This window comes from Canis lupus, chromosome 15, assembly GCF_003254725.2.
Source record: "Canis lupus dingo isolate Sandy chromosome 15, ASM325472v2, whole genome shotgun sequence".
Classification (NCBI taxonomy): domain Eukaryota; kingdom Metazoa; phylum Chordata; class Mammalia; order Carnivora; family Canidae; genus Canis; species Canis lupus.
In genome coordinates, this window is record NC_064257.1 from 4170888 (window position 1) to 4238287 (window position 67400).

The 67400-nt window shown below is 48.1% G+C and overlaps 2 long non-coding RNA genes across 12 annotated transcripts; one reads left to right on the forward strand and one right to left on the reverse strand.

Moving 5' to 3' along the window:
• Window positions 1–24809: 24809 nt before the first annotated feature.
• Window positions 24810–46140, reverse strand: LOC112642356 (uncharacterized). Of its 11 annotated transcripts, none has more exons than XR_007402242.1 (8): window positions 44593–46140; window positions 44072–44156; window positions 37070–37282; window positions 36477–36568; window positions 35917–36005; window positions 34535–34637; window positions 32249–32578; window positions 24810–31723 (listed from the first exon to the last, which is right to left on the reverse strand). It is a non-coding gene; the product is annotated as an uncharacterized LOC112642356 (long non-coding RNA). The 11 variants fall into 11 exon arrangements; XR_007402237.1 differs by having other exon boundaries at window positions 35917–36030; XR_007402244.1 differs by having other exon boundaries at window positions 35917–36030; window positions 36477–36571.
• A 35-nt stretch (window positions 46141–46175) lies between these two features.
• On the forward strand, window positions 46176–56148 carry LOC112642355 (uncharacterized). The gene is made up of 2 exons (XR_007402246.1): window positions 46176–46627; window positions 55240–56148. It is a non-coding gene; the product is annotated as an uncharacterized LOC112642355 (long non-coding RNA).
• The last annotated feature ends 11252 nt before the right edge of the window (window positions 56149–67400 follow it).

Below are 67400 nucleotides of genomic sequence, written 5' to 3' on the forward strand. Positions count from 1 at the left end.
GGCAATGCGGGAGTGGCTCCTGGATGAAGTGGCAGTTAGGGTGCAGAAGCTCACGGCCTACCAACAGCAACAAAGGCTGTGCGTGGAGACTAAAGGGGTTCTGAGCCCCATTTCCCTCAAGGAGCTATGCCCCAGAGCTAACACAAGACGCGAGATGGATCCTGCTGGTTCCCCAGTGGTACTCGGGTTCTCTGTGCCTCTATTCCGGTGAGTATCACCCTGAGGGTGATTTTTGTGTCTAAAGCCATGCATCTTTCATGTAACGTGGTCCCTCAAATCAAGCCAATAACCTCATCTGCTGCTTAACCCAAAGAAAAGTGATTTGTTCCAATGCTGAAGGAAGCCCGGCTGTGCTGGGCTTGCTGAGCTATGACATATTGGTCTCTCTCCTAAGGGATTTGTAAGGGTAATTTTGACCATGCCTGGTTTTCCCCTTTATATGCCGACTTTAAACACCATCTCTACATCACACAGACTACTGTCGTGGGAGCCATGCAGCCAAGGCGTGGAGGTAGGGACGGCGAGATGTGCAAGGAGCATAATTAGAGGACTCCACGACTGCGAAGGGCCCCTCAGATTCCAAGAGCTCGCGAGTCGGCTGTGATCTTTGGAATCCTCATTAGAAATTCTCTCCAGAGCCCGGGGCATATGCTTTTGCTCGTCTTTAATAATGGCAAATCTTCATGCTTTTGAGGTTGGATTTGATTTCGGGAAACAACCACAAGAGGCATTTGGAGCCCAGCCTGGTGGAAGAACAAGCTGGAAAATGTGCTTCTGGTTAAATGGGAGGTGTGACTCTAATTGGCACATGGGGTTGCCAAGTTCAGGTAGAAGCCAGAGCAGGAAGCTCCAGGGAAAGCTCTGGAGTTGCCGCAGGGGATGCCAGCCCGGGGGCAGGCGGAGAGGGAATTCTGGGGCCCCATCAATGGGGCTGGACTTTGTCTCCCTCCCACAGGGACTCGACGTCACGAGCAGAGTAGGGCCATTTTCAGGGTGTCTGGGCCCAGGGGAAGCCAGCAAGTATCCTGTGGAGGCCAGATCTAACTCTGAGAAGCCATGATGGGGGCCCCGGGGGAACTGCCAGGCCTCCCCGAATTGCTGTGGCACCGCAGGACCTTGGGGTAGCCCCTGGAGGAGGCCCATGGGCTGGAGACTCGCCAGGGGGAGACTTGTGGGACTGCCTACCAGGCCTTCAAATGGCAGGCCAATCACCAGATGCCACCCAGGGCTCGGCTGCCTGGGTCATAGGATCCTCAGTGGCCCCGATCTGCTTCAGTGTCCCTGCACGTTTTTCATGGCCCCGGGGCAGCCACAGGAAGCACTGGGTCCAACAGGGATTGGCACACCTGCTCCTCCCCCCTTCCCTCCACCTTAGCCCTCTGGGACTATTGGCTTAATTCCACGGTGACCCTTCAATGCCCACATCCCACCCCCTGCAAGGTGATGGACCGTCTTGTCCGGGTCATTTGATCACTGACTTCAAAGGCACCAAACTCCAAAAACTTGGTATGGGGGGGGTCCCATCCTAGCTTGCAGGGGGAGTATATTTTGAGGGGATGGGACATGTCTGTCAGAGTGTTTGTTAGACGGTCATCCCCAAACAGTCTGCAGATGGTGAGGCATCTGGGTTTCTGTCCCACGAGGCTGAACCTCTAGGCCCTAGGATCTGAGGATGGAGTGCAGAGTGCTCCTCCAGAGGAGGAAGTGGACCAGAGGCCGGTAGCACGTGTATGTACACTCCCCGACGCGGTGTGCCCCAAAGGATTTGCTCCCACGCTCCCCTTACACTCCACGCTCCAACCCACTTCCTCACACGGGCACGCCACCTGCACAGAGGTACCGACCCACCCACTCCCAAATATCCCACACGTAACTAGTCAGGCCTCTCTCCAATGCAAAAGCACATAACCATGTGCCATTCCCCGCACGCTGACGGACACTGGGACCAGCAGACCAATCTGAGGGCACCTTCCAGATGCCCTTCTCCCCACATGAGCTTGTAAGCAAAATGATATGGGAGAAAAAGTATATGGTCTCACAGTCTGATGGACTGGAGTCAAGGGCTGCGATTGCCTCCTTGGGCAAGTCATTTCCCAGCGCCTTACTTTCCAGATCCGTTAAGAGGGCAGGGTGCTAACCCCTCTCACACGAGGTTGTTGCGAGGATAGTATGAATTAACGGAGGAATGTGCTTTGCCTGGTACGCTGCAAAGTACAAAAAAAAAAAAAAAAAAAAGGTTCATCTCCAGGATCGTGGTTATTGCTTCCAACTGAGGAATAAGCCACATTCGGATGAAATGGACCTTCCTCAACCAGCCTGTCCAAAGTAGGGTGGGCCGTGCAAGTCCACCTCGATGGGTAGAGCCATCCGTCCTCCCCACACGAGCAGCCACCTGGGACTGGGCTCTCTCCCCGAGCCTCTGGCTCAGGTGGTCTGGCACCCTGACCCAGGAGACCCGAGATGTGTGCTGGAGGTGGAACTGGTCAGTGAGGACCCAGAAATGGCCAGGCAATTCCCAAAAGAACTTTACATAATCAATGCAGCATCTATTACAAAACATCTATATGCAGAGATGACTCTTGCCCCAGCGGATGAAAAAGTGGCTATTGGCAAATCCCTGACAAATGTTTCTGGGATGTGAGGGCTTTGGGGAAGGTAAAGAGGGGAATGCAAGGGGAGAGCCAGAGCCCTTTCGGTGTGCGAGAAAGGGTGGAGATCAAGGCCTGGTGGTCCAGAGGCAAGTTGTGGGGGTACCGGAGGAGTAGCTGAGCAGGGTGCCCACTGCAGAAAGGCTCCCAGGAAGGTGACCCGAGGTCACCGATGGCCGGAGGGACATGCACTTGAATGATGCATAGATTATGCTGCAGAGGAGTGGACGGACTGCCATGGGCCCTGGACTTCCTGTAACTACTTGAGAAGCAAACAGTTCCAATAAAGCAGTCGGGGTAAGGAGAGGAGCCGAGACGGGGCGATGCGCATGCAGTGGTTGGAAACTCCGGGAGAGAAACCGTTCTGTCTTCCAGTGACTCGAACTTTCCAAACGGGAGCCAGCAGATGAGATTGGGAAGCAGGACTTGGGCATCGGCGTTTGAAGCAGAGAGTAGGAGAGGTGGGCCCTCAGAGGTGGGACTCCCCAGTTTCCTGTCCTCCCGGGACAGACTGAGGCCCGGGGCCAGGGCAAGAGGGTTGTGTCCAAGTTTCCCAGGGAGCGAGCCGGGCTGGCGGGGTCCTTAGAACAGATGAGGTTCAAGGTCGGTGTGTCTGCTGCGTACCCAAATGGTGCGGCAATGGGATAGACCTGTGCGTTTCTTCAAGAAAGACCCAAGAGCTTCCTTCCATCACATGTCCAAAGGGTTTTAGGACTTCAACCATATGAAAGAGTGGACTTATGGGCCAAGAGCGCTGGGGTTCAAACCCCAGCTCTCCCGCTCTCTAACGGGTGGGCAAGTTAGCAGCCCTCACTTCCCTCGTCTGTAAAATAGCTGTAGGTAAAATCCCCACCCCATTAGGGCTGTTGAGAGGATTCATGAAATAAAATCACAGTAAGTGTTGGGCCAAGTGTCACGCCTACCTCAAGTCCGGAGGCAGGAGCTGTAACGATTTACATCGCTGTGATCATTATATTATTATCTTGAAGATAAGGGGGAGAAAGCAAGCACCTCTTGCCTGCCCTTGGGCGCAGTGCCTACTGGGGGAGGGGGTGGGTGGTGAGCCGCCTGCGGATGTGGGATCCGGATCCGGGGTGCGGGGCCAGGGCCGCCCCACACCCTCAGGTGGTTTGTATGCAGAGGCTGTTGTGAGAGTGTGTCCCGGAGAGGGGAGGGTTGCTCCATAAGACTGATTTGTTGCTGCTGAACCTCATTAATCAAATCTTACCGGAGAGAGCCTCCTGCAGCTGCTGGCAGGTCAGCGTCGGGGAGATAAGTGATGTAGCCAGACCCCGCGAGGGGGAGAGACGAGGCGGCCATAAGTCTTGACAGTGGCAGGCTCTGAGCAGGAGCCGGAGCAGGCGCGTCCTCGGTGCCTGGGGCAGATCTCCGAGTCAGGACCAAGTTCTTCCTCCCAGGGGATGCTCCGGGGGAACATGGGGAGATGGGATGACATACGTCTGGGGCCGGGGGGGTGGTGTCCATGTGTTTTGGGGACAACTGAGTCAGAGGTACCCTGTGCCATCACTGGGGTCGGGGTTCTGCAGACCGCTGGACACTGCCCCCCACCATAGACACGGCCCTCACCCCTCTCCGCACCCCGACCCACTGGCCCTCTTCGCAGCCCTGCCCACCTAGCTGGCCTGACTTCAGCACGTTTGCTGTCAGCCTCCCCTGCTCAGTTGGGCAAGTGGCCACCTGCTCTGAACCTGCTCCCTTCTTGGCGACAGCAGCAGGGACCCAGAACTCCGTGCCAGGTGCGGTTCTAACGGCTTGCTTAGTCCACGTAGACCATCGCGCGCTGCAGGTGCTGCGACCCTTCCGTCGGATAGAGCCGGACGCTGAGGCCACGTGAAGCTGCTGCGGCCCCCTCTCTGCTGGGACCAGCCACACTCCGAGGGGCTGATGGCCTGTTCCCTGGCGGTGGCGCAGGCAGCCTGATTGGTGGGAGGCTGGGCGGGGGTCCTGAATGGGCCTGGGGGGGCCCTCTGCCCCTCGTGCACTGACACAGGCTCACAGTGGACTTGACTGTCTCCCCGGGGATGGTTCTTTCTTCTCTGCCCTGGGATGCCTCCTGGTGCCAAGGCCTGGGAAACTGAGCAGGACTCCTGCCAGGACCCCCACCCTCCCCCGGATTAGTATCCCAGCCCCATCACTCACTGTCCAGCTGGATGACCTTGGGCCTTCACTTCTCTGAGCCTGTTTCCTCTTCAAAAATAATAATACCACTTCCATGAGGCTCCTGTGCGAAGAAACCCCCACACCTGTAAAGCATTTAGAGCAGTGCCAGGCACACAGCAAGCACGTAGTCATTGCTCTGGTTACTGGGGAACCGGAGACGAACCCACCCGGTTGCTCCCCCAGGATCCTTGTTACTCTGCTCCTGCCCGTAGTGACCTAAGCCCTGTGCTTCCTAGAGTCCCATCCTATCCAGCCTGTTCTCCCCTCTTCCTCCCCTCCCCGTCCCCTCTTCCAGGCCCCGCTTGCTACCACTGTGCTCACCACATTCCCGGGACCACTGATTATCTTCCATCCCTTGCAAGAGGTGGGCTGGACACCCCAATCTCAGAAACTGACATTGCCCCAGTCACTGCGTAGATCATAAGTACAGGGTTTTTTTTTGCACATGTGTGTGACGGGCGTCATGCTACGGGCTTTGCAAGCCTTAGCTCACGTCATCCTCATATCATCCTGCAAGTGAGGTCCTGTATGGGGCCTGGTTTACAGCCGAGCAAACGGAAGCTCAGAGAGGGTGAATACCATATCCCAGGTCACCCAGGAGCGAGTGGCAGGCCCTGGGCTTCAGTGCCTGGCTGGCAGGCTGTGCACACCCCGCCCTGACCCCGACCCTGATCCTCAGGCAGAGCCCCCAGCACAGAAAGCGCAGCCTCCTCGAGGGCCTCGGAAGGAGCCGGGCCCTTCCCTCCTCACCCCACACGGCTTTGGAGAAGCCTCCACATTTAGAGGGTTGGCTGGGCCCAAGTTCGGGAGTTGTTAACTTCTTGGTAATTCTCTCTTTGCCTCGTTATGGGGTAAAACTGCATTTGGTTTTTAAAATTCCCTTTTTATTTAGTCGCTGTGAATGTTAAGAACTGCCAGTACTGGAAGCTGAGATCCCATCCATATGCCAGGTTTTAAATAGCAGACTGAAACAAGTTTACACAGGAAGACCAAACTCATCCCAAACATGCCGTTACTGCACTGTTCCGACAAAAAACCCGTGCCCCCCACCCGCCCTGCCTGCGCGCCCCTGTCTTCCCACTTCAAACGATTCGGAGAGTAATCCTTCTTGTTTTAGAAAAACATTTCTGAATTCCGTCTGCTGCGCTTCATGCGTGAAGAAGCGAGTGGTGACCGAGTCACGGCAAGGTGTGCCTTGGTCTGGGGTCTGCTCCCCGGGGAGAGATCTATCCGCACTCACACCCGCCGCCCCCCCCCCCAGGTGGTTTCCACCTGCCCGGGCTCGGAGGCGCTCCATCCTTACCCTGGGCAGCCGGATGAAGCTGCACATGGAGGGTTCCCCTGGACTTGACCTTCCTGCGCTGCAAGAGCTTCACGGTGACCGTGGGCAGGGACCTCACCCCTCTGAGCCTCGGTTTTCTCCTCTGCTGAATGGGCGCAGCCGAGAGCACAATGGTTAAGGTGCTTGAACTCTGGCATCACGTTGCCTGTGTTCAAAAACCTCAGCCCTGCGTCTTCCTGACCCATCACCTTGAACACAGCCTGTCTGAGCCTCAGTTTCCCTCCCTGGGGAGTGGACGCCCCCGTAGTTGGTGCCTGCCTCCGAGGTACCTTGTGGGGAGGGGGTAAGAGCCACGATGCCACGAAGCACTGAACGCAGGGCTGGCACATGGAGAGTGGCGGCAAATGCCAGCTAGGCTCCCCAGAGCCCAGGGCCACCTGCCTTGTGAGGGGTGGTGGTGACACTTTGCACGAGGGCCTGGAGCCTGGGACGTGGCACTGCTTCAAAAACTCAGCGCTGCATCCTCATGTGATGTGGGTCTCTGAGGTGGGGGACCCACAGAGGAGCTCGTTCTCACCACCACCCCCTTTTTTTAAACCAGCCTGGGCTCCCTGGGGGGGCGTCCTGGCGGCAGGGGAGGGGGACGGGGTTGATCTATGGGCCTGAGAGCCTGCCTAGTAACCCGCCTGACCCGAGGGGTAAATCACTGGCTTCCCCAAGGGCCCCGTAGTTCCCAGGGAAAGGAGTCCTGGGCATTTGTTATCTGGATGTTTCCCCTGAGGGGCTGACCACATGATTCATTTCACTCACACTAATTGGATGTAAATTAGATGAGAAATCAGTAATTTGTCCAAAGATTTGTCATTCCGATGGCTTTCCGGACAGGCCACCGTGCCGGTGGGGTGAAGGCGCCCCCAGATGGAGGGGAGGCACGGGCGGCTTTGGGAGCCCTGAAGGTTTTCCCGGGTGGCCCCTGGGTTTGCGTTTTTTCTTAGAGAGGGTGGAGAGGAAGAAAGGGAGCCAGACCGAGGGAAGGAGGGAGGGGGCGGAGAGAGGGAGGAAAAGCAAGAGGGAGGGGGCAGGGAGTTGGGGTGAAAGAGAGAGTAGAAGGGGAGCAGCTGAGGGGAGGGGAGGTGAGCAGGTGCCAGGAGACTAGGAAAGCAGAGAGAAGGGACAGGAAAGAAGAGGAGGGGTGGCCAAGAGTTGGGGAAAGAGGCAGAGGAGAGAGAGAGACCCATGGTTCCCATTTCTCTGGCTGCTTTTGGCCTCGGGAGGGGCCGGGGAGCCTTCAGGTAATGTCATTTAGGGTCAACAGGAAAAATTATTACAGATTTCCTTCCCTACAATAATACGCTCATCGACCCCTTGGGCCCGCCCTGGTCTGGAAGCCCGGAGGCGTGTGTGTCCTGTAGGTGGTGGCCGCAGATTTGACGAGGGGGAGGGCATGGAGGAGGGAGGGGCTTCCCGTGGGGGGTCCAGGGCTGTGGGGGGGGCGGGCTGACCCCGGAGCCTGCCAGGAGAGGAGCGGGTAGGCAGGGCCCCCCCAGGACCCCCCCCCGCCCCCCAGGGCTGCCTGGGGGCTGGGCACCAGTCGAGGCTCATGTTCCCTTTATTAGAGAGACAGCCCAGGTCCCCCCACAGAAGGGCAGAAATGTAAATGTTTTTTCAAAGGGATCCAAGGCCTGAGTCACGGGTATAAAGGAATAGAAGCGAGGTGCTGAGGTGGCAGGTAGAAAAAAATAAAGGGGAAGGGGTCGCTGGCCCGAGGAGCCTCCTTTAGAGTGGCTGGATCTCAACTCTAATAGACGTGAAGGCCCCAGCGTGAGGCTGGGAGGCCTGGCCACCCTCCAGGAGCGGGGACCAGCGTCACTGCTGTGGAAGGAGGTGCCGTTCTGGGGTCCAGGCTGGCTGCAGGGCCCAGAGAGAGCCTGGGGGCCAAGGCCCTGCAGGCAGAGGGGGCTGGGGCTGGGGCAGCCTGCAGGCGGCGGGCCTGAGGCCTCTGACCTTGCACTTGAAGAGGCTCATTGTTAGGGTCGCTCATTCATTCCCACAGCGAGCGGTCACACGAAGCCTGCACTACACGCACAGCACGGAGGTGTGAACAGAGCCCCGCAGCCTTGGGTCCCCGGGCTCTGAGGCAGCGGGTCCAGGAGGGGAAGCCCACCCGGGAATCCAATAAGCGCGGGCATCCTTGTGCGATGATGATGATGAACTGGGGTAAAGGCCATGCAAGGAAGCACGGGGCTTTGACAGAGGCACTGGGCTCGTCTGGGGTGTAGGGGGAAGCCGAGGGGAGGCCGAGGGGGGACACAGTGCTAAGATCATCAATTCAAAGTGATAAAAGCGTAATTGCTTTTGATTCTCACAAGAAGAAGCTTTTGACCTTGGTATGTCCTGAGTACGAGCGAGGGTGAGCGCAGGAGGGGATTGGGGGGGGGGAGGGCATGCGGGGTTGGGGGGGAGGGCGTGCCTTGCTCTCCTTCCAGCCTGCCTGCGTGCTTGCGTGTGTGTGTGTGTGTGTGTGTGTGTGTGTGTGCTGTGTGTCTGCGTGGGTCCCAGGTGCAGTGGGGGCAGGCTGCTCCTGGGCGGGGGGTGCTGCTGGTTTCGGGGTGTGCTTCAGCAATAGGCAACGGGGGGGGGGCATGACCTAAGATGATCCCCGTCTCTCCTCTTCACCCCTCCAACTTTGAGAAAGAAAGAGGAAGTGGCCCCTTCTCCGGATTTCTGCGCGTGTTTGTTCTATGCGGTTCTGCTGTTGAAAAGCCCAGGCCGGCCGCGTGGGGTTCAGTCCGGCCTCCCTGCCCACCTTCCCACGACCTTCTTTCCTGTCTCTCTCTTTCTCTCTCCCTCTCTGCTCTGACGTTTTATGGAGCACCTGTTAAGTACCCAGCCCCGTGCTGTGCCTCTCAGATGCGTAATTCCATTTCGTCGTCCTCTTCGTCGTGTCCTCTTCGTGGTCGTCGTTGTGTTCCTCCATAGCGAGGTTCTTATCCCCATTTTACAGGGGAGAACACTGAAGCCGGGAGAGGGTACGTGACTTGTCCAAGGTCTTGCTGCCAGCGAGTGCAAGAGCAGACTCAAGGTCGCCCTCTCCGACCCCCAAGTGCCAGAGTATTCTTTTCTCCCCTGTTCTCACGTCCTTTCTTCTCTTCCTCCCTCCCTCCCTCCCCCCCTCCCTTCCAGGCTTCTACAAACATGGACAGGTTTGCGGTGAACTGGAGGCTGGCTATTTGCATTCCACCGTCGTGCCCTGCTTTACACATGTACGGTTTCGTAACCAGGATCTGATTCACGCACAACTTTTGAGGACACCTCTGTCTGTGTAACGTTGCCAAGTCCCTCAGCAAATGCTAAGGTGTTGAGGGAGACTCATTGACATTTCCAAGCTGGGAGCGCACCGTCTCCTCTTCACACGGAACGGAACGTGGCCGGGGGGGAGAGGAGGCTTGTGGGGGTGATGTGGCATTGCAGGCAGTGCCCGGGATCCCATCCTGAGAAATTGGGGGATCCCCTGGAAGGCTATGGGCACCTCAGGGAATGCAGGGCCAAGGATTCCTGGGGGCAAAGGCACCACCAGCCACTCTGACAGCTCCCAGGCCTCAGGCTGCCAAAGGAAGTTTTTCTCTCCGGATAAGCTGCTATGCCAGGTGCTGTGGATGGAGGGTGACCTTTATACCTAAGGGGGCCCTACTCCTACCCCATTGAACAGAGGAGAGGAAAGGGGAACCTGAGGGAGATAAACATGGTCGAGCCACAGGAGGGGGCGCCCCATTCCCCTCTCCCCTCTCCCCCACCACCCATGCTGGTGGCAGCTGTGGCTGTCGAGTAGTGGTGGTGATTCCCAACACCTTCCAGGGACACTCGATGGGACAGTCTGAGGCTCCAGGGCCAGGCAACACTTGAATTCCGAACCAGGTCCTACACTGAGGACTCTCCGTCTCCCCATCTTCTAAAATGGGAACAAGAGCCTTCCCATAAACGTCGCAGGGTTGTTGGGAGGGTGGTCGACACCACGAAGCAGAGGTGTGGTCAACACCAAGCGAGGGGTGCCGTGTCTGCAAGGCGTGGAAATGGGAAGCGATGAGCCCAGGGCCTACCCCACAGGCCCTGGCATGTCTGCAGGGTTACTAACGGTCAGGTCCTCATTCCTCTCCTTTCCCGGGGCTGGGCCTCTGACCTCGGTGATTAGGAAAAGAAACTGGGGGTCACCTCCTACCTTCCTTTTGTGTGGAGCTCTGAGTTTCCTGTAAATAGCGCAAGTCATTTTTCTTCTTTTTTCTTTTTTTTTTAAAAGATTTTGTTTATTCATGAGAGACACAGAGAGAGAGGCAGAGACACAGGCAGAGGGAGAAGCAGGCTCCCCGCAGGGATCCCGATGGAGGACTGGATCTCAGGACCCCAGGGTCACACCCTGAGCCCAAGGCAGATGCTCAACCACTGAGCCACCCAGGAGTCCCTAAAGTCATTTTTCTAAAACAGGTTGATACAACTCAAAAATAGCCAGTGTGTGGAATGGGTGTTACAAAAATTGAGGTGAAACTCATGTAGCATAAACGTGACCATGTTTAGAGCGTGTAAGTGGCAGTTAGTGCATTCTCGGCGTCCGGCAGCCACATCCAAGCATTTTCATCACCCCGAAAGACCCTCCATACCTGTCAAGCGGCCGCTCCGCTTCCTCCCTTCCCCTCAAGATTCTGGCAACCACCAACTGCTTCTCGTCTTAGTGGATTTAACTGTTCTGGACATTCCTAATACATGCAAGCAGACGGATGTGACTGTGTCTGGCTTTATCCCCTGGCATGATGCTCTCAAGGTTCTTCTGTCTGGTAGCATGAATTGGCGCTTCACTCCCTCTTTAGGCCCGAGTAATATTCCACCGAACGTGTGTGTCACATTTTGTGTATCTGTCCGTGTGCTGATGGACAGAGTGGAATTGTTGGGCTTTATAGAAATTCTCTAGAATGTCTCTCAGGGTTATTGGGAGAATCTGGAGAGAGTGGGTGGACCTCGGGCATGTGGCTCCATGCCTGGAAACTAGGAGCTGCCCAAGAAACGGGCGTTCCCTCCTTACTTTTCCTCTCACCCAACTTCTCTTCCTCACCTCATTCCTTCCCAAAGTTTGTGTGAATGTGCTGGGGTCAATGGGGCTGCACGGGGAGGTGGCACATCAAGTAGTAGTAGACTCAGGACACCTGGGTGGCTTCCCGGATGAGCGTCTGCCTTTGGCTCAGGATGTGATCCTAGAGTCCCAGATTGGGATCGAGTCCCCATCGGGCTCCCTGCATGGAGCCTGCTTCTCCCTCTGCCTCTATCTCTGCTTCTCTCTCTGTGTCTCTTATGAATAAATAAATAAAAATAAAATCTTAAAAAAAATAGTTTGGCTGCTACCTGGGGAGGGCTCATCTGGAAACCAGAAGGATTGGTCCCCAGAGTCCGACTTGCAGTGTGGGGAATGGGACATCCTGGGTTTGCAGGTAGGAGAAGCAGGAAGTACTCCAGGCCTCTCTGCTGGTCTGGTTACCAGCCATGGGCTCACACAAGGGCGTGAGACTATTGGCACACTGAATGTTGGTCTTCAGATTTTTCATCTAAGACCCTTCTGATTCACCCAGAGCACAACACAAAATCCAAATGCGGAGCTACGAGATCAATAGCTGGATTTAACTGACCATCAGATTGGACATTGGTTGGTCCAGGCTGGGTCCTGATCTCTTATAAGGCACTGGGGTTCTGGGCTTGCAACACTTGTGCCCCAAATTATTTTTCTTTTCCTTCTTTCGGTCTTCTCTTTGATTCTGTGGTTCAAACAAATTAGTGATCATCTTACATATATAACATACGCTCTACATTATGTATGTGTAACAACAGCTGGCATCTGCTGAGCGCTTACTGTGTACCAGGCACACTGTGTGCACTAACTCAATCCTTATAACAACCCTATTTCCTTGGGAGAATTGCGTCCCCCCTCACGCCCCGCAGATTTATAAATTGAAGTCTTACTGACTCCGTGGGGGATAAGGGCTTTAGGAAGGTGAAGGTTGAATAAGGTCATAAGCGTGGAACCCCGATCCTGTAGAAATGGTGCCCTTATAAGAAGAAGAGACACGCCACAGCTGTCTCTCCAACATGTGAAGACACAACAAGAAGGTGGCCATCAGCTGAGCCGGGAAGGAGCCCTCACCAGAACCCAGCCGTGCTGGCACCCTGATCTTGAAATTCCAGCCTCCAGAACTGAAAAAATAAATTTCTATGATCCAAGCCACCCGGTCTGTGATATGTTATGGCGCCCCAAGCTAACATGACTACGAAGACGGTATGTTTACCGCCGCTCCCCCCCACCCCACCCCATTTGCATCTCTTACAGAGATGGCCTGTCACTCGACCAGGGCCACACAGCTCCTAAGTGGCAGGGCTAGAACTTGGAACCCTGGATGCCTGATTCAGGAGCCCTTGCCCCTTCACCTTGAGGCTACAGTGGCTTCAAGAGCCACATGGCAGAGGAACCATCCAAAAGTCTGCGACAGTGATGTTGGCCTCGACTTAAAAGTTTTTGACCAGGGGAAATGGAGAAGAGTGAGGGGGTGACTTGCCAGTTATTCCCAACACATCCCCTGAGTGGTGCGCTCTAGTTGGTAGGAGTGCCAGCTTATGAAAGTTGATTATGTGCATCTTTTCTCAACTCTGTAGTCAGTGCCATCATGTTGGTAGGTTGAAATCCTCCATAGTGGGAGTATTCACACCACAGAAATTGGCAAACACTACAAATCAGAGCTTTTTCACTGGAGAGCCCGTTGTTAAACATTTACCAGTACACTATTTCACAGCACATCAAAACACAGAGAAGGCGTACGGGGGCTTAGGTTCCCTGGCAGCATGGGGGTAAGGCCCGGTCCTACAGGAACTTGCTTGGTGGCTCTCCTGTTGGGGTTGGGTTGTTTTTTTTTTTTTTTGATAGAATCCTAGATCTTTGGGATGTTGAAGCAGACCCTTACTTAGAGATAGTCAAGCCTAACTTCTCATTTCAAATAAATGGAAACTCGGGGCACAGAGAGGGGAAGTGACTTGCCTATGGCCACACAGCACATGTCACAGCAACTCATGTGAATTTACATCCATGTAGTCCAAGCCCGTAGCTCTAGTTGGGGGGAAATGCCAGAGGTTTTCTGACCTAGACGAGACATGGATGCTGCTATTTAGGGAACTATTCTGTGAGGATGGGGTAGTGTTTTCCGGATTTCCTGGCTGTTCCCTCCTCCTGCACTTGCACACCCCACAGGGTGTAGTAGAGAGATAAGCAAGATGCGCACACTGTCATCAATAATGCAGCCTCTTCTGTCTCTGAGTGGAGGCCGTAGAAGTCGATGCAAATAGCACAGCTTGTAAATGTGCAGATTGGATCGGGGCCTCCAAGTGCACCCTAGAAAACACGGCTGCGTGTTCTTCATCTCCAGCTAATTATAACTTTATTCATTACAGTCTGGCTCATAAGATTATAGACCTAAATCAGGAATAGAATATGTGTTACATATATATTTTTGTAATACTTTCCCTCCGTCAGAAGTGAGTCTCTGCCTCCATCGGGAGGCGTGAAGTCAGAGTCCCATCCCCAAGTCGGGCATCTGCAATGTGGCATTTTCTGTCGCAGCCACACACTTTGCTCAAAGCAACGTGGAGGTGTTAATCAACTCTGAGAGCACCCGCCCCACCCGTCCCGCCCGGCAAATCAGAGCTGACTGTCAAAGGAAGATGTAAACGGAGTTATTAATCTGTGGGGCCAAATGTTTTCAATTATGTACGTACAGGATTCAAAGTCGGTTAAAAATGGTCTCTGTAGGTTTGGTTTTTGCCTCTGTGGTTGGTCCTGCGGGGTGGAGGGGCACGCAGCTGTGAGAGGAGAGGAACATTGGTGGTGGTGGTGGGGGGTGTTTCTTGTTTAAAAGGGCTTGACTTCGAAATGTCAAATCCTAAACTTCAGCCCTTGGCCCTCTTTTATTCTGTTTCTCTCCTTAAGAGACAATCCAACCCTTGGCTTTAAATACCATCGATATGCTGAAGACCTCAGAATGTTTATCTGGTCCTTTCCTGTGTACCCAGCTCTGGGATCCTGCAATGGTCCCCCACTCCGTGTCTCTACGTGGATGTCTCACAGGCATCTCAAAACTTACAGGCTCAAAATAAAGCTCTGGTTTTTTTGTTTTGTTTTGTTTTGTTTTTTTCCCTCTACCAAACCATGGCCTTCTCTGAGATGCCCCCAGTGATAGCATGCTCATTAGATAGCACTATCCATACGCTTGCTCCACCTGCAAACCCAAGAGTCATTCTGGATTCTTCTTTCCCTCCCTTCTCATAGCAACGGGCAAGTCCAACAGACACCACCTGTAAACTATATCGCCTTTCTAGCTCTTTCTCTCCAAAGTCATTGATATTCCTGTGGCCCTGGCTGTCCTCATCCTCTCCTGAGGCCCCTTGCTAGTTTATCTGCTTCTTGTCTTGGCTCTCCATGGTCCATTATCTACCCAGCAGTCATAGGGATCCTTTGAAAAATAAACAGTTGCACCCCACTCTCCTGCTTATAACCCTCTAGGGGGGCTTGAGGATAAACTCCAAGCCCCTTGTGGTGGCCTCAGGGCCTCATGGGCTCTGGCCCGGCCTACCATTCTGCCCCGATTTCTGCTGTTCCTCTTATTCTCTGGGTTCCTTGAGCTCAGCACACTTATTCCTGTCTTAGACATTTTGCCCTGTGGTTTCTTCACCCTGTAAGACTCCCCCCACCTGTTCCTAACCTGGCTGGAATCCTTCAGATGTTACTTACCTCTTTGGTGAGGACTTGCCAAGGCAGCTGAGCCTAGGCAGGGAGAGAGGAGATGGAAGCCCCTCTCCTTCCTTGAAGAGAGCTGTGGTCTGTCTCCAAACAAATCTCGTGCAAGATGGAATTCTCACCGGACACCCAGGAGCTGAGAGGAAAGGAGGGTGGAATGCCCACTGCTCCTACAGGCCAAGAGCAGCCTGCCATGGCTTTAAGCTCAGTGGTGGGTAGTGAGCCCCCGAGCAGTCTGTGATTACAACCCACTGAACAGACTTTGTCTTGTGACTTGGGGTCCCAGTCCCTGGACAGAAAGCATTGCCATGTGTTGATTTTTACCATTCTTTTTAAGAACTTTCCAAAAACTCTTCCCTGGTTCCCAATCAGACTGTTTCCTGCCACAGAGTTCCTAAAGCGCGTGGGCTCTGATCTTCCTGAGGACAGGAAATGTGCCTTCCTTTTTCTCCTCCATGCTTAGCCCTGTGCTTGGCACATGCCAGGCATTCCATAAGGGAGTAGCAAAGGTCTGCTGGTTGCATGCATGATTGTCCTGTGGCCATAAGGACTTGCCTTGCCTTCATGGACTTGTTTCTTCCCCAGACTGTTAGACACTGAGTGCACTGAGGTCTAGACAAGGGTCCTACCCACCTTTCTGTGCTTCCTCACTGAACATTTAGTGAGCTCTCAGCACATTTCTGTAGAACTGAATTCACCACTGATGGGACTGATCCACAGTCATCTCAGTTTAATGAAAAGGACCCACGGAGATTAACGCCAGGTGCCCGGCTCCCAAAAACCTGACGTCCCAGTGAATAAGGGTGGTGTGTTCTTCTGACATTTTGGGAGGAACAAAGGGGACAGCTAATATGGGACTGAAGTCTCCTTTGGGGTTTTCCTCTGGAGAAAAGAGAGTTTTCCCCTTTTACTGAAGATGCCAAATGAGGCCTGGCATGAAACATGGATTCATATGTTTTTTTGTGTGCAAACAATATATCCATTATAGAACAGTTTTATATTTCCTCATCTGACTTGAAAGGGTGGCGCTTTGTATAAACCACATTGTTTGAGCTGAAAATTGTATTCTACAGATTTCATTTTGATAAGAGAATTCTGGCTTTGTTGCTAACCAACATTTTAAGAAGTCACATAAAGAAGCAATGCCTTGAAAATGCATTTTCTTAGCATGCTAATTCTGGTAGGTATCACCATTCTCCACGGTTATTTAACTTGTTGCATCCAAAACGTTCTTTGTTTCACCAGAAGCATGCACTGGAAAAGGCAATGGTCTTGGCATAAATACCATTTCCCCTCTTTTGTGGTACCTTCTATGAGTGTGTCACACAGACTGTGTCAGTGATGTCAGGTCATCACCATCACCACCATCGCCATTATCATCATCATCATCACCATCATCACCACCATCATATCATCATCATCATTCAAATCATTGAGACCTTTCTATGTGCCAGGCATCTTGCTAAGCAATCCATATGTGTTTTCTTGTTTAATCCTCACAACAGAGCTTTAGGGGGCACATCCCGTTATTATCATCTCTATTTCACAGATGCAAAATGGAGCTCAGCGGGATTAAACAGCTCGCCCAAGGTTGATAAAGTCTCCTGGGCAATGCAAAGCCTATACTCTTGAGCACTGCACAATACACAATACAGTGATGAACGGCCCCCCCCCCATTCCCTGGGGGCTTTTGATCTTCCGAATTAGCTTTGAAAGACATCTTGGCATGATGGAAAGAGCATCCATGTTCAAGTCAGGCAGACCTCAGTCCTAGCCCCAAAGCATTACTATTTATCAGTTAAATGTCCTTGGGCAAGTTGTTTCATTTATCTGAGCTTCATTCTCCTTGTCCTTAAAAGGAAGTAAGAATAAATATTTGTAAAGTACTGAGCAAGTGCCTGCCATACAGTAGTTGCTCAGTAATAATATTTGAATAGTTATTGGTCACTCACCATGCTTGATAACTAAGAACTGAGACTTAAAGCCAGATTAAGAACTTTATCTTCATAGATGATCTCATGAGATCCTCAAAACAGCTCCACGAGATCAGTACTTTCATTTTACCTTCATTGTGAAGATGGATAAATTGTGGCTTAGAGAATTTAAGTTACTCAACAGATACTGATTTTGGGGTCAGATGAAGCTGCATGTGAAACATAACTCTTTCAATTAAACATTTCTTGGAGAAATCCCTTTATCGGTCTGAAGCTCAGTGGGCACACCTAATATATGGATTACCACCTCATTAGGGGGTGGTAGAAATGGAGTGACGTAGGATAGCTAATAAAGATGTTCATTTTTCTCCCCTTTTCTCTCATAGACTCCCTGCTGCATCACTTTCCTCCAAATTCTCATAATATGTTGGTTTCTCTTATGACCCATGTTACCAAGCGCATGCACTATTGTATACAACCTCCTAAGAGGTAGAGGCTCTGTCGTCTTTGTCTTTGGGTCCCTCGCCACATCTCCCACAGAAACTGGCTCATTGCAGGTGTTAACAAACGAATGTGTAAATAAATGAAATAAATGAACGTGTGAATAAAGGAATAAGGTGGCTCCCCCAACGGGAGGCTCCATGGTTGAGCCTTTGATGTGGTGTCATTGGAAGCTTCGTTTGAACTGGCAGCTTTGGCTCATCACAAGGGCAGCGCAGTGGACAGCAACCTGTCTCTTCTTTGCCACAGCTGTCCCCTTACAGCAAGGGGAAGTTCTAGCCAGTTGCTCTCTGATATGAAAGCAGTCATAAAGCCTGGGAGTCCATGTGCCAGAGGAGAAATGATTCACAGTCATTGCACTGTGTAGGAAGGACGAACTGGGAGGCAAACTGCTAGCATGCTCCAGGGTTTGCCTCTCGGTAATGTGAGCTTTGCAGTCTGGCCAGGAGTGAGCTTTTTACCATAAACATTCAGGGCATGCTGCTTATGTTTTAAAAGTGACGTGTTTTAATTTCCAGCCAAAAATACTATATGTTTGGATTGCAGTTTCTCAAGTTGCTAAAAAATTATTCAGAGGAGATGAAAACCTGCCATGCGGTAGAGGAAGCAGCCTGATGTTTAATGCAAAGGCTAAATCAGTTCTCTGGGAAGCACAGCCTTCTCTTTGGGCTAGGCCGTGAAAGTGGACACTGCAGACCTAGGACATTTTCAGTATCCCATGAATTGGTGTCATCTATGGCAAACTTGGGTTCTTTAGGGCAAAAACATCAGAACAACTGGTTTGGAGTTGTTTTCATTCGTTAGGAGTGTAACAGAGAAAATAGGCTAGGATAAGCTGCAGCAACAAACAACTCCCAGAGTCTAATGTCTTATGGCAGCAAGTGGTATTTTCTTGCTCAACTACACATTGCTTATGGGTCAATGAGAAGCTCTTCTTCATGTTTCCTCATAAGAGACCTTGCCAGCTTGATAGAGCAGCCACCATCTTGAACGTCCTCACCGCAGGGCAGAGTTCTGGATGACTCATGGTGGCTGCCAAACAGCTAAGTGCTCTGGCCCAGAAACAGCATGTGTCATCTCTGCTGTCCACTCATTGACCGGGACCGGCCACTTGGCTACATCCAGCCTCAAGAAGCCAGGAAATGGCAATACTATCCTCTCTTGCAAGGAGAAGCTCATGTCAGCAAGCAGCACCAACAAGTTCCATGCTGGGTATTAGTGCACATGAAACCATTGAGAGAAGAGATGAGAGAAATCATAATCATATCTCAGGGGAAGAGAAAACTTGACTCTTAGGTTTTTATAAAATCCATTCTGAGCAGGATACAAGATTTTTTCCCCTCTCTCTCCTTTAACTTCTGAGGAATTGTTTATAAATTCTCTCTGTACTTGAAAAACAACTAAGCCATTAGAGTTGAGATAGATTCTCTGGTGTGTGTGTTTAAGTGTGTGTGTGTGTGTGTGTGTGTGTGTGGTGTGTGATACAGTATAGTGTAGACAGTAGGCCAGAGACAGAAAAGTGCTTTATTCTACTGTGTTATGAAACCTTCCCTGAGCCACCCAAGGGCTTAGAAGTTGTTGGGAAGGTGGAGAATGTGCAATGTTCATTCAGTTCTCAGGCTTGGTCTTGAACAGGCTCAGTGTAGATCTTCTAAAACAGAATTCAACAGACCTTCTAGTTGGAAATTGCCTTCTTTCTTCAAGTATTTCAGTGGTGCTGGTTTTCAAGATGATTTCTAGGTTAGACTTTGAGGCAGGCAGGCTCATGCACTGTGCTCTCCCTTCTCAGGAAGAAGAGCTCCGAGGCCAGGTGACCTAAGAAATAATGACAGCGAAAAAAACCATGACCCCTCCCATCTGTCCCTACTTAAGCTCAAATTGGGTCCTCCCAACAAATCTCTACAATAGGTTGAGCATTATTGTCCTCATTCTTCAGAGGACATACCTGAGGCCTGGAGGGATAAGCTCATTTGCTCAAGGTTGCCTGATTAGTAAGGAGCCGAGTCAGGATTTAAACTGGACACGAGTGCCAGTGCTCTTTCCTTTGTGGTCTCCATAGGAACGAGATGCCTATGGTCCCAAGTTCACTGTTATGAGAAAAATTCATATGTTGAAGCCCTAACTCCTAATGGGATGGTATTAGGAGGTGGGGCCTTTGGAAAGAAATCAGATTTAGATAAAATCCATGAGGCTAGAGCCCTCATAATGGGGTTAGTACCTAATAAGAGGAGGAGAGAGATCAGAGCCCTTTTCTCTCTTTACCCTGTAAGCACACAATGAGAAAGCATCTGTCTGTAAGCCAGGAAAAGAGCTCTCACTAGGAACTGAACCCACTAGGACCTTGATCTGGGACTTCGTAGTCTCCAGAACAACAAGAAAGAAATGTCTGCTCTTGAAGCCATTCAATCCATGGTATCTTGTTATAATAGCCCAAGCAGACTAGGACATTCACAAAGTCATAAGCCTTATTAACAAGCTAAATCTTGGGTGCATGTACCAGCTTTTGAGATAACCTCTATCCTCTTCATCCCTGCGTTCTTCTATACTGAGATGCCAGTAAAAGTAACACTGGTCTTTATGGGCCTTCACCGACTAGTCCCCAGAGGAAGAGTGATTTATTTGATGGGCAAGTTTCAGAGAAAAAACTGCGCATGCTCAGCTTAGCCATCTCTGTATTTTCTTGGATCTGTGTTCGAGGAGGACACATTCAGGACCTAGTACCAGGTAGGAAGTCTCCTGGGGGTAGGCCCTGCCCCGTGTGGCAGGCATATTGCGGTCAGCCCATTTACTGGATGGGTAAATTGATACCTGAAGTGAGGTGCTGGGAAGCCCACTGTGGCCATAAGTTTAAAGCCACATTCTTTAAATCACCTTCAAAGATGATATTTTGAAAATCCATTGGTGTCCCATGTCTTAGGTCTTGGTTGGTTCCAAACTTCATTAGGGAAGACAGAAAAGGGTGGGGATTAATAATCATTCCAAAAATCTGACTTAAGAAAATGATCAGTCACATATGAGTGGATGAAGGTTAGTGTTGGATTCCCCAGGCCTTCTGTTTTCTTGCTTTCTTAAGATTGAAAAATGCTGGCTGATTTCCAGGGCTCTGGGAAAAGGCCTGTGTTTTGTTTATGTCTGAATTCCTCATGCTTAATACAGTTTCTGGTCTGTAATAGGCCCATAATAAGTGTTTGTGGAATAAATAAAGTCCACTGTTGGCTCAAGAGGCTAGGTCAGGGCAATGGACAGAGAACATGAGCTGGCTTGGAAATCTTGACACCTGGGTTTTGGAGACTTGGCAAGAGACTAAGACAGCAGCTCCTACGCCCACTCTATGTGCAAGGAGCCACGAAGACCCAATGCACCAACAGACCCTGGTGACAGGCCCGACCCATGCAGGTTTGGCTCAAGTTCAGGCCTATCCTGGTTGGGGGTGGGGGACTCCTTATCAAACAAAGAAACCTTGGTCTAGGGCCCTATTCTGGTCTTGTCAGTAGAGCTGCATCTGGGGCCTGAAGCATGATTCTCCCCACAAAGTCTCTGTCTGATGGGTCCTGGGATTCACGTGACCTGGCCTACCAGGCCTGAAGCCCAAGACTCTCTGGTCAAAGACCTAATTCCTAAAGAAATCTAAAAAATGCGCATCTGTATTTGTTTGAATGCATCCATGCACATTCCGTGTGCATGTGAAAGACATGCATGTACGAACTATGTCAGCATGTTTTTTTCATCCTTCCCTGCAAATCTAAGCCTGTAGGCTTCACTTTTCTTAAAAGTGGTGGCCGTGTTGGGTTTGTGCACAGGATCTGGCATTTGATTAGACTCGGTTCCCAGCTACACATACACACATGTGCATGCATTTCCCCAGCCTATAGCACTCTGGGGTTTTTAGATGCAATCCCATTAGGAGTAATTAACTTGTCCTTCACTGGCTCTGGCGTTGGCCTCTTATTTTAGGATTCCTTGCCTCTTGATTATCCCCAATCCCTCAAATTATTTCTGGATGCCTTACATGTGCCCAAGAACAAATTTTGTCGCTTGAGTATGGTGTCCACCTGTCTCTTCCCTCCCTGCTGTCCACTGCTAGAGGGGTTGGTGACTGAAGCTTTCTGAGCTCAGAGCAGAGTGCCTGACATATAATAGGCACAGTAGGGTTCTTCTGAGAACCAGAACCCGTAGTTGGGTATTCATATATATTAGAAATATATTCATTTCTTCTAAAAAAGATTTATTATAAGAAATTGCCCATGTTACTAAGAAAGCTGAGAAGTCTCCTGAGACCTGTGGGTGGCAAGCTGGGGAGACCCAGGAGAGCCAGCGGTAAAAGTTGCAGTCTGAAGGCAAAAGACCAAAGTCCAGCTCAAGCAGGCAGGCAGGTGAAATTCCGTCTCACTCAGCCTTTTTTGTTCTACTCAGGTAATTGGAGGAGGCCCTCCCATATTAGGGAGGGCAATTTGCTTTGCTCATTCCCCCAAACACTCTCATAGACATACCGGGGATAATATTTGACCAAGTGGAGATGCCTGAGTGGCTCAGCGTTTGAGTGTCTGTCTGCCTTTCGCCCAGGGCGAGATCCTAGTCGGGAATCGAGTCCCACATCGGGCTCCTTGCAGAGAACCTGCTTCCCCCTCTGCCTGTGTCTCTGCTTCTCTCTCTCTCTCTCTCTGTCTCTCATGAATAAATAAAATCTTTGGGGAAAAAAGGAAAAACCTATTTGATCAAGTGTCTGGGCACCTGGTGGCCCAGTCAACTTGACACATAAAATTAATAGTCACAATAGGCAGTCAGTAAATATCATTTAATTAATTAACTAGTTAATATATTAAAGAGTGAAAATATTGCTCCAAGGTTGTTTATCACCACAGGTGCTGCTGATGGTCCTAACGTTGTGCTGGACCAGCCTCACACCGTCCAGAAGCTGATAAGGGGAGGGGGATAGTCTCTCCCTGCCAGTCTCATATCAGAGCATATAGGCCAGCTGGGTGGTTTGTGACGAGCCCTCAGAGGGCTGCCCTGGGCTCCCACCGCCTCACTTAGACCCTCTCCGCACACGGTGCTAGCTTTCTGGTACTGCCCATCCCTCTGGGACTAAAACCTTCAGGGATGAGGCCTGGCTGGGCCCACAGATACAAGCCTGGCCCGGAGACACTGTCCTCCTGAATCCCCTCCCCTCCCCCCACCCCACCCCTCCTTGCCGATCCATCCCTTGCAGGGCTCTGTAATGAGCCCCTTCCACATTAAACTTGTGCTGACCCCTCCCCCCCAAGCTTTCCATAGACACATGTGGAACATGTGAACCCAACACCAGCGAGTCTTTCGGCCTCCAGATCATTTCGCCTGATACTTGTGTCTGCATTTGCTTCAGCACTCCCGAGGTATTTGTGGGCTCTCATCGGAAACCACACCATCAGGCATGTGGGGCTGTTCCCCAGCCTCCAGAAATGGGGGTGAGGTGCTATAGACCAGATGCTCGTGAGCCCCCCAAATTCATAGGTTGAAACCCACCCCCCAATGTGGTGGTATTTGGAGGTGGGCCTTGGAGGCGATTAGATTAGTGGGATTAGATTCCCTAAAGGGGAAACTCCAGGGAGTTCCCTCGCCCTGTCCACCATGTGAAGGGCGACAGGCCGTCTAGGAACCAGGAGGCAGGCTCTCAGTGGACTCTAAATCCCCTGGTGCCTTGATCTTGGACTTCCCAGCCTCCAAACCGGGAGAAATAAATTTCTGTTGTTTTTACACCACTCAGTCTGTGGTATTTTGTTACAGCAGCACCACCTGAGACAGGGTGTTCCTCTGAAGGATGACACTCTGGCCCATGACAGAAAGAGGCAGGATCTGGGGCCTCTGGGGATCCTTTAGCGCTCCCTGTACCTCAAGGCTTGAGTTTACTTTCCATCTTCACCACGTGCTAAATCTTTGAACCTCTGTTTACGTGTGTCCAGAGTAGGGACGCTTGGTCCTGCCTAAGATGGCACGTCTCATTGCTAACTAGCCCTGGCACTAATACCAGCAGTCCCGCTATGATAATAAGAATTATTCTCGATAGCATTTGTAGAGCACTCCTATATGCCAAGTGCTAAGCACTTGACATGGGTTATCTCATTTAAGCCTCTCAGGAACTCTGAAATAGATGCTTTTATTATTCCTATTTTGTCCCTTGTCCCTATGGACAAGGAAGCTGACGCACAGAGAGGTTACGTAACAGCTGAGTGGTGATTCAAGTTGAGACGGTCTGGCTCCAAGGCCTGAGCATTTAAATGTGTCATTTGCGTTCTCTCTCTCTCTCTCCTCTTTCTTCCACCTCTCGGTTCTAGGTTTGCTCTTTTAAACCCCAGAGGCAGCAAATTGAACACCAATAAAAAATAAATTGACAAAATAAATAAATAAATAAATAAATAAAAGTAAACCCCATAGGCCAATCTTCTTGTTCTCTCCCATGACACTTTTCAGAGTTTTACAAACAGCAGTCATGTCCCCAGATCAATCACCTTTCCGTTTTTAAGAGCTTCAGCCCAGAACCTTCCTCTATTCTTCCCAGATGTGGCTTCCACCACTCCCCGTCAAACTTGTCATCCTCTTCTAGGGCTCTCGCTGCTTATGCCCCTTTCAAATGTAGTGTCCAAAGGGGAGTAGAGGCTCAGGTGACAGATAGGAATAGGACTCTCCCACCCCTTATGTGGGACACTGGGAGACTTGTGTTAATACAGCCTAGGAGCATCTGAGAACTCACATCTAGAATGCAGGCTCATTCTTAGCTCCAAGTCCGTGAAAATCCCCACTGGGAATTTTCTCATTGGCTATGGCTGCTAAGACTCTACTCCCCTGTCTTGTACTTGAGCACTTGTCTTTTTGCAACCTGAGAGCCAGACCTGACAATGGTGTCTATTAAGAATCTTCAACAATGACAGTCCCACTAGGGATTAGACTCACAAATCACAGCAAAGCTTTCCCAGACATCCTGTTTGGAAGCGAATGGTAGTTTTGCACTGGCTTTAGTTGGCAAAGTCATCGGCTTTGTCAATCTCATAAAGCAAAGAGATGCAGAGGAAAAAGATGAGATTTGGAGTCAGAAGACCCGGGTTCTAGTCCCAGGTTTGAGCCGGTTAAACTAGTGACATTTGGCAGGATGCTTCACCTCTCTCTCTATTGGCACATGACCCCATTAACAGGTTAAATTTGCAGGGTCTCAAGATGCACAAACCCTGTACCTAACTCCTGGGATTGAATCCTGCTGTGTGACCTCAGGTTACCTAATCTTTCTTTGACTTGGTTTCCTCCTCATCAAAGTGGGAATACTATTAGCACCTACGTAAGAGCTGTTTTGAGGATCAGCAGAGTTAACAGATGTAAAGCACCGGATCATTACCTGGTATGTAGGAGAAGCAGCATTAAATCACCGCTTATGTTTATTATTTCACAACAATAATAATAGTACAGTAATTGTGCAAGATAAAAGTTCAGTGAGAGTGAACTGTTTTCTGTGTCCATATACTTGTTTATTTATTGAAATTAAATAGCTCAACGTATATGTAATAGGACATGTGACATAACGTATGACCAGAGAACATGAGTCCAATTCTGGGAGTTACACATAAAAAACAAAAACCCCAAAAGCTATTTAGAAGCATATGTGATTGATCAGAGTCACTTTTGTTTGTTTGGGTTTTTCCCCTGCTCACACCTCTCCCTCACTAGGTAAGATTTGCGAGAGACGAGAATATAGAGAGCTATTGCCTTGCCAGGGCAGAGCTTAGGGAAGGCAAGTCTTGTGGGATTTTCCTGCATGGGGGGGAGCAGTTGGCAAGGTGTTGGTGCAGAGAGACAGGAGAGAGGAGGAGGGCTGAGGGAGCCTCCCAGAATTCCCTTTGCTCCAGCAGGGCATCTGGAAGACATTGGGACAGCTGGCCTTGGGGGGCTTGTGGTCCAGGCAAGGAGTGTGCAAAAGTGACCAGTGTGGACAGGATGTGACAATGGCCAACCAGAGACCTCCCGCCTACTGATGGCTTGACAGTTTGCAAGCCCCCAGTACCTGATTTGAACATGATTATACTTCTGCCACAAAGGGGAATAGAGCTGGGACTAGGAGTTAAACTCACTAATAGGAAAATTAAGAAAATAGCATCTCTCAAGTACCTGAGTTTGTTAAGTGAAATGTATACTACTAGTGTGCTCAGTGTAAGCAAAAAGGTTAGAAATTGCTGGCAAATCAAAAAAGAAAAAAAAAATTTAAACCACCCATGATTCAAAATAATTTAAATCACCCACAAACTGCTAATATTTACACACGCACACACACGTGCACACACGCACACACACACACTGATCAGATACCTAGAAGGTCCAGAATCTGACTTATTTTACATTAACAATATTTCTAGGATTTAGATTCTTGACTTCATAGGAACATGGTAATAGAAAAATATATTAGGGTGGAAGATACAGTATACAGTGTGTGGTAAGAACTAAATGCAAAGAACTTTTGATTTAATATAATTATGTCCTGTGACTGTATTGAAGTATTGATTGCAAATACCATCGTGTTGTATCTGCTGAAAATGTCTCTTTTTACCTGAAAATGGAAAAACAATTACATAAATTGTAATAACGCATTACATTACTAAGTACATTACTACTTAGTCATGTAAATGCAAAACTGCATGTTCTTATGAATTTTCACACTAAAAATCAGAATTAGCAACATATTCTTGAGAACATCCTATGATGATAAAAATGTACATTACGTTTTTATTTGCTGGGAAATCCTTCCTGACCTCTGGGTGGAGTTGTGGCAAAAATCACTTGTCAGCAGGATTTTCTGTAACAACTTTTGAGAAACCGCAGCTCTTTTGAAAATCCCCTTCCGTGGTAACCCCTTGCTCCTGGGACACTTTCCTTTCACATTTCCTGCCACTTGGATCTGGAGACCCTTCAACAGGGTGCTAAGGGACCCTCGTCCCAGAAGACAGGATCCTTACTACACTAAGTGGCTTCTTTCCATCTACCTGTGGTGACCTGCTCCGCCCCGTCCAAGCTAGCCTGTCGCATACAGGCCACTCACCAGTCTCCAGGCACCAGTAACTTGCTCATTCATTATTACAGCAGGAGGATTTTAAAAGGTGATTGTAAAATCGTAAAAAAACAAAAAACAAAAAACCTTTTAAAATGAAACCTTCTGTTCTAAGATTGTAGATCTTTCAGTGTTTAGATGCTTCTAGTTTTAGACTCATAGATAACAAATGTTTTACCATCTCTAATATATGTGTATCATAGAGAATACATATATTTTTTCTTTTGTAAACTGATTTTATAACTAAAGAGTATAGCATCCACTTTTTTAAAATATAGCAATATTGTCTTTCTAACTGGTCGCATGGGACTCCATTTATATGAAACCACCAGAGTTTATTTAACCAATCACCTACTGTTGAATATTGTTTCCAGTTCTCATTACCCCCCACCCCCAATTGCAATGAATATCCCTGAACATGTGACTTTGCATGCTATTTGGATTATTTGCTTAGATAACATTTTAAGAAGAGAAGTGGAGGAACCAAATGGTATGTATATTTAAAAAATTATGCCACTTAACTGCTAAATTGTCCCTCAGAGGGGTGATACCAGTTTGCACTTAATCCAGCAGGGCGTGAGAGTATTTCCTTTTTTCTTTGTTTTTCTTTCTTTTTTTTTAAGATACAATTTTACTCTTATTTATTATTTTTTTAAAGTTTTTATTTTAATCACCCAGTGCTCATCCCAAGCGTACTCCTTAATCCCCGTTACCTATTTCACTCATCCCCGCCCCCCTCTGGTAACCAACAGTTCATTCTCTATAGCTAAGAGTTTGTTTCTTGGTTTGTATCTCTGTCTCTCTTTTTCCCCTCTTTGCTCATTTGTTTTGTTTCTTAAGTTCCACATATGAATGAAATCACAAATTTGTCTTTCTCTAACAGGCTAACTTCGCTGAACATCGTACTCTACTCCATTCATGTCATTGCAAATGGCAAGATTTCATTTGTTTTTATGACTGATAGTCTGATATATTGAGATTATATATATATATATATATATATATATATAATATTATATATGTATATAGTCTGTCAATGGACATGGGCTGCTTCCACAGTTTAGCTATTGTAAATAATTGCTGCTATAAACATAAGGGGGCATGTATCCCTTTGAATTGGTGTTTTTGTATTCTTTGGCCAAATACCCAGTAGGGCAATTGCTGGGTCATAGGGTAGCTCTATTTTTAACTTTTTGAGGAATCTCCATACTGTTTTCCAGAGTGGCTGCACCAGCTTGCATTCCCACCAGCAGTGCACAAGGGCTCTCCTTTCTCTGCATCCTCACCAACAACACCTCCTATGTTTCTTGTGTTGTAGACTTTAGCCATTCTGACAGGTGTGAGGTGGTCAATCTCACTGTAGTTTTGATTTGCATGTCCCTGATGATCAGTGATGTTGAGCATCTTCTCATGTGTCTGCTGGCCGTCTGGATGTCTTCTTTGGAGAAATGTCTGTTCGTATCTTCTGAGACATTTTTAATTGGATTATTTGTTTTTCGGGTGTTGAGTTTTATAAGTCCTTTATATGTTTTGGATACTAACCCTTTATCAGATATGTCATTTGCAAATATCTTCTCCTATTCTGTAGGCTGCCTTTTAGGTTTGTTGCTTGTTTGAGTGTGAGTTTTCATCCACCTTCCCCAATCCTGAGTGCTGCTATTCCTTCTACTCCTTGCTGTGTTGATAGGGAAACATCAAGGTATGACACTCTTGATATAAATTTGTGTTTATTAATTTCTCTTTCTTCTAGTTTAAGAAATGCCTCCTTGTGTCTTTTTTTTTTTACCTCCTTGTGTCTTTAGCTCATTTCTTTTCAATAGGGATGCTACTTATTTTCATTTATACAAATGTATGGATATAGGCTTCTTAATTGTCAAATGGGTTTCTTTTTTTTTTTTTTTCAAATGGGTTTCAAATGTTTTCTGGTTTGTTGTATATTCTTTAATTGTATTTATATTGTGTTTTTGAGATTTTAAATTCTTTTAAAGAATTTTATTAGCTAAAACTTTACTATTTTTTTCACTTACAAATTTGGGGGCAGTTTTGTCATGTTTACTTGGCAAATATATAAAAAGTTTAGAATGATAACTCTGAGCTTCATAAACTTCAACCTCTCCTAAACACTGTGTACCTTAGTTAGGATGTTCTCATTTGCAAGCAAGAGAACTGACTTGCACATTAAAGAGGACCCCTTGACTCACATAAATGAGAAACCAATGGGTAGGTCGTGTAGGCTCCAGAGCTCCACTTCTGTTTCTCAGCTTTTCCCTCACCTCTGTACTCTTCCATGTGTTGGTTCCACTCTCAGGCTGGCTTTCCTCCCCATTGCAAGATGAAAGCCAAGGGAACAGGTGTCTCACTCTTTCTTGCTTATATTTCCAAAGGAAGAAAGAATAACCCTCCTCGCAATGACCAAGGAGAGTCCTAGAGTTTCTCTCTGATTAGATCACCTGAACCAATCTGTGCATACCTGTGGGTGACATGTGCTGATTGGCTGAAGTCTGGTATATGAACCAATCACCATGGAAGGGGATAAGGTGATCCAGATTAACTTAGACCAATCACCCTTGGAGATAAGGGTGGAGTCAAATCTCAGACTATTTCACAATGGAGGATGGGTGGGCTAGATGTTGGAGTGATGATTGTGATGTCTACTTAGTTTGATTCTCCACCCTGGGTGGAGATTGGATATGATTTAGTTATAGGGACTATGGGTTTTGGAGTCAGGCAAACCTAGGTTTGAATCCTGGCTTTATCCAACTTTGACTTCAGGAGTGATAATGCTAACCCCAGTAAGTGTTGTTAAGAGGAGATAAAGATCTTGGGTATGGAAGCCCTGGACAGTGTGCCTGACCCAATGTAATAGCTTTAAAATGGCAGCTATCGACAATGTCCACACTAGCCAAACTATGGAAGGATCTCAGATATCCACCAACAGATGAATCGATAAAGAAGATGTGGTATATGTATATACAATAGAATATTACTCATCCATCAAAAGTTAAAATCTTACCATTTGCAACAACATGGATGAACTAGAGGGTATTATGCTAAGCAAAATAAGTCAATCAGAGAAAGACAACTATCATATGATTTCACTCATATGTGGAATTTAAGAAACAAAACAGAGGATCATGGAGAAGAGAGGGGAAATAAAATGAGATGAAATCAGAGAGAGAGAGACAAACCATAAGAGACTCTTCACTATAGGAAACAAACTGAGGGTCACTGGAGGGGAGATGGGTGGGGGAGGAGATAACTGGGTGATGGGCATTAAGCAGGGCACCTGATGTAATGAACGCTGGGTGTTATATGCAGCTGATGAATCTCTGACCTCTACCTCTAAAACTAATAATACAATATATGTTAATTAATTGAATTTAAATAAAAAAAAAAAAATAGCAGCTAACAACATTTTTGTTTCCTGATTGTCACCAGCTTGAGGGCAGAGAATGAGTACATCTTTGAGGCCTCAGAACTCAGTCAGGTGCTTGGCATGGAGTAGGTCTTTAGAAAAATGAGTGTTTGATTAATGGGTCAACAGGTGTAACTTCTCTTACTTGGGAGGCCGCCACCAACAGAACCCTTCTGTCTCAGGTGTTGTGACCCCCGTGCTGTTTCAGAGTGGAGGGTCCTTCAAGGTTCTATGTCCTTAGAGGTTACAGGAAAAACAGCTCTGGGTGTGAGTAGACTCCTATACAGGGAATGGGTGTAATAACATCCACCTCACAAGGTTATGGTGGAAAGTGAATGAATTAATACAAGTAAAGGGCTTACAACAGTGCCGGGCTCATGGTGGTGAGCCCGGAGGAAGGGCTAGCCATTCATGTCATTACCAAGGGGCAATGGTCATTAAGGACACAGACTCAAGCCTGGGTTCAAATCTCTGATCTGCCACATTCTGTCCACAAGACTTTGAGCAAATCACTTAATCCCCATGTGCTTCCATTTTAGAATCCTTAAAATCAAGGTAATGAGAATAAGATCTATCTCACAGGGTTATGAAAATTAAATGAGTGAAGATGTCTAAAGCAATTCAAAGGGTGCATCTAGTAAACGCTACATATTTAAAACATTTTTTTTACTACTAAAATTGTTTTTCTAAGTATAGCTACCTTGAAGTGTTCTCCCCAGGGATTAAAGTGCCTCTGATAACCAAGGCCTGTTGAGTGAAGGAGAGCCCTCATTATGTGAGGCTCAGGGGACTGACCGCGAGGGCGGGATGCTCCCCACCTGCTCTGGGTTTCCAGGATGGAGTCTGAGCCGTAACACGTGAGTCCTGATTTGCCATCAGTGTTGCTCGGGTAGTTTCTCTCTCTCCTTCATGTCTCATCCGCCCAGTTGCAAAAGAGTTAGTTGAAGCCAAGGTTTCTTTCAGCCCACCAGGCCTCAAGGCTGTGGCCAAGTTCCCTCCAGGGAAATCGACTGTGGAACACAGGCTGGGGGTGAGCCAAGTCCTAATGCGGTGTCCTTTGAAGGCGAGCCCAGCTTCACCATTTCAAATGCAATATGCTTATTGCTGGTCTGATTTTTATTGGGAAAAAGCAGTGGTGTACTTTCCAGGTCCCTGGGGTCTGAATTAAAATAAAGGAAGTACTTTAAAAAATCAAATCCAAATAGCAGGACTTGGAAGCATGCTGTTAAGCAAGGGTATCACAGACCTCAGAAGCTGCTTCCACACCAGGCCCTGAGACAAAGCCCTGAGGTAATTGCATTCGGAGTTCCCAAAGGCATTGGTAATGGGGGCAAGCTTCTTCTAGAGTCCTGTCTGCATAGCAAAGCAGATCAATTACAAAAGCTACAGCTTATGGGGTACCTACCAAGTGCCGAGTCCTGTGCCGTATAATACACGTCGGTAAGACGGCCACTGTCTTCATTTTGTAGGTGAGGAAACTGAAGATCAGCTTTTTTTTTTTTTTTTTTTTTAAAGCAAACAAAATCTTTCCTATATTTACACAAGCAGTAAGTGGCAGAGGTGAGATCTGATCCCAGGGAACTTTTTTTTATATATACCAAAATCTATGTGCTTTCCATTAGGCTAGAGTTTTTTAGATTGCCAACTGAGACAGTAGAGAATCATGAAATCACTTCAGTGGGTTGCAACCAGAGTTGTAAAAAAATGAAATAGTGTAGGATGGAAAATACAACTAGCACTGCACGGGTAAATATAATTAGCATTTAGGGGCACCTGGGTGGCTCATTCGGTTAGGTGTTCAACTCTTGATCTCTACTCAGGTCTTGATCTCACAGTCATGAGTTTGAGCCCCGTGTTGGGCTCCACACTGGGTGTGAAACCTACTTAAAAAAAAAAAGATAATTAATGTTTAATGAAAGACACACACACACACAAACATATGTGTGTAGATATATACATGTGCATAACTATAACATATATGTATGTTCTGGTTGATGATCCCAAAAAGATTTGCTATCGTGGGCCACAGTCAAAAACTTTGAGAAAGCCACGGCTCTAGGACATAACTGCTTTCCAGGTAGGAAGAGCTAACATTTCCTATGATTTTGCTGTGTTTTTGGATTATTTTACATACATGGGCATAATGTGATACTACAAGGCAGACATTCTTGCATCATTTCCTGTTTGCAGATGAGAAGGCTGGGGTTCACAGAGATTAGTCTGCCCAAAGTCACAAAGTCAACAAGCAGCAAAACCTGAATTTGAACTGGATTGCCTGGTGTTTGCATGCCAAGGAGGCCTCTTGGCCAGCAGCACGACACAGTCAAGATGACAGGTCCCGGGAAGTCTGATGCCCATTGGAGCAGCTGGCTCTGTTACCATGTTCTATGGTCTCCATCTCTTACCTCTCTCTGTTTTCATTAGCGGAACAGGCTTGCAGATCTCTATTGAATCCGTAGCTTCAAATTTCTCTCATCCTCCTATATTTTAAATTAATTAACCTCCTAATTATTTAGACATTCATTCACCAACTTGTGTGCAATTCAAATCTATTACACTTCAGGGGATGTGTCTATATCGTGTGTATTCTGCTGCGAATCCCACGCGGTCAGAAGAGAAGTGGAGGGGGAGATTTGTAGAATCAATTTTTAAAAATTCCAATGCATTTCTGAGGCATCTGAAGTGTTGATGAGATAGCCGGGGTTCTTGGGTGCTTGACTTTTAAATTCACATTTCTGAAAAGCGAGATACAAAATTGATTATACAGTATGATCTCAACTGTGTTAAAAATGTATATAGAAAGGATTGGAAGGAGGTGGAAGAGGTGGTTGCCTCTGAGTGGTGGGGTGATGGGTGATCTGATTTTCTACTTTCGCTTTTTTCTCCCCTTCTCATCTCTTGCAGTTGCGAAGGAGCATGGCTTTAAAAATTCACCAAATTAAAACTTAATTTCCTAGGTAGAACATGGAGTTGTATGTAGTTTTAAGAAATGAGTGTAGTTTATAAGTCCAATGTATCGTGCTTTTGGTACAAATTAGGAAGTATCAGAGCAGCTCCCTAGTAGGGTTCAAGGCACGTGGCATGGCGCGTGACATGGTGATGCTGCCGATGTGGCTGCTACCTACACTTTTCCTATGGCTTCACTGATTTGAGGGACAGCTAGGCCAGAGCTTAGATCCTATACCTGACAGTCCCATGGCTAGGGTTAGGACCAGCTACTCCAGAGCAAGCCATTATGGAATCTGACTTCCCACCACGTGGTGCCCTTGCCCCAAGGCTGACCTCTTATCCTGTTCATCTTTGTATTTTTTAAGGCCATGTGTGGGACCTGGCCCAAGAGGGGCAATAGATATTTGAGGAATGAATGTATGTGTTCTTCAACATCTATAGTGAGCACTCATTTGAGGCTCAGGTCAATTTAGAAAGATTTTGTGGGTCTGATTTCTGTATTTATTTTCAATGCGATTGAGTAACTCAGGAAAATAAGAGAGTAGCTTCTTCCAGTGGTTCTCCCGAGCTGCCTTTTGGGGAGATGCCAGTCTCCCTCCAGACCAATGGGCAGGAGGCAGAGTAATGGGGTAGTTAAGCAAATGGACTTTGGATTTAGAATGTCTTTGGTTTCCTAATTTTAAAAAAGGTACTAGTGCTTTACTACCAAGGGTTGGTTAGAAGTTTAAATGAGATAAAGCATGGGAATCTTTTAGAGCAATGCCTGGCACAGCTAAGTGCTCAAAAAATTGTGGATGATGATGATGATGACGATGATGATAATGGTGGCCAGATGATTTCTGGGGGTTCGATGCTGTGATTGGCAGGGCCTGAGTCCCCCCTACAGTGGAGGTGGTGATGACACCTGAGCCCAATGAACTGAGAATTGAGGAGGAGTGGCTTTCTGGGGAAAACCAGCAGGGCCACACCTGAAGATGGATGAAATGGTTGTGGGGGTGGGGCTGGGGATTGGATATGCAAGTTCATTCTTGTGGAAAGAAGAGAACATGGAATTTCAAAGCAGCAGCAGATCAATCTTTGAGTTCCCACTCTTCCATGTCCTGCCTAAGTGAGTCACTTAGAATTCTGAGCCTCGGAACCTTCTGATCAGGCTCCTCATCCACCAGTGGCCCCGTCTTCTAGAGTCTTCACTCTAATTCCTTACCCTGGTGTACAAGGCTTTTCCCCATCCGAGCCTGGGTCTCCCTCCTTCACATGGAGTCATTTTCAATTTCCATAATGTTTCTTGAATTTCACACCCCTGTGCCTTTGTATACACCGGTTCTTTCAACTAGAATTCATATTTACTCTTTGTACACTAGGAGTCCCTGCTCTTTCTTTGAGGTAATGATGCTTCACACTTATGGAGGACTTGCTATATGCCAGGTGTGCTTTTAAGCACTTTGCATAGGTTATGTATTTAATACTCACAGCCAAACTAGGAGCTAGGTTATCCTTATTTTATGGATGGGGAAACTGAGGCAAAGATCATTTAAGTAATTTGCCCAAGTTCACACAACTAGTAGGCTACAGAACTGAGTCTCAAACCCATATAATATAGCTGTAGAATGTCCTCTTTAGGCACCAACTGCACTGCCTGGCTGGCTTTAAAACATTGTTGAAAGTCAAGGCCAGTCACAGGAGACCCCCATTTGGCTCCCAGACCCTCCATCAGAAGGGAGCAACAAATTTCAATTATTGACCTTAACTCTGAGTGAAAACTTCCATCCAACGGCAGCAATACATCGACTGAACCGAAAGAGGATCATGTTTGTCATGCAGCCTTGTCTGCTTGGACTGTCCTACCTGAAATGCACAATGAGTCAATATGTTTTCATAATCTTGGAATTATCTTGTGGTAAGCACATTGCATTATATCACAAATGCATTACAATCAGATGTTAAGTACAAACACCTCAAATATACCAGAATTCTGTAACTTCGAATTTATATATTGATTTTAATATACCATAGCCTTAAAAATAGAAGTGATGTGGGCCTTTGGGACTCTGGGAGAGCCCTGTTTAAATGATTCTCTGCCTTACTCATTCCTCTTCACCACAATAGCAAGGTGGGCATTTCTAAGTTGCTACTTAACATGTCATATTGGGCTTGATTTTCTGGAGTGCCTAAAGGTGTAGACTTGACAAACAGACTGCTTGGGTTCAAATCCTGCCTCTGACATTTACTAGCTGAGAGAATGGGGAAGGTAGTTAACCTTTCCGGACCTCAGTTTTATTATCAGTAAAATAAGGATGATTGCCATGCCTACTTCATAAAACTGTTGTGAGGATTAAATGAGTTATTACTAATGAGGTGCTCAGGTGGTGCCTGGCATATAGAAGAGCTCAGACATATTAGCTGTTATTAGGACGAGCATGATGATGTCTGCTTTTCTCTCTTGGAGTTGTACTCTTTGAGAGCAAGAGCTGCATTTTATTTTTCTCTGTATCCACAGAGCATCCCAAGAGTTGGGCCCAGAATAGGTGCTCCCAAAATGTCTGTGAAAGAAATGAATGAATACCTCTGTAAAAGTGGGCCGACTGTACCTAGACCCCAGTGTTATGGGGAAGATCAAAAGAAAGAAACCATATTAAAATACCCTATAAATTGTTAAGTATGGGAAGGATGTTCCTTTCCTCTCTTATTCCATCTTTTTTCCATTCTTCCAGGCTCAGGCCTCCTTGACAATTGTAATTACCTAATTCACAGGGCTGCAAAGGGACAGCACTGGATGGTCAGTGCTAACCAACTATTGCCCAACAGGTGGGTGCTGACTAATCACTACCAGGTGGGCAGGAGCTGGCCAATCTCTAGCCTGGGTGGATTATTCTGATGAGTTATTAGTGCAAATGGATGCTGACCAGTGCCTTTGAGATGAGGGCATCTGAAGCAGTGAGACCCAGACTCAGACCTGCCTATGACTCACTTGGTGCCTCCAGGGAGGCCCAGGCCCTGTGCTCAGGACCTGGGGGCCCCCAGGAGTGAAGGGACCTGGTTTCCCCTCAGCCTGGGGCTTGGCCATACTTGAGTTGAGGTTGCCTCTAAGGAGGAGGGGTTGCCAAGGAGACTGGCATTCTCTTACCCAGTGTGATTTGTGGGAGTTATCACCCTGCTTCATCTTCATTAAAAGCCTAATTTTGTCACAGTGTCACTGGCACTCCCATTCCTCTTCTGTTTATGGTATCTTGGGCTTCCCCTGCCCAAGAAGGGAGATAGAAATCACCAGATTGTTTGGTCCTGTTTAGCCCAGAACCGAGTTCTGTGTGGAGGTGAATCCCTGTTAGATCTGGTCCTGATCCATGATGTGCTGGAGCCGGGAGGGGCTAGAGGAGCATGGGTTAGCCTTCACCGTGGACCATGAATTCCTGGGGTGCTTGTTTATTGTACCCTCTTGAGTTATGTTTCTTTTCTTTTTTTTTTTTAAGATTTTATTTATTTGAAAGAGAGAGAATGAGAGAGAAAACGAGAGGGGGGAGGGTCAGAGGAAGAAGCAGACTCCCTGCTAAGCAAGTAGCCCAATGCAGGGTTTGATCCTGGGACCCCGGGATCATGACCAGAACCAAAGGCAGAGGCTTGACCGACTGAGCCACCCAGGCGCCCCTTGAGCTATGTTTCTAACTATATCTGTCTGCCTCCTCTTACCTGCTCTTTCTCTCATGGTGGGTGGTGTTCACAGCTCCATTTTCTTTGTCCTGGAGACAATGTCAGCAGGGATCCACAGCTGGCATCAGATCCTGCTTAGGAAACAAACCTGTGAGATCCCACCAGCTCTGATAAACCTGGTTGGGTTGGAGGGTACTTGTGGCCCCCCTGTGGCTTGGGAAAAGTCTGTTTCAATTTGTGACCTCCCTTCTGACTTGCCCCCCCCAACATCTTGTTTTGTTTGTTTGTTTATTCAAATCTCAGAGAATTGTTTGGAATAGTTTATCCCTTGGGTTACTGGTTCTGAGAACCCACTGCAAGCCTGGGGTGGGCACTCAGCTTGAGAGGGTGAAGGGACAGACTGCCCCTGCGAGCCTGGAGGCTGCTGTCTAGAGGGAGAGACAGTGACAACACACAGGTTCTAGCAAAGAGCTAGAGGAACAAATAGTTTGTTAGGAGAATCCCGGACAGAGTGACTATTGCGGAAGAAAGAGCTAGAAGTTGGGGAGACTGTGCAGGGATAGACATCTGTGAACTACACTTTGAAAGACAAGGAGAATTTGAATAAGAAAAGAATGGGAAGTAGAGCTTACCAGAATAATAATTTTTAAAAACAGGAAGAAGGGGTGCCTGGGTGGCTTAGCTGGTTGAGCATCTGCTTTCGACTCAGGTCATGATCTCAGGGTCCTGGGGTGGAGCCCCACATTGGGGTCTCTGCTCAGCAGGAAGTCTGCTTCTTCCTCTGCCTCTGCCTGCCGCTCCCCTGCTTGTGCTCTCTCTCTTTCTCTCACTTGCTCATTTTCTCTCTTAAATAAATAAACAAACAAACAAACAGAAGGAAGGAAGGAAGGACAATTATGGGCTCTTCTCATCATTATTTGCAAAGTACAGTGTTTGGCATGCTGATGGATTCAGCAGCACCAGGCTGGGTCCCTATCTTTGAGGACAGGTTGAGGAAGAAGGGGCGACGGCTTGACACAGGGCCAGCCGTGCTGGTGCTATAATCATGGCACAAATGAAATATTTTGGGACCATGGAGAAGGGAGATGATCACATGTCACAAGATAGTTGGCATTTGGCTCAATTTCTCTTTTTAGTTTCTGCTTAGTTCATGATTTCCTGGAAAATGCCATCCCCCTCCCCTTCCTCCATCCCCCAATCTTCCTACCACCATCTTTGCTACAAATGGATCGGAAGGCAATTAGTCCATCTCACGCTGAGGATAATAGCTACCACTTATGGACTGGCTGTTGTACGTGGTCCCTTATTAAACCCTCCGTTCCATGGCATTGGCTATCTATTGCCGCATAACGAGCTACCCCCCACCCCCATTCAGTGGTCTGAAGCCATAACTTATTCCCTCCTAGTTTCTGGTTGGGAATCTGCAGGTGGCTTCCCTGAGGCCTCCAGCTCAGGTGTCTCACAAGCTCTGGTTAGAGGTTGGCCAGACTGTAGTCATACTAAGGCTTGACTTGGAGAGGGGACTGCTTCCAAGTTCATGGATAGGGTTGTTGGCAGGATTCTTGGCCGCCCTCCGTTCCTTGTCCTGTGCACAGCTCCGCAGGGCAGCCCACACAAGGGGGAAGAGCCAGGGAGGGGAGGCAAGCAAGACCTAACTGTGACCTGATCTCAGAAGCCACATGCCATCACTTCTCCCATAGTCTCTTCATTAGAGTCAAGTCACTTGGTACAGCTTCTGCTCAAGAGAAGAACGTTACCCCAGGGCGTGAGCACCTACAGGTTGGGCTCTTTGGGAGCCGTTTTAGAAACTCACTACCACAACCGATCGCTATGGCAGAGGCTCTCTCCATTTTTGGTAAAGGAACCTGAAACTCCGAGGCCTTGCTCAGGCCCACACACTGAATGGCAGAACCAGAATCTGGACAGTCTTTCTCCAAAGCCTGCCTCATCCCGCTGTATCCCGCTGCCTCCTGTGGCTGGCTAACATCTCCTGGGACCAACTAGCTGACATCCTGCCCCCAGCATCACCTGTTCAGGTGGCTCCATTGACAGCTGCCCAGTCTCATACTGGGGCTTAGACTTGCCACAAGCCCGCATGGCTTTCCAATCCTCCCTGACCCTGAAGGTATTTCTTTCCATTCCGGTTTTAGACAGCAGTGAGGTACAGGAAAGGCCAAATATTCAATGCCCCCTGAGCAGCTCCTTTCCTGAAAGCCTCTGCACTAACTGCCCAGGGTCTTGTTGAAAGCACTTGAGTGAGAACATGCACCTTGCAGTAATGTACTTTTTCCACAGATGATTAATCAGGAGCGTCCCCGGATGGTTTGGCACAGATGGAGGGAAGGGAGAGAGCCAGATCGTAAATCCAAATAAATTTATAGCCTCACCATCCATCCCATTATTATATCAGGCAGGCTGTGTTTCCTTTTAGAGCTTGAAGATCTAGAAGAGGTTTTGCATATTGAGCGCTCAGTACCGAGAGATGAAACCCACCAGGCAGGCTTTGGATGGAGGGAGGGTAACCAAGGGGACATTGTTAGGGATGAACTTTCAGGATCTCGCCTTGGTGGAAAGCGCAGCCTTCTTTACAGAAGGTTCATGTGAGACTCTTAAGGCACTTCACATGGCTGCCTTAATGTACTCCTTCCTTGCTTCCTATCTTTGCTCCGTTTTGAATCTACTGTCTCTCTATCTGCGCTTGTCCTGATGCACCTTGTCCATGGTAGGTAGCTGGTAGCTTTCATTTCCGGGAACATGTAACTGTCTCCTACATGAACCTAAAGAGCCATCTTTCCATCAGTTCCAGCTCAGCTATTTCTCTTCCCCGAAGCCTGGCCTGATAGAACCAGCTCTCTGTCCCTGCAGCTGTTCAGATCCTTTGTGCTTTAGTTGGACTATCTGACCAGGAGGTGTTGTGCATTGATTTGCTATTTCGCATCTAAGGCTTTAAAATTATTGAAGAGATGTCCTGATGAGACGGTGGTAGTTCTGCATCTGTTCTTGGTCCTTGCCCTGCTTTCTGGGTTTGCTCTGCATGGACCTTGCACCCTCTTGTTAGCTTTGTTTTCCTCTGTGTGCAAGGTAGAGAGCAGTAAACCATCTCCATGTCAGGATGAGTGAAGAAGACAGACCAGTTTCTTGGTAAAAGGGACATTGGAACCAGATCTCAGTGTAAAAGTTGTGCTGTTTCCAGTACTGTCACTTTTGTAGGATGGTGAAAAAAAAAAACAAAACAAAAAACACTTACTTTGCTCTGCTGCTTCCTTGCTACCTTCTGAACCTAACTTTGCTTATCTCTATAATGAGACTATTTATTACTGTCCTGCTTACCTCACAGGGGTAAGGTGGGAATCACAAGAAATAGTGGATAGAAACCACCCTATGATATGATGTTCATGGTGATATAACACCATAGGGTTGTTAGCAGTGGCTCATTCATAAAGCACTGTATACTATAGGATTATAGTATCACCCCCATTTATACAAGTGTCAAGTATTGCCACTTTATTTTCACATTTGTTCAGAAGAGTACATTAAAATCCATTGTCTCTCAGAGTATAAAAAGCATGTAAGGGGATGCCTGGGTGGCTCAGTGGTTAAGTGTCTGCTTTTGGCTCAGGTTGTGACCCGGGGGTCCTGAGATCGAGTCCCACAGGGAGCCTGCTTCTCCCTCTGCCTGTGTGTCTGCCTCTCTCTGTGTGTCTTTCATGAATAAATAAGCAAAATCTTAAAAATATGTATAAAAAGCATGTAAGACTTTGATAAGGGTTCCAAGACCATCCAGTGGGGAAAGCACGGTCGGTTCAACAAATGGTGCTGGGAAAACTGGACAGCCACTGCAAAAGAATGAAGTCATATCCTTACCTTATGCCATATGCAAAATTAACTCAAAATGGGCTAGAGACCTAAGTATAAGACCTAGAACTATAGAACATTTTGACGAAACCCCAGAGGAAAACTTTTATAACATTGGATTTGGCGATGATTTCTTGGATACAGGACCAAAAGCATAGCAACAAAGCAAAAACCAGACAAACTGGGCTTCACCAAAACTGAAAAGTTTTTGTCTGTTAAAGAATGCTTTTGAGAGTACGAAAAGACAAAAAGACAACCTATGGGAATGTGAGAAAATATTTGCAGATCATAGATGTGATTAATATCCAGAATATATAAAGAACTCCTACAACTCAACAACAATGAAAAAATCTACTTCAAACGTGGGCAAAGGACTTGAATAGACATTTCTTCAAACAAGACATATAAATGGCCAACAAGCACAAGAAAAGATGCTCAACATCTTAATCAGGGAAATGCAAATCAAAACCATAATGAGATTGCACTTCACACAAATTAGGATGGCTATAATACAAAAAGGGGGAAATAACCAATGTTGATGAGGATGTCGAGAAGTTAGAAACCAGTGGAAATAGAAAATAGTGCAGCTGTTGTGGAAAACATTATGGAGGTTCCCCCCAAAATTAAATAGAGAGTTACCACGTGACCTAGCCATTTCATTTTTAGGTATATACCCAAAAGAATTGAACGCAAAGACTTGAACAGTTACTTGCACACTGATGTTCATAGCAACATTATTCACAACAGTCAAAAGGTGGAGACAGCTCAAATGACATCGAAGACAACCAGCAACAGAGGGTACATGTGTTACAGGCTCATAATAGAACACCATTCAGCTTTAAAAAGGAATGACATTCTGACACATGCTACAACACGCATGAACCTTGAAAACATTATGCCAAGTGAAATAAGTCAAATACAAATTGATAAGTATTGTATGATCCCACCTATAGGAGGTACTTGGAACAGGCAAATCCTAGAGACAGTAGGATAGAGGTTTCCAGTGGAAGGAGGGGGAAATGGGAAGTTACTGTCTAGTGGGTACAGAGTCTCTGTCTGGGATGATGAGAAATTTCTGGAAATGGATGGTGGTGATCCCTGTACAACACTGGGAATGTACTTAATGCCACTGAATTGTACCCTTCACAATGATTAAAATGGTAAAATCTCTATATTTTACTACAGTAAAAACTTTTTTTTAAAAAAGAGGCACCTGGGTGGCTCAGCTGATTAATCATCAGCCTTCAGCTCAGGTCATGATCTTGGGGTCCTGGGATTGAGCCCCACTTTGGGCTCCCTGCTCAGTTGGGAGTCTGCTGCTGCTTCTTCCTCTGCTCCTCCCTACTGCTCATTCTCTTTCTCGCCTTTAAGTAAATAAATAATCTTAAAAAAAAAAAAACACCATTTTAAAAAAAAGCATGTTAAACATTAACTAGATCCTAATTTGACTTTTTGTTACAATATAACTTTTATTTTTTTATATTTAAAAGTATAACAGTTCCTCAGAGAAAAAATGGAAAAGGCCAATAAAGCTAAGTCACAAGGGGAAAATTAGAACATTCCTTACCCTAGGTATAGCCACATTTAAAACCTTAGTATCCTTCCAGACCATCTCTCTGCCCATCCCATTTTCCTTCTATTTCCCTCATGATGTACTTCTGTGCCCTTCCATTCTTCAGGAGCTTTGAGGCCACTTCCCTTTCTAAGTTCTCATCTAAATCAGAGTTTGGTTGTAGCCATCCAGTGGGTGGAAAAACATTTTCTAAAACCAAGCGAGGTGATAAAACACTGAAAAGAAGCCAAGAAATATGTGATCAGAACACTCCAATTCATGCTGAGACCATTTGGAAGTCGTGCTGGAAAGGCCGACTTTCAGCACACTGTGCCCAGAAGTCTCTGAAGATGTGTGGCCAAAGGAAAGATCTCCAGTGTCCACTAGAGTCCATATCACAGAAGAAAAATGTATACACATATTTTAGCTCCCACCTGTCCTCCATTCTAGCCTCTTTATTGGGTTGTAGGGACAACCTACAACCTAGCTGTGTTCTTGGTCAACATGTTATTTGCAGAAACTGAGATTCCTTGTCCTCCCAAGCAGGAGCACCCTTAATGCTACCCTTACCTTTTGAGTTATACATAGGGTGCTACCTAGCTAATTGCAGAGTGTGAATTTCTGTTCTTTTCTATTTACCATAATATTAAAGGTAAACTGATGACTTCCTTTTCAAGGAGAAAAATAAGCCTTTCTGCTCAGTAGAGGGTATTCTTCCTGTTGAGCATCACAGGGGCTGCCAAAGTAGGTAGACTCTGGACAAGGTTCCTTTTCAGGGAGCTTTGCCCTCCATGGTCCTAGATCTGCTGCTTCATTTGGTTGCTCAGAAGCAAACCAAATGCTGGAGCTTGGATTTTACTTAGAAAAAGAAGAAGTGAAAGGGAGCCTGGTTTCTAAGGGCAAGGCAGCTATGCTGCTGATTTGGCATTATTCCCCCCAGGGCTGTCTGCCCCACTTCTCAAGCATAGTTTCAATAATACAGTGAGAACCTAAATCCAGATTTCTATTTTTATTACCTTAGGTTTCCTTAAGCACATCCCATAATTTCCATTTCCTCTTGGCTGTTTGTCTCCATTCCACATAGTGTTGTCTGCCTGTGTTCCCGGGCCATGGAGGCCACTCGGGGTAGCTTCCCTTTGCTTCTATTGTTCTTCCCTAAATCTTGCCCTGTGTGGGTCTTCTGGGAGCCAGCACACAGCTTGGTGTGTTTCTTCTCCTGGGGAACATTCCAGATGGTCCTCAAGTTTACCCTGATCCTCTCAATGCTTCTGCGCAGCTCTTAAAGCTTTTGTAATGCTTTCCCCAAATAGTTCTTAAAGATTCATTAATTAACTCACTCATTCAACAAATATTTATAAAGCACTTACATTCCAGGGCCTCTGTTAAGCACAGGATGTATTTGTGAAGGAGAAAATCCCTATCCCTGAATTCAGTTGAATTGAAGAGATAGTTAGGTTTCCCCCTCTCTCCATGATAAATCTTTTTTTTTAAGATTTTAATTATTTATTTATTCATGAGAAATACACACACACACAGAGGCAGAGACATAGGCAGAGAGAGAAGCAGAGAGAGAAACAGGCTCCACGCAGGGACCCCGGGATCACGCCCTGGGCCAAAGGCAGGCACTCAACCTCTGAGCCACCCAGGCGTCCCTCTACAATAAATCTTTGTGATGATCTGAGACTGTGAGTATCATCTCAGTGTCTTGAGAGCAGAGAATGCGTGCGGATTACCCTTCTTTCCCTTCCTTCTTTGCTCCCAAGACATCATGACCCTGCTTAGCCTCCCAACCTCTCTGAGCACCGGTTAAATGTTGGTGTTCATCAAGATCCTATCCTAGGTTCTCTCCTTTTCCTTTATCATAACACGTTCTGTTTCTTCTTTTTAAAGTCTTTCTAGATGGCTCCCCCCCCCTCCCCGGACTCCAGTTATCACTGAATATTGATGAACTATCCCTCCATGTCTCCAGGTGGGACTGCTCTCTCCAGCTCCCTCTGCCACATATCCCCGGCTTCCTGGGTATGTGTCCCCCACACACTTGCAGTTGGGCATGTGGAAGCCTTCCTCTTTCTCCCAAACCTGTTTCCCTGATCTCCCTCCTCCTTCCTCAGACCAGAAACCTGGAATTTCAGCAACTTGTCTAAGAATGTTCCATTAGGTACACCCCTTCCGCCCGTTCCTACCCTGCAACTGAGAAGTCAATTCCTAGCTTTCTGTATTATCTCACCTCCTCTTAAGATGCTTATTGCCACCCTCTCACATGGTCGAGGCCAGTGGCTTCCAAACTGTTTTACTCGTCCTTTTGGAGCCTTCTGAAGTTGGAATGGAAGAGGATATTAAGCAGGCAGGATGAGGAGCTTCTCATCCATAATTTAAACAGAGCAATTATGTGCTTATCTGTTGTGCATATTGTTTGAAGAACTTTGAGTGGCTAAAGATTTGAAAACTGTTGGTCTTAAATCTTTCTCATTTGTTTCCTGGCTTTCTGCAGGGCTATAGCTGATCATGTTCTTTCACTCATCTACTGCAGGGTCCTTAACCTTTTTTTGACTGATGATGCCATCACCCCAAGAGGGGTGATGTTGGCACTTCCTGCTGTTAGGTGTGAGCACCTGGTGTACCATAAAGCAACCAGAATGCAAGCGAATGAGTGGTGCTATTGTGAGCACAATCTTGGATCCACTGTAATTTATGAAAATAAATAAATCCTCTTTGGCCTTTACCTATTATCTGTGATAAATGACTTACCACATATCCCATGTACCATCCCCACTCTGCTCTAACCCACTCGCCATGCAATTGCCACCTCCACATGTGGGAAATATCACTCCCTCCTCTGCTTAACACCCTTCAGTGGCTCCCAGTTGGTTCTCAAATAGGTTTGAAGCTTCTAAGTGTGGCTGGCAAGTTCTGCTGTGATCCAACCCTCACTAGTCTTTCTAGTTCAGCTCTCACTCCACTGCTCCGTGTGCTGGCCAGGCCCGCTGAGCATGCTTCCAGGCTGGCCGGGCTTCTGGGCTCAGATGCTCCTCCTGCCCATCACTTCTTCCCCCTTCTCCTCTCCTTCAGCCTGCATGTTCAACTCCATTTTTTTTTTTTAGTTAAAATAGTTTTATTTCTCTCAGTAAGTACCACTTGTGTGCTCTATCACCCTCTCCTCCTTCCTTTCTTGTTGAGTAGCAAGGATAGACTGGATGGGCCCCTGGAGCTTATTCCAATTTGCTGGGTTTGGTGCGTGAGACACAGACTAGCAGTCAGTATAGGCTCCTCAAGCTGGGGTAGCTGTAGTGGGTTGAATAGTGTCATTCCAAAATTCATGTTCCCCTGGAACCTCAGAATGTGGCCTTGTTTAGAAATTGAGTCTTTGCAGATTTAAGTTATGATGAGGTCATACTAGATTAGGGGAGGCCCTAATCTGACAACTGCTGTTCTTATAAGAAAGCTGTGTGAACACACACAGGGATGAAGATGATGTGACAACAGAGGCAGAGACTAGAGTGATGCATTTATAAGCCAAGGAATGCTAAGGATTGCCAGCAGCTACCAGAAGCTGAGAACAGGCAGGGAAAGATCCTTTCCTATCCACCCTCAGAGGGAGCATGGCCCTGTCCCTTTGGGTTTGGATTTCTAATGTCCGTAAATGCGAGGGAGTAAATTTGTTGTTTTAAGCTACCAGCTGTTATGGCAACCCTAGGAAGCGTATGCAGTGATTTTCCCCTTGCTACCTCCATGATGCTTATGTGAGTAGAACCTTCCTTCTGGAGTTGAATCACTGGACAAGTGGAGGAGAGGCGGGGGGGGGGACAAGGTTGTTGAGGGCATTAGTGCCCTCCCATGCCTCTCTACACCCCTGTGGAGATTTTAGTCCTGTGGGATGGTCCATGGTGTGCTCAGGGTACAAGATGGATGGGTTCTGGTTGGCCTCAGGAATATGCCCCATCTTTCTCCCATAGTCTCAGAGGAAATACTCCAAGGTGAGGGTGTACAGAGCCTGAGCTTTCTACCTTAGGCCCCGACATCCCCATGGTGGGCTCCCTGGATAGTTGGCAGCTTTAGCTTGTGAGCTCACTGAGCTTTGGGGAGGATTTGTCATGGCCTCAGGGGTTGGCTCAGTAGATAAGTAGAGTCTGGAGTTTGGGGCCTGTGCCTGCTGGTACCGTTTGATGCTGAGGGAGATACTGCATCTGCAGTGTGAGGTCCTCCTGTTCTCTGCCAAGGCATGTCCTCACTAAGGCTGTTCCTCTTGATGCAGGAAAGACACGCTGCACATCTCAAGGTGCCCTTGTGGGTCCCGGGCCCCTGGCCTGTCTCCTCTGCGAAGACTGCATCTGGGTGGGTGTCACTGACCCAGCCCCGGCTTGTGAGAGTCTTTCCTTCAAACTGGAATAAGCTCTGGGGGCCCACCCACGGCTACCATTATGATGTCACGGGAAGGCGCAGCGGCAGGAGGAGGGGGGAATAGATTCATGAGGTCATCTAGCCCAAAGCCCTCTTTGCTATTCCATGCCACCAGGATGGCAGAGGTTGGCACATGTCTCTGGCAGCCAAGCCCTTGAATACCCAAGGCCACACAGTGGCAAAGTCGGGGATAAGCTCCCTGGGCTGATGCCCAGCTGCTCATCTGGGAAGTTCTACTGGGCTCTCACTTCTAATCAGCAAACCCAGACTCCTCCTCACCTTAAGGACTATCAGACCAAGCTTCTCTTGGGATCCTTGAAGTCGGCTGATAACCAAAGTGAAGTGATGACTCATGTCATATTTAAGCAAGACTCCGGGTGTGCGTGTGAGTGGGGATTGCTCAAAATCATGTTGAGGTGCTGCTGATTGCATCAAAGCCTCTACCAGGGGGAGGGCGGGAGAGAGAAAAGGGAGCTGTGGATTTTGATACGAAAAGGGAGCAACCACCTGAGAAACTTTAGAGAGAAGGATGCTCTGCGGTCATGGTTGGTTTTGTTTTCATAGCCTTGGGAGCAAACTCTGTTTTCAAAGTCCTTCAGGGACAGAAAGTAAGAGAGACTTATGCAATGACCAAATAAAGTTCCCAAAGTCAACATGGATCAGTGAGGACCAGAGAGGAAGAAGAGCCAATAAGGTGGCCCGGTCCCTGCCGCTTCCCCTGCTTGGCGGGGGTTAGCACATTGTCAACTGCCTGCTCGACCCTGATCAGAAAACCCCCAAAGGGTGACCATGTGGCCAATCTGTTAGAAGAGTCTTTGGGATCTCACCCATGCAATTTTGTCCACTCCAGCCCACAGCTGGATTTACTTCTTTCTGCTTCAAAATCACCATGCCCCTTGTAACAAAAGCCAGAGTCAAACAGCGTAGTTTGTAACCTGGTTCCCTTCTGCATTGGGGGAGAGGTATGCAAGATGTGGGGAGTGGGCCAAACGTGGTCCCACGTCTCTCTTCTACCTCAAACAGAGATGAATTATATGGTAACTTCACGCTGTTGGCGATGGGAGCACCCCCCTCCTCCTCGAGAGCAAACTTTCCCCAATTTTTCAGGAAAAGATACACTGTGGCAGATTAGAATTTGGTCTAAGGGGCAAGGTATTTGATGTCACCCCTGGCCAAAGCCTAGCCCCCGATTCCATCTGATACCCCGAAAGCCTCACATATGCAGCCTCTTAGAGACTCTTACAGGCAGATTAGGAACAATCTGATGGACATGCTCTAGGGCCACGTGAAGGAGGTCAAAGATAAAGCCTGCTGAAAAGCCCATGTCTCCAGAAGCTCCAGGCCAAAGAGAGGTACTAAGACTTTGTTTCCATGGAGCAGAGCTGGGAGGGACAGCTCTGGGACAAAGAACACAAATACTGGACTTGAAATAAAATTCTGGGTTCAAAGCCCAGCTCTCCCATGCATTGTGTGACCTTGGGCAAATCCTGTCACTGAAGTTTTCTCATAGTGAAATGGAAGTAATCCCTCCATTAAAAATGGTTAGAAGGACCATATGGCATGTTTGAGTGTCGTAAAGGCTATGCAAGGGTGGGCCTCAAATATGAGATACCAAACGGCGGTGCCCGTGTTCACGTCACAAACTGTTGGCCATGACACCTGGGTGGCTGTGAATGTTGGGTTTAATCAGAAGATCTTCTCTTTTCTGAGAGCAAAAGGTCTAGGAGAATTTTTTTTTTTTTTTTTTTTTTTTTACTTACAGGTGACTGGGGATACTCTTTCTTAGGACTTCCTAGCTAACACGTCTTCTTACATTGCCATTGACCAAAGGTCTTCGGGGGTGACTCTTCCTACCCACTTGAGCCTTTGGTTCTTCGTCCCTGAAGTGAAGGGGGCGGAGAGCCTTCCTCAGTGGTCCATCTCCACCTTAAAGCTGTAGGACTCCACACACCCAGAGGAAAGCTTTAGACTGTGTCAAATAGCCTCCTGAAGTACTAGCTGCATATCAGGGAGGATGCTGGGCATGGAAGGAGGCCCTCAAAGCGTCTGGCTTTCTCACAAGCTGGAGGGCACCCATGCCCAGGTAACCGGCACTGCACGGAAGACACGTGCCCAGCACGTCGGGGTGCCAGCAGAATGCTAAGGGAGTTAGGAGAAGGGTGGCGTCCCCCAGGCTTGGGGGGCAGAAGGGAGGGAGTAGTGGGGACCGTGGCACCGAGATGGCCTGGCCCAGGGAGAAGGCCCCGCAGGTGCAGTGCACCCCATGGAGCCAACTGCTTGCATCAAGGCTTAGAGGCAGGAAACGGGAGGTGGCTCACAGTCTTGACCAGAAGAAAAAGGACTAGATGCTGAGGTTGAAGAGTTGCTATTGTGTTCGGGGTACAGCACCCGACCCCGTGGTAACTGGTACATGTTTCTGAATTAGTTAGCCTGAGTTTCTCACTTTGGGGGCCCCCCACCCGCGCCTGATGGCAAGTGTGCTTGAGGCCCAGCTGAATCCTGGTAGGACCGGGTGCCCACACCCTGCGCCAGGGCCCCCGGGGGGAGGCACCTTTTCCGTGTGGGCCCTGCCACTTGCCATTCGCTTCACACACTGACATTGTGACATGTCAGCGCCTGGCCTGCTAGCACAGGGTGACAAGGGAGGGCGCCCAAAGGCGGTGCCCCACTCCTGAGCTGGCTCGGGGCCAGGGCGGCCTTGTCGGGCTCCTCTCCCTGGGGTGGCAGGAAGGCAGCTAGTTGGCCGGTCTGGCTCCTCGGAGCGCTTGCAAACCAGCATCTCTCCAAATGTCAGGGAGGAGAGTTTATGACTTCGTCCTTTTATGATGCGCCTTGAAGGCCAATTATTTCTAGAGCTAATAATCCCGACACCTCATTGAATTAGGCATTGGAAAGAGAAGGTGTACACTTTAAAATCCACGAAATTACAAATGCATTGAGTGACTCAGTGTTCTGGATAGATGCTTTATAGTCTGCGGTCATTATTATTATTATTAATATTAATAAGCACTTATTCTCACACACGCATACGCCCATGGGGCCCTGGGCAGAGCTCACAGAGGACATAGCCTCTGTCCTCAGGGATCCCGAGGAGGCTGCCTCTAAGAAGTCGCAGTAAATCACACGAGTATTGTAACTGTCAAGGTTTTAAACACCTAAAAATCAGCACCATCATTAGCAATCAGTAATCACTGTTATAGAAGAATAAATCTTGTAATCTCCAAATTACCTGTTTGCACCAATTAGAGTTCAACTGATGAAACATACCAATCAAAGGGGAATTTACTGGAGGCACCCAGGCTTATCTAGGTTTAAAAAAAAAAAAAAAAAAACAGGAACCTGCCAAGCTCCCAAACTGTTGTGTCTTAGCTCAGTCTCCGTTAGGGTGGGTTTTCTGGAAGCGGAGCTGACAAAGCCTTACACAAGTACTCCTAGGTGTGGGGGGGAGCTGTTTTTCATTTATTTGTTTATTTTTTCCCCTGCCTGGCTACAAAAAGGAGGTGAGGTAGGTCACACTAAAGACACAGACCTCATAAGACAGCTTTACAAAAATATTAAGAGGAAAATTGGAAATCTTTGGGGTGGAGGTGAGGGGCACAGGGCTCCAGTGTCGTTGAGCTTCCCCAAATCTTTGTGAGTCCCATTCAAAGCACTGGGCTGGGCCCTGCGGGACTGGAAGGAGAAGCAGTCCCTCCTGTTGCCCGTGAGGAGCTCCCAGCCTGGGGTCGACACAAACTTCCATTGAGGTCTGAGGGGCCCAGGGGCAGTGCGCAGAGGCACCGCGTGTGTTGTGTAGCTCTCAGCGCACAGTGGAAGAAAGCAGGTACCTGTAGAGGTAGATTTCCAAAACACAAAATAAAACAAAACAATTGAAGGGGCCCAGTGTGAAAAAATCTCAGTGTTTTTACCCATCTCCTGGGAATGGTCTCCATGTGGTTACTTCCTGGCTGCCCTTAGACGAAGGAGATGAAAACGTGGACCCTGTGAGCCAGTTGACTCTGGCGCTTCGGAAAACCTTGACTCGGTGTTTGCAACTGAGGCAAACCCAGGGAGCAAGGGGCCGGGAAGAGGTGGGGAATGCGATGGGTGCTGCAGGTGACCTGGCAGGAAAAGCGGTGCCCTAGGAGATGTGGCTCAGGAATCAGGACATGAAGGTGTTGTTTAAACCTGCAGCCTGCATGCGGCCCTGTGCTGAGTGCCAGGCTTCCCCTGAGGGCACCTCGACACGCTCTGCTATTGCCATAGTCCCAGCATCCCCATCCTTGCTGTTCCCTGGATCTTGGTCACATCGCCATGTCCCCAGCCCCTACCTGGCTTTGTGGCTTGCCCTCTGCGGTTCTGCATCTCCAGGAAATGATACCACTGTCCTATTAGGGCTCTCTTTATATTTTCTTTGTGTTTTTGTTTTAAGGCTACTATGTGTTCACTCTGCGTTGTGCCTTCGAATGTGGGAAGATTGTTCTAATGGCAGGAGTGTTTACGTGGTACCTGAGAGTATCTCCACGTGATGCCCTCTGTCTGTAGGCAGCCTCGGCGAGGACCCCCATCGCCACCCCCCGCCCCCTCATCTCCTAGTATTCATGCTCTTGTGTAGTCCTCTCCCACACTGACTCAGGGTTGTTCTGTGTGACCGGCAGGAGAATACCGTGTTAAGCACTGTGCCGGGTAGGTGCTGTGGCTGGACAGGCATGGTCTTTGGCCTCATGGAGCTTAGGGAGCTGGGAGTCTCTAGTGAGGAAAGCATGGGCTTCAGAGCTACATGGAACTGGCTGAATTTTGGCTTCATCACTTGGCGGTGTGACTTTGAGCCAGTTATGTGATCTCTCTGAGCCTCTGTTTCCTCGTCTTTGAATCAAAGTAATATCCTCCTTAGAGAGTTTGGTGAGGATGACATGGGACGATGTGCATAAAGTATTTTCCACGGTTCCACGTTTGGGTGGCTCCTCCATAAACGTTACTTTCCTCCAGCGGTGCTGGTGCTGAGAGTCTGGAAATGAAGGAGAGGTCCACTCTGCCTCCGGGAGGGGGGCTCAAAATCGAGCAGAGGGGACAGAGGGTACCCCCTGAAGTTCAAAGCAGGCTGTGACAAACGCTGTAATAGGGGTGGACTGGGCAACGTGAACCCAAGGGGAGGCATAGAGAAGGCTTTGTAGAACCTGGATGACATTCTAACAAAGCCCTGGAGGGTAAGGAGAATTTTCATCAGTGGCATAGGGCAAGAGACTTGCAAGTGGGGGAAGAAAATCCTGAGAAGTCACGAGGGCTAAAACCTTCTGGCAAAAGAAATGGTGGAAGGACACTAGCTCTTGGTCAGATGGCCTCCCTGGAGTGGCCCATGACCTCTTCATCGACAGGTCTTGCTGTCGATGCAGCTGCTGAGCCGGAGAGCAAGCGTTCCTTCCAGCTCCCAAATGGCACAAGGGCAGGAGTCCCCCTTGATTCATCACCAATGTCCAGCCCCTGACACATAGTAGGCGCTCAATAAACATTTATTAAATAAGCAGGTATAATTTTATGCATAAACAGCTTGTCCCAAATGAGAAAAATCAAGGAGTCATTTCCCTGGGGTCCAAGTGTCGTGGCACTTACCCCGACTCTGTTTTGTCAAAGTCCTGTCATGCTGTTCCTTCGGTTTCCTGGTGGGGCTTCCTAATTCTTCCTCACATCCCCGAGTCTCGCTGTGGGATCCTACTCAATCTTTAAAGCTACTGGCATTTCCCTGGCAATTCCTTCAGCCCTCTGCACCCTGTCATCGGTCCAGTGGGGGCAGACCCAGCTACCCTGGAAGGAGCTTTGCATATTTTCCTTCACTGAACTCCCATTTTGCTTTTGACATCTCCATGAATGCAATGAAACCAGAGCTCAACAGAATGTCGGAAGCCCTTGGCTCCTTTGCCACAAGACGGGCCTGCCTCGTGATGAAATTGTGCAGTGAGGGGGGCCCCACCCCCACCCTATTTTGACTCTGCTCCCTTTCCCCAGGCCTAAGCTTAAGACTCTCCTGCTGTTTTCTTCTCCCCTTAGTACATCACCCCTGGGGCTTACCCTGCACCAGCCTTTCCAAATCACCCTTGTTCTTTCCAAGCTCACCCTGGGTTCCATTCCCCCTTGAGATCTGTGGCTCCTCTGTTTTTGGTATAATTCAGTCCACAGTTGATGCCCATCCGATGCCTAGATGAGTACTAAGCTCTTAGGGTGCGAGAGTAAAATGCAATTCTTGGCTCCCGATCTAGCTTTCTAGGATGAGAGTCCCTGAGATGACAAACCCAACTATGCAGAATGATTAAAGGACAGTCTTGCTCAGGTAATAGACTCTGCATGCTACCAGGAGCTTTTTGAAGTCACTGACTTACCTTCAAAGCATCCTCTTTGTTAAAAACAACCTTTAAAATTTTTTTTTCAGGACGCCTGGGTGGCTCAGCGGTTGAGCCTCTGCCTTCAGCTCAGGGCGTGATCCTGGAGTCCCAGGATCCAGTCCCACGTTGGGCTCCCTGCATGGAGCCTGCTTCTCCCTCTGCCTGTGTCTCTGCCTCTCTCTCTCTCTCTATGTCTCTCATGAATAAATAAATAAAAATCTTAGAAAAAAATAAATAAAATCTTTTCTTTCCTCTTGACCTTAAATAAAAGCAGGAGGGCAGGACTGACCAACTGTAGAAACCTTGGAGACAGAAAGCCTAAGTAAGTAGGGGACCAACTTGTTGATGATCTCACTACCCAGCGGCAAGCCAGTGTTGGCATATTTTTCCTGTCTTTTTTTTTTCCCTGTGCACTTGAGATCCCGTGTTGATATAATTTTGCATACCTCTTTTGTTAGTGAGCACTATATCCCAATCATTTTGCAGTGTTATAAAACACACTGAAGAGTGATTCTAATGGTAGGAGTTTGTCAGCAAGTGGGAGTGCTGGATTTATTTGGCACAGAGACTTGGGGCAGCCTCTCTAATAACACTCGGCGGCTTCCAGGACAAGCCCTGCCTCCCTGCAAATGCCTCGATGGCATATTTGTAACTCGGCGGTTTTGCTCAGCCCTTCTCTGAGGAAACAGCATCCTGTGCCGGAAGGTGTGAGCCTCTCCAGGCTTTGGCTTCTCCCCTTCCCACCGCCCCCCCCCCGCCGTCCCCCGCCCCAATTTCCTTCGTCTCCAGTGAGTGATAATATCTTTCATTTGAGCTTCTCTCCCTGCCTCCGATGACTGCCTCCCCTGATGAATTCTCTCTGGGTGACTTTGGCATTTGCATATTTCCTCGCTTGGATATTCTGAGATGTTGGAACCAGAGAGCAGGGTGATGCGATCAGGTATTTAGCTGAATGAGGCTTTCTCAGGAACTGCACAAATATTTGGAGTCGGGTGTGTGCCAATAGGCAATTAATTGAAATGTGGACACAGCAAGCTTCTGGAGGAAGGAAACTGAAATTGAGAAATTAGCTGCGGGAAGCGAGGCTCCGCAAGATACAAAACAGTATATGGGAATTTCCTTTACCTCAAAGTGAAGTTGATTTGGTAGAGAAAGAGAGGGGGAAAAAAACCCCAAAACAACCCAAACCAAAACAAAGAACAAGTGCAGGACCAAGGTGGACCCCCACATTACCAGAGCTGGAAGGCGCTTTCAGAGAATACCTGTCTGACCCCCTTGGAGGTGGAGGCCAGCCCAAGGCCGGCAGCGAGTTGGGGGGAATTCAGGGCCAGGAGCAGGATGTCCTGACTCCAGCCCAGGGCCCTTTCCATTCTATGAGTCGACTGTCTACCTGGAGACCCAGATTAGCATATCAGGAGCAAAAGGGCAAGGCCTGCGACCAGTGACCTTGCGAATACATTTAGTAAAACCCATGACAAAACCAAGGTTCTCGCTGACTGCAGCTCAAGCCCAAGCCTGGAAGCACATCTGGCCAACCTTTACGGAGCACATCTGGCCAACCTTTACGGAGCTCCTGCGCCAGGTCTGGCTGTCGGCTAAGTCCTGGGAATGGAGGTGATGACAGACGGGGTCCCCGCTGCACGCGGTGGGACGTTGCCCGGCTCCCAGGAGGGGCCCCGCTCCTCACTATCATCTTCAAGAAGATGAAGCTTCGGTGTCCATCTACATGTCTCTGTAGATGTCTGAAAATCTCCTGAAGATAAGAAGAGTGAAGTAGAAGAAGAGTGTAAGACGTATAGGAAGAGGGAGGCTCTGGCCGTGACATTGCTTTAGGATTCAGATTGTCTCCGAGCCGCCTGAAAATCACCTTTTCATCGTTCGGGTGTATATTTCGTTGTTCAGGACCAGAGGGGATCAGTTTTAGGTTCCCCCTAGAACGTGGTTCTCAAAGCGTGGTCCCTGAACAACAAGGCATCAGCACCACCCGGGGAACTTGTTAGAAATGCAGATTCTCAGGTCCTACCTCAGGGCGACTCAATCAGAGACTCTGGCAGGGCCCAGCAATCTGTTTTAACAAGCCCTCCAGGGGATTCTGATGCACGGTGAAGCTGGAACACCACTGCCCTAGAAAATATGATTTGGAAATCCGGGCTGCTGAATTCCAGCACCAGGGAGGTAATCTATTTTTTATTATTGGACCCTTAAGAATAAACTCTCTTCATTTCAGAATACCCAGGTGAGCTGTTTCTATACATTGCTGAGTGTTAAGCAGGAAAAAATGTCCAAATAATTCTTCAAAATGTAACTGACCAGCCCAGTCAGACACAATCCGGGTAACCTGTCATATTTCCAGTAAGCACAAGATTTGCATACTTTCAAGTTGCAGAGAATAACTGAATAAGTTAATTGATTGCTTAATCTGTTATTTTTAGAGCATCACTTCCTTACCTCATGCGAAAGTTTATTCCAAATTCAAATGGGAACATTTTATTACCCCAAAATGTTTTCCTATATACTTGAGCACGTTACTAAGGAAACCAGTTGCAACATTGCAGTGATATTGTTGCTCTAACAAATTAACGATTCAGCAATGTATATGCCATACTATAATGTTTCTTCTTCTTTTTTTTTTCCTCTCTAGAAAATTTCACACTTATTGAATTTATACATTTCTAACCCGGGACATTGGAAGCAACGCTGGAAGGAGAAATCGTATCCCAGAGTGACAGCGGAGGTTTCCCTGGGATGTGTTTTGTGCTGTTTGAGCACAGGCAGCAGGAGGTGATTTTTTTCCCCCAGCATCAGGAACTCCTCTGCGCAGAAAAGCTGAGGGACACCGAGCAAGCCTCTCACGGGGACACTTGGGTGTTTAGTGAACAGCAACTAAAACTGGCTGCGTTGGTGCAAAGTGTGTGCCGATCACACGTTTAAGGACTCAGAGGACATCAAGGCACGAGATCACTCGAGCGAGCAGGCGACTGAGATGACACCGGCTGATGGGGGGGGGGGGTGAACAGCACAGTGGGAGGCCTCCTGCTTTTTCTGCCTTGGTGGGGGGAGGCGAGGTTATTAATGATGGGATGGATTAGAACAGATGGGTATTTTTGACACATTTCCCCATGTTGTTATTTTCCAATATCCCATCTTCCCACCACCTAGTCATGTGCCTTTCTCTTGGTTAAGAGTGAAAGCATGTGACTTTTTAAAGGGAAACCTCAGGAAGGGAGAGTAGAAATGAAGACGTGACCGTATTGCTCAGAAGGCACACTCCGCAGATCTGGAAAGTCCTCCCAAAGCCTCTGCTGGGAGGCGACAGGGAGAAGCCACCGCAGGGCACGTGTGACTTTGGACACTGTGTTCTAAGGCAAGCCCTGCGACCCATCCCACTGGCTCAGTCCCAACCTCGGAGCATCCACCACTCGCTTCCTGATTACCTTTCTGCAGCCCAGAGATTTGCATTGTAAATGCTGTTTGTTAGGCCCCTGAAATAATATTAATCACTGTAAAACAATTATGTTGCATAATTTGTACATAAAAAAGAAAGAATGAACCTTTGGCTTGAATTAATATTTCCTCGTTGGTGGCTTTCTCATCCCCACACATAAGGAGACCCTCGTCTGCCCTTCTAGGTGCGAATGGCTTTGGGAAAAGGAAGGTATCTATCTTCGTGCAACTTCTTGAAATGATGCACGGTGTCCAGAGCTGGGTAGCCTATGTGATTTTGGGTGAAACAGCCAGGGACCCTGGGGAAATGGACACCCCCGCACCCATCACAAGGCACATCTTGCAAAGAGAGGGGACCGCACCATGGGGCTGGATGAAGGGAAGCTCTGGGAAGCGGAGCAACAGAGTAGCGAGGCTCTGTGCCCGGGTCTCTGCTGGTTCACCCTTGTGTCCATCTGGGGGTAAATAGCCATTAGTGAACAGAAGCCTAGGGGAGTTGGGATCCACCCTTCTCACACCCACTGGTGTGGGTTGAATGGTGGCTCTTGACAATGTATGTCCTCGTACTAATCTCTGGAACCTGTGAACATGACTTTATTTCAACAAATGGTCTTTCCAGATGCAAATAAGTTAAAGATCTTGAGATTAGATCATCTTATATTATCCAGCTGGGCCCTTCATCCAAGCATAAGCATCCTCCTATGAGACAGAAGGAAGAGAATCACGGGAAGAGGAGAAGAGCAGACCCCGGGAAGATAGAGGCAAACAATGCAGCCGTAAGCCGAGGGATGGCCGGAGCCCCAGAAGCTCAAACAGGCAAGGAAGGATCTCCCCTCCAGCCTTCTGAGAGGCCATGGCCCCGACTGACCTTGCTTTCAGATTTCTGGACTCCAGACCTAGGAGAGAGGGGATTTCTGTTGTGTTAAGCCACTAAGTTCATAGTAATTTGTTACAAGAGCCCCAGGAGCCAACACACACCCCATGCCCTCCCCCTTCCCATGACCTCTCAAGGTGATTCACTGGTTCTTGTTTTTGAGTTTACGGTAACATTCTCTGGAGCCCCTGCTGAAGGGCCCCTAGACCACATCCAAGCTTGTCGGTTGGCTCTACTGTGCTGCATCCAGGCCCGGGTGACTTCTCCCAGGAAGATTTTCCTTCCAGGGAAGTCAGATACCAGGCATTGAGCAGAGAATCTCAACGTTGACTCACTCTGACATACAATTTCGGACTGGAAATAGGGCCTGCAGGTGAGGCGGGATGGGACAGGGCTCTGTGGCCACCATTTTGGACTCTGCTTCTTTACCAAGTCTCATGGGCTCATGACCAGATTTAGCACCCACAGGCAAGGACGACGTTCATTTTAAAAATAAGAGGATGCTATGCCGAGCACATATGTGCCAGGTGCTGTGTTAAAAATTATACATTTGTTATTTCACTTATCCTCACAGCAGTCTTGGAGGTGTGTGGGGTGGTTATCCTGATTTTATAGATGAGGAAACTGAGGCCCAGGGACATGAGGTTATACTCCAAAACTCAGGAAGCTGATAATTTGCAGAGCCAGCCTTTGAACCCGGGGTGTCTTTGACCCCACAGCTCATACCCTCAAGCACCTTACTACTACTTTTCTCTTAGAAACGCAGCCTGGTGCAGGCACGTCCCTCTGTGCCTGTTCTGGGCCCTGACCCTCAAAAGAATATGAATATTTTTGCGTTTGAGGCCATTTGGCTTGGATACTTTGTGCGCATTGCATATTTTCTTTCTGTAGGCCCTCAGAGGGCATCTGGGGACAGATTCCAACTTGAACTCTACCCTCCAAAAGGTGCTTTGTGATGTGGTTGGGCTCTGCCTTCATGCTAAAGCTCACATACCAGCAAGCTCTAAGAATTTTCACTGTCTGGCCCCCATCTGCCTCCCCAGCCTCAGCTCTCTTAAGCCCCGCCTCTCCACTTTTGTAGATGACCTCACAACTGTTCTAAGCTACTTTCATTTTCTCTGTGTCTCATCCTCTCAATGGACTCCTGTCCTTTGAGCAAATTGTTTCTTCTGCTTGGAATTCAATCTCCTTACTGCCCCCTCCACTGGTCACCCCATCTCTATGCTTCGACAATTTTACTTACTTAGCTCTATTCATCCTCTAGGTCCCAGATTAGAAGTCAACCATTCCAAGAAGCCTTCCTGGATCATCTAAGCTTAGCCAGGTACCTCTGTTGGCACTCTCAAGGCATCCTTGACCTCCCCACCTATCACGTTGTATGATAATTTTTATTTGTATCCTTCACCTTGCTGCGGGTTGAGGCCAGGAAGTGGGCTGCCTCAGTCACCATTGTATCCCTGGCATCCAGCCCAGCGCCTGGCATAGAATAGGTATTCAATAAGTACTTGCGAAGAAAATGGAGTTTAGAATGCCAGAGATGACTTCCTGGATCATTAGGCTCAGAGTTATGTCATTGATTAGGACATTGAAGAATGTTATATTAAAGGGCATAGCTACTTGACCAGTTGTCAACCTCAAAGGTTAAGAATGTTCTCAGAATATTCTAGATCATTTCACAAATTCCCACCCACAGCTTCATCCAAATCATTTAGACACATTTTAGCATGGAAGGAGATGGCATTATTTGTTGTCTTCAGTTCATTTCCTCTTCGCAACTATATTTTTAGTATGCCCACTTAGAGTAATAAATTGCAAATTGTTGACCACCCAGTGCATAAGGTAACTATTTGTTTGTTTGTTTTTGAAAGAGAGAGAGCGAGCAAACATACACACATGTGTACATGCAAGCAGGGGTGGAGCAGAGGGAGAGGGAGAAAATTTTAAGCAGGCTCCATGCTCAGCAAGGAGCTTGACACTGGGCTGGATCTCATGACTCAGAGATTATGACCTGAGCTGAAATCAAGAGTTGGTGGCTTAACTGAGCCACCCAGACACCCTGGTAACAGTTTCTAGGCTGTTTCTAAATTGATTCCTCCAAGTGTCAAAAGAAACTCCTAATTCAAGTACCTAAGATGGGCTGAGTGTTGCCTTTTACTAAGGTCCCTGTGAGATATTAGAAAAACATATATTGGTCTCTGCCCCTGGTTCCTGGCACAGAACTCCCAAGATCCTTGCACTTTCTTAAGTGATGAGAGCACTAGGAGCATCTTTTGTTCTACTGAGGAGGCTCTGGGTGGGCCCCTGGGTGTCTCCTGGATGGGGCTGGTCACCAGAAAGACCAAGCCTCTATTTGAAACTTGGAATTTTCGGCTCCCTACCCTCCTGAGAGGAAAGAGGGGCTGGAAATGGAGTTAATAATTGATCATGCCATAAAATCCTAAAAGTATGGGGTTCAGAGAGCCTCCAGGCTGGCAAGCACACCAGTACTGGGAGGTACACACCCCAGCTCCACAGGAACAGAAGCTCCTGTACTCAGGACCCTCCTAGACCTCACCCAATGTTTTTTTCATCTGTGTCCTTTATTATACCCTTTACCAAAAAAAAAGTTTATTTATTTATTTATATAGAAAGAGTGTGTGAGCAGGTGGGGAGGGGCAGCGGGCAAGGGAGAGAGAAAATCTCAAGCAGACTCTGCATTGAGCATAGAGCCTGACATGAGGCTCGCTCTCATGACCCTGAGATCATGACCTGAGCCAAAATCAGAAGTCATATGTTTAACCAACTGAGCCACCCAGGGGCCCCTTCATACCCTTTAATAAACTGGCATATGTAACTAAGTGCTTCCCTGAGCTCTATGAGCTTTTTAGAAAATCAATTGAACCCAAGGAGGGGGTTGTTGGAAACTCTGATCTGTAGGTGCTTAGTCAGAAGCACATTGATAACCCAGGCTCATGTCTGGAGTGTGCATGTGGGAGGAGGGAGGGACAGGCTGGTGGGACTGAGCCCTTACCCTGTGGGGTCTGACACTATATCCAGGTGGACAGTGTAAGAATTGGGTCAAATTGTAGGACCCCCATCCAGCGTCAGAGACGCGTTTGTTGTGGGAGGAAAAGCCCCACATATCCAGTGACTGAAGAGTCAGAAGTGCTGCGTGTGGAGTGAAGGAAGGCCCTCAAGACAGACACACAGGAGGGAAGAACTAGGTCTTTCCCTGCCCCGGAAGAGGAAAACCATGTCTCTCATTTACATCTTCCTGGTGACCATGGATTTAGCACCTGTCCCTTCTGTGTCTTCTGATCATGCTGAGTAGGAGTGATTTTACTCTGTCCCCTGCTCTTCTTTTGCTCAACAAGAAGCCATTGGCACCATCTTTTAGATTCTTTCTGGCCTTCATTCGGGATTGCAGAGCCTGGTTGGATGTGCTGGGCTTTGAGAGTGGTCAGATCTGGTGACTTAAAGACCAATGCTTTGTGGCCAGTGCCAGAGAAAGAGCACCAGATAAAGGGTCAGAGAACCTGGGCTCCCACCTGGCTCTTCCTTGTGGCTTCTCTTAGTCAATGTTTGCTGAAGTATCATGTCCTGGTTGCTGGGTAGTTCTGTATCCCCTGCCTTTTGAAGACCTCTCCTTGATTTTTTTTTGAATTGTCTTTCCCCTCCCATCTTAAAACCAGTAAGAACAAAGGTCAGTCTCAGTGGCATTGTTGGAATGGAAAGGCCCATTCCAATTTTCTGGCTTCTTGTCTGTAGTCCTGCCTTCAATCGATACCAAAATATCCTTGCAAACAGAGAAAATGGGAAGTCCAAAATGGAAGCTAATGGCCATAGACTCCAAGGATGGTTGAGTCAGAGGAAGGGAAGGAAGGCGAGGAAGGAGGAAGGGGAGGGGAGGGACAAGAGCGAGGGAGAGCGGGAATAAAATGGAGTTACAGGGCTAATCATTGGACTCCATTCCATGACTCCTTTCCCTAGTTGTGTTTTCCCAGTGGGAGGAGTTCTATGTTCACCTGGTAAATTCAGATTGAGAAGCTGGGATCCTCAATAACCTCCCTCCATCCTTGTTTAACTTGGGCTTGTTGCAGCAGCCCTGTCTGGGGTGTTGGTGTGAGCCCAGGGTCCCCCTACTCCTGACCGCTGAGGCTGACCTGGACCACCCCCTGGAGCTCTGACAATTGGGTCAGAACAGCTCCCACAGCAGTCTCTGCAAAACCAGCCTCCCACACCCAGGCCCATCAGGTCTGGCTTGCGACAGAGCTGGCTTGTTATTTTGGAAGGTAAAATGGTGGTTCTCCGTGGGAGGCTCTAATTCACCAAATGATGGCAGAGGCCAGGTCGGCCTATGAGGTGTCAGGGATGTGGAAGGAAGGAGGCAGCAGGAGATACTGGCTCGTGTGCAAGTCCGGCCTCTCTGGGGTCTCACTGATTGGGGAAGGTTTGCTCTCTGGGTCTTCACAGGGCTACTTCAGAGGCTTGAGGACAGTTCTGATTTCCCCTTTAAATCAAACCTGGGGGGTGGAGGACCTGGGGGGGTGGGGAGCTGACTGGGCTAGTTCTTGGGCACTGGGGGTCGCTCTTGGCCCACTGAAAGGCCAGAGCAGGGCCCTTCTTGGGCTCTAGAGGAGACTTTAAGGCATTGCCTTTGGCTAGCCACAGACAGTTACCCAGGGCCCTCGGTCCAGGTCCAAGCTATGCCAGACCCCAACGCTGAAGGCTGGGGCATTTGTGGTTTCTGCCCAGAATCAGGGCAGACACGCTCAGGCTATGCCAAGTCCTTGTGGTTTTATAAAGAGATATTCAAGGTAGAGGAGGCCAGTCTGTCTTTCCGGTCTTGGGGGAGTCTTTCTTCTTCCTCTCCTAACACTACCTTAGCAGTACTACAAGACCCACCACTTCTTACCAGGACGATTGCGACAGCCACCTAATGGGTCTTTCTGGGCCTGGTTTCTTCTTCTGTACTTCCTCGGCTATGTGGTCAGCGACATCTATTGAATGTCAACTATAGGCACCGAGTTAGTTACTGGTGATACAGAAATGCACGAGACCCAGGCCCTGAGCCCCAGAAGCCCATGGTCTGTAGGGAAGAGAGATGGTGACAAATAGTGACAACAAGCTGTCTTTAGTGTTGCAACAGCGGTGAGCTCATGCTGCTTTGGAAGCATAAAGCAAGTCACAACAAACCAAACTGGTGACATGGGAGCTGAGCTGTAGAAGGCAAGTAGGCGTTTGCCTGACAACGAGGTAGGAAGGGGTTTTAGGCAGAGAGTATCCAGGTGTACTGACCTGGAGGTGTGTGTGGTGCCTCCGGGATGGTGGATGGGGGAGCTCATGCTGGACAAGCAGCCAGGCAGCGATCGGATTGGCCAGGGCCGTGCGGACGCCCTACTGAGCTGGCTAGAATTTTTGCCAAAACCCAAAATAAATCGCTTTACTTCCTGCTTATGAACCTTACACAGTCACGGGGCAGAGTGCACGCTCCGTATTGTGTGGTTTTCGTGCTCTCAACCCTTTCCACCTTGCCTTCCCCATATCCGCTTGTGGAACTCTGACCCATCCTTAAACAACTTCAATCCAACCCCCTCTGTGAAGTTTTTCCAGGTTCTTCCAAATGAACATGATCTTGCCTTCTTCGAACCCTCAGAGCATCGAGTGCCCCTGAGGACGTCTCCTTCCCTTAGTTTGTATTTAAGTCTGATGTGCTTGCTTTTTTTTTTTTTTCCCCCTCCCTAGGGACCTGCCCAGCCTGGCACATAGCGGTGGTCAAAGGTTTGCTATCGTAAGACTGTGCGTTTGATGCCTGGTAAGGTTGGACGGGGCCTCCCCCTGAAGAAGATCCGTTCACATTCTCAGCCCCGGTACTGCTACTTGTGAATGTGACCTTATTTTAGAAAAAGGGTCTTTGCAGATGGAATCGAGTTAAGTAGAGGTCACAGTGGAGTAATGTGGGCCCTACTCCAATAGGACTGGTGTCCTTGTAAGAAGAGGACAGGGAACAGACATAACAGAGGAAAGCTGGCCTTGGGAGGGCGGAGGCCGGGGTCGGAATGATGCTGCCTGGCGCCCAGAACGACGAGGCCACCAGAAGCTGGAGGAGGCAAGGAAGGATCCTTCTTCCAAGGCTCCTTCTCTCCAGCGTGGTCATGGGCCCACCAACCCCTTGATCTCAGACTTCTGGCCTCCAGCACTGAGAGGCAATACATGTCCGTTGCTTTGTGGTACTCTGTTAGGGCAGCTCCAGCAAACTCAGGGGATGCCCTTGTCCCCGTGCTTCTCTCCCCTCCTCGTTGGGCCACAGTGTTGCTCCCTGGCTTTCTGGGCCCGGACTCGTCCGCCTCGGCCTGGTGCCTCCAGCTGAGTTCCTCCCTGACTCACCCACACTGCGGCCACCAGCACACCCATCCCTTTGCCCCTTGTCAAGGCCCCTCCTCCCGGGAGCTGGCCAATCTGCTGTGCCATCATTTGTTCTTGTGTTCCCTTGGGGAATAGATCTGGATTTTAACCTGGGCCTTCTGGAGACAAAACGCACACTCCTGGGAGTGGTGCTGAGTGTGGGCCTGTCACAGCATCACCGAAGGGCGGGGTAGAGAGGCCCTGCCGTACAGGTGGGAAGACTGAAGCGCAGACATTTATGGAGCACCCGTGCCAGGCACTGGGCTGGGTGTGGATGTGGATGTGCACTGGTAATTAAAGAAAAAAAGACAAACAACACCTGCCCTCACGGATCTTATCATCTGGTGGGGGAGGAGGCCACTAGCTATCAATCAAAGCGTCACCTCATTAGATGCAAAATTACAACTACGATCAATATTTATGAGGGAGAGGGGTACATAGTGCCCATGACATCGGGACGGACACCGGGACATTGGACGGTTCTGTGGGCGAGAGATTTTGGTTTGGAATGGACGTCGAGGTGCTTCTGCAGTCATACCTCTGCTTTCCTGGGTGGGCACTACCCCCTGCCTATGGGGGAGGCTCTCTGCAGGCAATGAAAGAAATCATCTCTAAGTATACTCCCCAAAGCTGCGAAAATCCCAAAGAAAAGGATCGCACATTTCTTAATTTATTTATGCCTTTATTCATTCATTTATGTATACATTCAACAAACCTTCATGAACCTTCCACGTACCGGGCACCGGCTAAGTGCTATAGACGCACACGCTTGTCCTTGCTCTCAAAGAGCACACAGTCTAGGTGAAGAAGACAGACACACGGACAAGCAGGTCCCCGGCACATAGCAGGCGCTCTCGGAGACCCTGTCCTGGAGAGGACATCCGAAACGGACCAGTTGCTTCTCCAAGGCCACAAGTCGCGGTTGCCACCGGGGGCAGGCCAAAGAATTCCAGTTTCCTTTTCTTTTACTTTACATGTCTTTAGTATGAACTAGTGCAACGCCTTTCGGGTGAGATCCCTTTCCAGGGAACTGGGCTGTCTTTGATTAACACCAAAACCTCATTTTTCACTTTCAACTGGTTCCCCTCCCCTTCCCCCCTCCACTTTAACATCAGAGTTCTCAAGATGTTCTTTGTTTCTGTTGCAAAGTGTGTGTGTGTGTGTGTGTGTGTGTGTGTGTGTGTGTGTGTGTTGGAGGTGGGGGCTACAAAAAGGCGAGGTGTCTTTTCAGAGGCATCGAGTTGCTGGCAGACACTGAAAATAAGGTTTTCAAGTTCACATGCTTATGCTTTAGAAGAGACGGAGAAGGAAAAGCTCAGTGGCAAGGAAAAATCCAGACTTGTGTCCTGTTCGGCATCTAGGAAGCGTCCTGCGACCTGCCTTCAGCATTCTGATGAAAAAGCCTCCCTGCCCGGTGGGTGCCTGCCTCCCGTCCTCTTCCCCTCCCCCAGCGGGGGCCTGATTTTACCAGGTGGGTGCTCCAGGGGGAGGAGCCTTTTGTTCAAGCCTCCTGCCTGAATGAGAAACCTGCTTTCCCCGGGTTCGCAGGGCCCCTATGATCAGGGCAGATTAATCCCAAGAGGTAGTCGGTGCACAATTAACATTTTTGCCTCTTATTTTAATTAAGAAGGGCCAGGGGATAGGGTGTTAGCATGTCTAATGGGATCGCGTGGCATGTGCCGCCTGCCAGAGGAGTTTCAGTTATTAGCACTTGTTGAAGACTTTCTAGATAATTAAATACCACATTAATCATTGCTCTAAGTGGACACCGAATTGGATTTCTCATCCTGACTCCTCCTATGCAGGAGGCAAAGTGGCTCCGGGGGCCCGGTGGTCCCCTGGCACGCAGGCAGGAGCTCACCCCACGCGTGCCCACTCTCAGCGGTTTTGTGGAAAAGAAAAGCTTCTCCTAGACGTTCGCCTTCGTTGTTCTGACAGCTGAAGCTCTCTTCACAGGCACATTAACATGACCTCATTAGTTTCTGCATCTACTCTTCTAACCACATAAAACGGAGTGCAGTAGGAGCCAATCATGCTAATTACATCAGATCGGTTTGCATATTCATAAACCATTTTCTGTTTTATGGACAGCAAAAATAAACACAGTATCTCTTTAATAATTTTAAGTGGGTCACTTTCAGGACTGTATCTGTTTTAAATAAATTATCATATTGTTAAAGGCCACAGTCAAAAGCTATTTTTTGAGCAGCCTGGGAGGTGGGGGTGGGGGGCAGGCCATGTAGTGGGGGGGGGCGGCGCCGGGGAGTCAACAGGATTAACCAATTGGTCAATTTCCAAGGTCTCTTCTGCCAAAGAAAAATCCAGACTTGAAAAACCGCCCTGGTGTAGTGAACAGGTGCTGTGCAGCCTCTTACTAATGACAAAATATATTCTTGTCAGAACTATGAGATTATCCAAATCACAAGTCTTCAGCAGTGGGAGTGAAACCCAGTAACATACCGACTCCTGTGTCTTCTTGGAAGTGTTTAATTTTAGGGGCCAAGCTTGACATTCTGGCTTTTCTCAGGCGGAGTAAAAAAAAAAAAAAAAAAAGCATGGAAACAATTAGAAGCGGGGAGCCTGGCTGGCTCAGTCGGTGGAGTGTGCGACTCTTGATCTTGGGGTCCTGAGTTCGAGCCCTGTGTGGGGCATAGAGGTTACGTAAAAACAACAACCAAACAATCAGAAGTAGGAGTCAAACCTGCAGACGCGGACCTTTCCACCGCCCTCCTTGCGCCCTAACAATCCTGGGACCCAACAAGCCCACCCAAGGTCCCGTGATCTGTGGGGATCCTTCCCATCCAGGGCCTGTAACTCCTGACAAGGGAACTGAGTCACAGATGTCCTTCACTTTGAGGGGATAAAAGCCCTAAGCAAGAAAGAGATACAAGATTTTTCAGAGACAGAGAGAGAGAGCAAGTAATCAACCCAGTTAGGGACTGTTTTCAAGACTAGTCACCGACATAGTTACACTGAGACAATTGATTTGATAATTACGAATCATTCCTATTCATTCCTTAAATTAGGTCCAGAGAACTAACATTGCCCTAATCCAGTTGGGAGCCACATGTATTTTTAAGGTAATAACACAACATTTCTTTATTTAAAAACCATCCTGTGATCTAGGCATGGCACCGATACAAGCTGATCTTTTCCATCACGCGTAATGGAGAGGTTGTTGCACACTTACGCACAGTTGCAACGCCACATTTATTTCGAGCTCTGGCTCTTCCTTCCTTTTCTCTTTGTTGTAAACACTCCTGGGAGAATTAATGTGGCATTTCTTAGTGGTAGTTCAGGCTATCCCCATCTTGTTGTTGTTTTTGAAATGCTGCTTCCGATTGAGTGGGCGTAGAAGCTGGAAAAGGCTCTCGTTTTCCATAATGCGTAGGTCCCTGACTCAGAGCTTCTTGAGGACCTTCTGCTCAACCTCCAAAAAGGTTTGCATTTATTCACCTTCACCTTGGCTCCTGCCGAGGTTGGTAGACTGAGCGCAGATGGCTGCCCCGTGTTATTATGTGAACCGGAGTTGAAGCTTTTGTGTGTCAGCTGCACTGATTTCGAAATACCCTATTATTTGTGCAATATACCTTGGAATTACAGTTTATAATTTCATGAAACCCTAACATATCTGAATGTTTACAAGTTCTATCCCTTGGGGAAATATATAGTGTTCATTTCTTTTGTTTAGTCTATTTAAAGGAGGACTAGATACAAAGCAGGAGTGATTGACAAATTAATGCTCTCAGCTCCTACTCAAAAGTACTTGAATTATTAGTACAAAAAGCATGTTACAAACTGTAATAATTTTAACTCCATTTCATTGCTAAAAGCTAATAATAATGAAAACAAATGAAAATAGTAATGCAATCTAACGCTAGCCAGAATGGAAGCAGTCACAGAAGTTGGGACTCTGCAATCAGATAATTAGTTCCATTAAAACTCAGGAACGGGTAAGTCTGTTCATTTATTTTGGATTCAGTTCTGTGGGGGAAGAACGAGAGGAAAAAGAATGGCCCCTGTGCAACATAAATCAGCCCTAACCTTCCTTCTTTCGTCCTTCTTCCCTCCACAGCCGAGGGACTGCATTTCCAGGGTGA